At 42.3% G+C, this 65,000-nt stretch overlaps 3 protein-coding genes across 4 annotated transcripts in view; 2 read left to right on the top strand and 1 right to left on the bottom strand.

Annotated features, from left to right (window-relative positions):
* bnip3la (BCL2 interacting protein 3 like a) overlaps positions 1-8,605 on the top strand; it is a 10,121-nt gene extending 1,516 nt beyond the window's left edge. The window contains exons 2-7 of one of the 2 annotated variants that reach the window (XM_035521905.1): positions 1,214-1,236; positions 4,314-4,566; positions 6,196-6,277; positions 6,456-6,562; positions 6,721-6,876; positions 7,099-8,605. In XM_035521905.1, the coding sequence (XP_035377798.1) occupies positions 4,427-4,566; positions 6,196-6,277; positions 6,456-6,562; positions 6,721-6,876; positions 7,099-7,147 (534 nt within the window). In that variant the 5' untranslated portion in view covers positions 1,214-1,236; positions 4,314-4,426 and the 3' untranslated portion in view covers positions 7,148-8,605. The remainder of the gene's footprint in view (positions 1-1,213; positions 1,237-4,313; positions 4,567-6,195; positions 6,278-6,455; positions 6,563-6,720; positions 6,877-7,098) is intronic. The other variant, XM_026999736.2, reaches the window with a different exon arrangement.
* Positions 8,606-14,658: 6,053 nt separating this feature from the next.
* dpysl2a (dihydropyrimidinase like 2a) lies at positions 14,659-33,604 on the top strand. The gene is made up of 14 exons (XM_026999760.2): positions 14,659-15,022; positions 25,998-26,086; positions 26,515-26,699; positions 27,315-27,479; positions 28,253-28,314; positions 29,181-29,261; positions 29,361-29,429; positions 29,968-30,088; positions 30,248-30,404; positions 30,793-30,934; positions 31,216-31,386; positions 31,721-31,900; positions 32,705-32,870; positions 33,021-33,604. Exons 1-14 carry the CDS (start codon positions 14,981-14,983, stop codon positions 33,110-33,112), a joined length of 1,722 nt encoding a protein of 573 aa, XP_026855561.2. The 5' UTR covers positions 14,659-14,980; the 3' UTR covers positions 33,113-33,604.
* A 4,725-nt stretch (positions 33,605-38,329) lies between these two features.
* adra1aa (adrenoceptor alpha 1Aa) lies at positions 38,330-51,377 on the bottom strand. Its single transcript, XM_026999703.2, has 3 exons — positions 51,062-51,377; positions 44,292-46,147; positions 38,330-39,959 (listed from the first exon to the last, which is right to left on the bottom strand). The coding sequence occupies exons 2-3, from the start codon at positions 45,211-45,213 to the stop codon at positions 39,418-39,420; spliced, it is 1,464 nt and encodes a 487-aa protein (XP_026855504.2). The 5' UTR covers positions 45,214-46,147; positions 51,062-51,377; the 3' UTR covers positions 38,330-39,417.
* Positions 51,378-65,000: the final 13,623 nt, after the last annotated feature.

Raw genomic sequence — 65,000 nt, 5'->3', positions numbered from 1 at the left:
ATGCACTACTTGAACACTTCTTAACCTAAAACACAAATGTAATTAAATCCAAGACACACACACACACACAATTCAACTATTAAATATTCATTCTTAAACTTAATAAGGTTGCAGAAAGGTGCACAGCATCCTGGGTGTCTTTTCCATGTGCCTCTCCATTCTTCCATTGATCCCACTCTCAAGGTCCAGTGGTCCAAAGGTCTATAGTCCCAGCGACCTAAACAGCCCAAATCAAATGCCTGAGCCAAGTCTCTGGTAATCTGGTAAATAAGTTTGGAGGAAGTGGCAGAGGTCCTTGATGTACCCCACTCTGGGCTCACTGTCCTCCTCAGTCCCTGGCGGACAACATACATGAGTTACATGGGCGTTCTGAGTGGCATGCCAGCAGGACCAGGGATAAGTGGCGTTCCCACTCATGCAGCTGCTGAGCGGTGATGATAGCTAGCTGAGTGGTGAGTGGCATAGTCTGTCTTCCATACACCCAGCCAGTTACAGACCACAAACCTTGTTCATTCAGTGTCTTACATACACCAAAGTGCCACACGTCAGCTGGCCCATGTGGAGTCCTTGCTTCGCCAACTACTCAAACGTGGCTGGTGCCACGTTTCAGTGCCTAGCTTGAACAGTGTCTTCCCTTTGCTGACTGGAGTGAGTGCCACCTGCCAGTATCCGCTGTGCAGACACAACGAGCTGAACCGTGCAAAACTTGGTGTTGAGCCACTAATAGTCCACACAGAAGCACCAGCTCTTATCCTTTTTCTTCGCTAAGACCCCTGGCATTGCACAGGGGCTGGACGATCATAACTTCCCAACCATCCAGTGTGCAATTCATGGTGTGAGGGTGTGTGCCTGGTTGACAGTGACACAGATGAACCAGCATCAATGCAGCAATGAGCTGTTTACATTAGCAGCAACCGGTCTTCCTAGCTGTGATGTTGTCACTGAGGGTTGTTCTCTTTAGCACAGGATCTCAACACTGCCTGGCTTAGTGTCCCCTCTGCCTACACTGCCAGCTGTTTCATCACCACTTGCTCACTTAACAGTCAGCACTGTCTCCCTGTTGAGCCCCTCTGTCACATAGCACTGTGTTTCACTGTGACAATGCAGATGCTAGAAATGCAAGAAACTTTGGTGTAATAATGAATGATCAGATGTTGTTTATAGATCATGTCATAAATTTAACTCATGCAGGTTTCTCCTCTTTAACTTTCAGAGAATTTGGTCTTTTCTCTCCTGGTAGGCCACCCAGATGTTGGTGTCTTTTCATCTCCAGGCTTGAGTAAAGCAACTCACTGTTGGCAGATTTTCCTATGCGTGACATCAGACTCCTGCAACTGATCCAGAACCCTGCCATATGGCTGGTCTTCATTGCTCCTAAATTTTCCCATGCCACTCTACTACATTTACTTCACTGACTTCCTGTAGCTGTTCGTATCAAGTTTAAATCTCTGATGCTTGCCTACAAGGCCAAAAATAGACCTGCTGCCTCCTACTTGGTAGAAATGATCAAAACTATCTGGCAGCAGTAATTTTCAGTGTTGCAGCACCAACTCTTTCCCTGAAGCATCCTTGAACTCTGGATGTGGCTGCTGTACCATTGTGCTCAGATAGCACTAACACTAACTGTTGAGGTAACAGTTGTAATTTTCTAGAAAGATAAAATTAACACTATTAACTTGTTAGTTGAATGGAAGATGAAGATGATGATGTTAAGAGTTACAATGTTACTGTTGTGGTCCAATCAGGTAATCAAGGGTTTGTGCAGCTAGCAGGTTGTGCTAGGGGAAAATGTGCTTTCGTTACTATATAATAGTTTTGCTAGATGAGAGAAATTGTGAACTTATGTGTTTATTTCGCTGTTTAGCACCAGCAAATGCTGACATCTGTGGTAATGTATTAGATTTAGCTAATTCCTAGAAAGCTCTTGCTGTTACTTGCTGCAGAATCTACAATAATGTTAACGCTATTAGATTGTTAGTTGCATGTCTGTAGCTAAGATAAAATTCACCTTATCATGTGAGTAAAAGTTACAAAGTTAAGGGTGAGTTCCACTCAGGTAGCTAGCTAACTAGTTATTCAGGGTTTAGGAATGTTAGCATGTTGTGCTAGGGGTAAATAGGATTTCCGTCCATATATAATTTGGCACGGTTTATAGTGCGTAGGTATGTATGTCAGGGTGTCTGTAGCTGCTGGAATGGGCAGATAGCTGACCTCAGAGCAAACCCAGGGTCTGACTCTGGCTCAAAAATGCATGGTTGCATGTTTCTCCCTGGGTTCCCGCGGAACAGTTCCGATGGTAACACAAAGCTGAACTCACAATAGCATACCATGTGAGAGGGCAGTAGGAGAGCAATGGCATCATCATTTAAAGACGCAGGCGATCAAACCGGCCTATGAGTAGGCCTGCATTGACAGGGTGAAAAGGGTGCTGTAATACTTGATCCTTGTAGTGTTTTGACCAAAGCCTGTCATAGACATTTCATTAAGAGAACATGTGTAAGGGGGCATAACAAGTCCCCTTTGAATTAAAGTGAAGTAGGCCTGGTATCACCAAAGCTGTATATGTCGGTGCCCTATGCCCATCTAATGAAACATATTGACACGTGGTTCTGGCTCACTTACATACCCTGCATATGCTCTGCACACTAATATTTTGCCTTATATTTTACCCTTCTGTCACATTCCAGAGAGCATTCTGCAATGGACAAATGATCAAAATGACATTGTCACCATGTTTCCCTGCCCAAAGTACGTGACAAGACTTGGAAGATTTTGCAGCCTTTATAGCACACAGACAGAAAGAACTAGGTTAAAGAGATTTGGGGGGGATAAAGGAGACAGCAGAAGGGGGTTAAGCAGGGCGAGGATGGGGGTAGTTTGATTTACCTCAGCACAGCATGCCATGGATTATGTAATCCTCTTCCCTTCCCATATCTGGACATTTGGTGGGTTCCATTGGTGCTAGTTTGAAGTAGCAGCTTAATTATTAGCATCGAGAGAGAAGGTAGAATACAGACTGTTGTGTAATTTGATCCGCATGGCTCGAATTGTGTCAGTGTGACGTATGCAATGATCTGCATTTGCCTGCAGGAGTTAATATCTTTGAAGTCATATTGTTCATATTTTTAAGAGTCATTCTCAGAATATTTAAATGTAATACACTGACTCTTTTTAATTCATAAATTAGTAGAAGAAAAGTTTGGATAACTTGGAATGTACTATGATGCATGCTGTCACAATATACTACTTGTGACAAGATAGTCATGATTTCATCTATGCTTTGCACATAATGCACATGTAAAGTTAAAATCAAGAGGACTCTTGGGTCAATGAAGGAGACAGATAGCACAGTGGGGCTCGGTAGTTCTCGGTAGGCAACTGGGTGGAGTGTGTCCCTGAGGTTTTTATACTTTTAAGGCAGGGTGACAACTGATGCCTCTCTGATGAAAAACCAGTGGAATGCTAGACTCGTGCACTGCCATGACAACTGGTCTGTGGCGCAGGGCAAATACAAAAAGGCCCTACAGTGGTGTTGTTTGTGAGAAAATGAAAAAACATGAACGTGAAATGATAGACACTGCCTTTTCTACAGGATCGGATTTGCATGACGTAGTGGGGATATCGAGCCATGCTTAATCAGTGGAAGCCTGCCAGCTTTTCATTACTGCTGTTTTATGTGTTCCTTAATGGAAATGAGGAAATGGCAAAGCCCGTCTTGTTTTCCACTTTGGACTTTCATGCAAATGATAGTCCTGCTAATTCCTAGTCCAGGCTAATTTGTGTTTGAAACATAATTGTGCTTCCATAACGTTGAACTTTGAATATACAGTGACATTACATTTGCCCATAGTTGAATGTCACTGTGTTTTGTTTTAACTGTGCTATAAATGTTTGGCTTATGAGGTCTTTTGACTGGTTAGAACATGGCAGTCCTAACCTTTTGTGTACAAATGGCATATGTAGAATATCTCTTGTAAGCATGTCTTTGTATATGATTCAATGTATGATAACTAAGGTGCTTCTGCCCAAAGTCAGTGTTGCCTAGCAACAGTGTGGGTCAGACAGTGCCCAGACATGTCTCATGTATACGCTAAAGCCAAAAACAGAATCTTATATCTAATCTGTTTTGATTTCAACTCACATCTGCGAATGCTTCATGCATACCAGTGTCCTTGTTTGCTTTGCTAGTCCTCTGGAACTACTTTCTGAGGCAGCCTTGAAGGCGACTATATATAACGTCCCCCATGCACTTGCATGTGAAAATTCACCCTTGGATTTTCACACCACTAAAAACACCCTGGTCGGTTTCTCAGGGTCCTGGGTGGAGCTGGAGTTGAATGGGAACACGGGGCCTGCTTCCCAACAGCTGAACCCCAGCCTGACCTCTGCCTCCGTTGGCAACGGCAACGAGGGTGAGCCCCAGGCCATGCAGGAAGTGGTGGAGGGCAGTCTGGCGGGAGGACTTGAGCACGTGCCCTCGTCATCATCCATCCACAACGGAGACATGGAGAAGATCCTTCTGGATGCCCAGCATGAGTCCAGCCCCAGCAGCTCCTCCTGTAACAGGTCAGAGAAAATAAAAGAACAACCAAAAGGAACTATTTTAGCCCGTGTTTGTCAGTGTTTGAGAGCAGGACAAAGATGGGGGTGAAGCGTAGGCTTGGTTGTCAACAGCCCGAGTTTACAGCGGAAGCCTAATGTGTCGACTACTCTGAAAATCTTGGGTGACTTTTATAGCTGAGAGTGGTGGTAAAAGGGATCCATGTCTAAAGCGCCATCACAGTCTCTACTACCCCTTTATGAATAATTTTGAACAGAGAGCTGGTCAGAAGCCACAGATCTCATAACGTGGTCAATTTGAGGGGAAAGGAGAAGATTGAGGGAAGTCAGACAGATTGCACACGGTGCTGCAAGGACAATCTTGCTTTCCCAGGGAAGCTGCTGCTCGGCCAAAAAATGGAATTTATTCATTCAGAGTCTGAGATTAAACCAGGCTAGTGAATGCATTGAAGTCTGTCTGCCTCGTCCCTGCTTCTAAGGACGGGGGAGTGCTAAGTGCATAATAATGATTAGATTAGTCAAAATTTGTCTTTGTAGCTTGTTATTTTTAAACACGCTTGACCAACTTGTGTTACAGATGTTTTTATGAAATTTTATGGAAGCTATGTGTGAAATGACCAGAGGGGGGTTTGTAGAAAGGTTTTAGCTATGTTGGTGGCGTCACCATTTGCTCCATCTGACAAGAATGGACCAAAAGAGGACTCGGTTCAGTTTTGTTGTCTTTATAAGTATTCAGTGTACTGTATATAGACTGTGATGAAATACAGTTCCCGTTGTCTCAGCCCTATAAGAAACTGAATTGTGGTGACAATAAATGTTTGCACATGGCTGTGTGATCTCTGCGATTCTACATGTTCGGGATGTGCAGGCAGCCCAGCGTTGGTATTTGTATTCAATTAAAAGGTTATCTATTGGAAAATGGGGTAGGGGTTGGAGGACAGCAAATGAGTGGTCAAAATACAGTGCTAACTATGGAGCTAACTCAGCTAGCTAGACTAGTAGGACTAGCTGTAGTCCTTAAGGTCGTCAAAAAGGAGAGTAGCCTATCTGATTGTTTAAATATCTCAGTCCTCATCAAGTGTAAATGCAATCTGAAGCAGTCACACAAATGGTAGACCTATAATTTTAAGATTGCAGGCTAAGTTACAGGGCTATCAGTCAGTGGCTTGTCTAATCCTCACCAGGTCAATCCTGTCGTGTCCAAGTTGAAATAGTGTCGCAGCAACTTTGCTGGAAAAGCTATAAGTAGCACGGTGTTTCTCCAGTGTGACATCTGCAGCCGTGCGGAACACAGGCCGGCCGAGCAGCGAGCACAGGCTCTAAGTGAACTGGCAAACTAGCTAGTTAGTATCTACACGGTCAGAGTATTCTCCTCCCAGTAAAACAATCGATGCTTCACATATAGCAGCTCGAACAGGAAAGCAAAAAAGTAGTAACGTTATAATAAAACTACCTCACAGTTATGGGGAACGGCAGCCATTTGGTATGTTTTGGGGTATTTTTTATTCCAGAAAACAAACAATTAAAAATGTATTTACAAATAAATATTTGTAAAATGTCACTTCAGAATACTGTATTCAGATTCGGCCCCGCCCTTACTACATATAATACATTTGCTCTTTATTTGCTTTTCAGTCCCCCGAGACCTCACAGTCCCGAGCATGAAGAAGGTCTCATCACTTTTGATGTGGAGATGCCCAGTGAGAGAGACGGTCAGGTAAGAGTACCGTATATTCACACCCTCAACTCTGCATACTGAACAACTTCTGGAGGATCAAGCATTCACCCTGTATGATTAAATGGTGTGCAGAAAGCATGGCGTTACTGTGTGTTGTATCTCATCACTGTCAGGAGCCCTGTTGGACTGATTCTTCTTTTTAATCATCCTTGTGTAGTCAGAGGATGACGGTCTGGAGAAGGACAGAGAGGATGACATCCTCTTGAATAACGGGGAAGGCTGGGTGGCGGATTGGTCTAGTCGGCCCGAAAACATTCCTCCAAAGTGGGTGACTTTTTCCCTCAACGAGAGGCATATGCTGTGTGTGCATGATAAAAATTAAAAAAAAGGACCATTGTAAAATCAGGTTTTTGTGTTTGTTGCTAGTCCATGGAGATGGATCGCACACAAAGCGAACAAGCTGTTTGAAATGCTTTTCTCAGGGAGTTCCAGTTCCGGCACCCTAAACGTTCGGGTTCGGTCTCACTGAGCATGAGAAAGACTGGTGCCATGAAGAAAGGAGGGGTCTTCTCGGCTGAGTTCCTCAAAGTGTTTATCCCCTCTCTGCTGCTCTCCCACATCCTCGCCGTGGGACTGGGGTGGGTCTTTCCACAAGCCAGAAATCTGTCAATTTTATCTGCCATCAGACAAGTGTGAAATCAGTTTAAGCAAATTAGTGTCATAGACACTAATATGGTATTACTGGGATAGTCAGAATCTTAACTTTGGAAACCTTGGAATTAAGGTTTGGTGATAGTTTAGAAGCTTTACAATGGAATGATCTGGGATATTCATAAGTTAATATACGCCGCTCTTTCTAGTGTCTACATCGGGAAGAGGCTGACCACACCTTCCACCAGCTCCTTTTAAGCCTAAACCCATACCAGTGCCTGGAAGGTCCATCAGATGCAGCGGTGGCAAAGTTGTGTCCGAACATCTCTAACTAATCTGTTAGATACATTCTCCTCTCCACCCATTCTCTCGCTATTCCTCCTGCTTGTATATCCCCATGTTCTCAGCTCACATGTTCATCTCCCTCATGGCCAGAAAAAGCTGGGAGAAGATTTGTGCGTTGCTCTTGTCTTGTGTTGATGTTTTACTTTGCCTATAACACTGTGGCTAACTGGCCTGTTTTAGGTGTTTCCTCTTCCTCCCCTGTTTGAAGATGTAATTACTGATTAGTAACTGAGAATTCTTCCTTTCATTTATTCTGGTATGCAAGGAAAGCAGAAGTAATCCTAACTTCCCAAATCCCACACAACTACCACAACCACCAGCACATTACCAAACTATCACTTTTTATCTTGTTGGTGTGCTTTGTATCTATGATACAGATGCAGCAGTGTTGTTAGGTTTAGTAGTGTGTAGGACTGTAAATGGCTAATGTGCAGTTATATTTGGATGTGGCCTATAATACTCATTATTCAGCTTCCCTTTGCTTTCCATAGAAGCGCCTTTAGACAAACAGATTGTGTTATGAGAACCCAACCAATGAAAGGGATTAATTGGTTAAAAATCAATTTTACTTTTTTTTTTAAACACAAACCTGATCTAGTCTGATTCTGTTTTGCATTTGGGCTGTGAGGCTTATGTAGCTAACAAGTAAGGAAAGCATATGCCCAACAACTGTATTTCAGTATGCAGTTGCAAGATTGTAACATGTGGTTATAAGTTTAGATTACTTGTAAGCTGTGCTAACTTTATAAGCTTTGGTGCAAAGCTAAGGATGCAAAATTTTGACACCAAACATGTCTTGACTAATCTACATTAAGGTAAGTAGAAAACTAAAACATGTAACCTTGATTTTGTACCAAACTATTCTTTTTAGATTGCTGTGCTGTCTTTAAAGTAAGTCCACTCCCAGCTTGTGTTTTATTTCTGGCTCCTACAAATCATTCTTAAATTGAATGTCCCCAACACAGTCCAGTGTTCATTGAAAGAAAGAGAAAAACACTTGAGGGTTTGTTTGGTTTTTTTGTGGCTAGTTTCTGTTACTATTTGAGTATATTTAATTACTTGGTTTCTGAATAATGGACTGTTAATAGAGCCCTTGTGTTCATTTATATCATAGTTGTGTTGAAAGACAGAGATGGTCTCTTAAGTGCATTTATGCCCCTCTCTAAAGAAATTTTGCAAGAATTTTTATTTTCTCTAAACAGTAGGAAGGAACTGTGAATCTGAGGACTCAGGAAGTGAAACTTATTTGACAGGAGCTGATGACTTTGATAGGATAAGAGCTGGAGTTCTGTTCTCTAAATTGCTAGGATGGACATTTACTGGTATGGGAGGTATGCTTTAGGTATAGCACCAAAAAAAAAAAAAAAAAAACCAGAAAAAAGTGTGTTCTGTTCACACTTTAATGGGAAAAATGTAATTTGCTTTTCCTTCCAAAATTTGATACAAATTTCAGTGATATTCCTTAATATTAAAGGAGCTGTGCTACTACGGACCACCCCCCGGAAAAATATTGTGCAAATACAGCAACCCTTCTGTTAGACTTGCAAATAGAGGACTCAGGTAAAGGTTTAATAGACAGATCATAGTAGCATTCAGTGGAGCACGTGCAAGCTCGTTCTAATTCTGAGGGATATGTCTGGCTAGACAACACTACAGTTGCTATGCTTGCCACGTACATAGTTGTTTCTTTTGGTGCATATCATGCTGTCCTGGAGCAGGCTCACAGAAACAACTTCCCATGCTTCTTAGTGCCAAAAGGGTCTTCACTGTGATGCTTACATCTGTAAAAATCCAACATCAACACCTTCCGTACACATTGCACATACAAGGACCAGTGTAGTACACTCGTATACCTTTTTACGTTTGAGTTGGTTTAAGTCTCCTGTCAACATGTTTCTCACTCCATTTTGACCTTGCAAAACACCATGCAAGACATTTTGTGTTTATTGTGATGGCCCAGTCATGTTATTTAGTGGTTTGGAGTATGAAGCATTTCTGTAATCATCTATGATTTTAACAGTGTAATTGAATTGTGGCTTTTTGTTTCTCAGTTTTCTCTCATGTTAATCTTCGAAGGTACAGTAAAAACTTTGTTAATGTCATTACATTTCAATACCCTGGTAAGACCTGCAATAAGAATCTTTTTTTTATGGTTGTTTAATGAAGCCAAGATATATTGGTAAGATGTGTAAGATCTTATTGACACTTGTTCCCTTGAATATCATATTACAGATTTTGCTTTATGCATATAAAAAACTTTGGTGTGACCATTTAAAGCTTGAACAGTAACTTGTCAAAAGATTCATGCATCCTGGCAACCCACATTTTGTAATCTCTGCTGCATGTTCCATGTAGGGGAGGTGGGTAGAGAATCCAAGAGGCACTTATGTTGTTTATAAAAAGAGCCTCAACTTTCTTTGCACCTCCTCTGTTACATGAATACATTGTTTGATGCTTCAGATTAGCATCTGGATTGGAAGGCAGATGTGATCCTTAAAGGGGGAAAATAACTGTGAATGACGACATCGTAGCTTGTCACAGCAAGATAAACTAGACCTGCCCTGACTTTAAAGGGTAGAATTACTATATTGTAAATGTTACACACATTTGTTTTTCCTCTTGCTATGATCATGAGCAGAGCAACTGGAATACGTTGTTATTGGAGGGCAGGGCCCTCATGGTTGGCATGCCCTGGCCACTTTGCATTCAAGTATGGTAGGTGTTCAAACAAAATAAATCAGTTTCTGTTATTTTTCATATATTGGGGGGGGGGGGGGGGGGGGGGGGGGGGGGAACAAAATTTACATTAAAATTCCGCATAAAACCCAACATTCTCAAAGATACATTTATTTATTGATTGATTTTATGTTTGGTCATGCTGTGCATGTGTGCGTTGTATTACTTTGCTTTTTTACTGAGTGAATTCAGTGAATGCATAGAAAATCTTTTTCAGACTGACTGAAGATGAAAATTCATACTTTGCTAAGCACCACTGATATTAATATGTCATGACATATTAATTTACTCATATATAATGTGCATTAGCATTCTAAACAATGCAGACTATTTGTTGACTACATGGCATCGATTTAAACCAATAATTAGCACAGGCAGTTTATATAGGCCTATATTGGTTATTTTGCTACAGTCTTGATCTACACTGTGATATGGTAACTTGTATCAAAATTCAATACCAGATTTTGTTCTGAGTAAGGTGTAACATTTCTAATCAATAATGCCAGCAAGTGTAACAATAGCAAAACTGGCACCCAATACTGGTCAGTACTGTCCTCAATCCTCTGTTAGACTCATCCATATCTCACCCCAATTGGTTAACGTTAAATAAAGCTAATGTTGAACGCTCTTGTTCTGAATAGTGAAAAGTCTGTTCAGCTACTGATGGAAATAGACCAATGTCTAAGTAATGCATGCATGAATGTGTGTGGAGTGTGTGAAAATTTTCCGTGAAGAGACGTGTTTTCCCTCGCTTGCTGAGTGTGATTGCATGGCTTTGTTGGTGGCCTGTGACATGAGAATGTGTACTATCAGTACTCTGTCCCCACAGACAGGCAAGCATGTGTCCTGAAGTCTGGTGGTTTCTCCTGTCCTCATGCATGGAAAAGGTACAGAAATCACGGTATGAGCATCCTTTTACATTCAAACCATTGAAATGGCAGTCCACCAGTTAATTAGTGGTAGTTATATAAGTGCTTTTGTAAAATTGGACATAGGCTGGCCTCATTGTGCTTCAGTGAATTTTTTGAGATCTCAAATGTAATCAGTGTTTTAAAAATAATTTATAATATTCTGAACTATTTAGTTTTGTAACAAAGTAGATAAAGGCACAAAGCAGGCTTCAGATGTTCCTTCCAGCTCTTTCTGTAACAGAAAGTGATTCCTCATCTCATTTGGTTGTGTTTCTGAGTGTATTTCTGTTTCTGTGTGGTCCTCTATCAAGTTCCAGATGAACTGTGTCCATTCTTAAGTTTATCTGAGTTGAGTAATATTTACTCTTCAAATCTCTTTTCTCTGCTGCTAGCACCTATCTTTCATGACCTTCTCTTAACTACTGCATGCTGGAACTGTGTTTCTTGAACTGAGCTCTTAATTACATTGCAAACATCCATCCTAATTTTTAAATTATTTTTTACACAATTGACCTGCTGGAAATGATCATTTGCACAAATGAATCTTATCGTCTCAAAAATCAGACTCCAGAAACCAGTTGGTAAGACACAAGAATAGTGATTGCTGAGTTAATCACTCTCATTATACTCACTGTTATGCTGAATTAAAATGCAAAGGCAATTTAAAATGTTTTTCTTTAAAACTTTATTCTTAGCTTTCTCTTTCCTGAAATCTTATTTAAAACACAAGTAGAGGTTTCTGAACTTTCCTTAGCCAAAGCATTTTTAAGGCTGCCATTTGTAAGATATATAATGAATGAGTCACTACATTTGTATGAATACTGTATTTATTCTTTTCTTTGCATTAAAAATAATATGATGATTTTCTGCTTCCCAGTATGTATTTGTTGAAGAAACCTAGAGGTCAATGTACAATGCAAGAATAATGATCACTAATGTAAAAGACAACCCAATCCAATAAAAAAATAGTTATGATGCTTCCTTCATTCAAAAAAGGAGCAAAGCATAAAGACAAGTTAGTTTGGTTTTCTTGGGGCAATCTACCATGTACTGGTAGAACGTGAGTTGTGTAGGAGGATCTCATACATGGCTGGGATGTTTTGGTTCAAGCTTAGCTTCTCAGAATTTTATAAAATACTTGTAAAGGCACAGAAGAGGCTAAATGAAAGTGTCTTCGAGCTGCAGACATGCACATCACTGCCTCCCCATGGGAAGCCAAAGAGACAGGCAGAAAATCTCCTTTGGGTCTAGTTGTATAAGGGCTGCACATTTTAAAGGTTACGTTCACCTTTTTTGATTTCTTGGCTCCTTAGACAGTTTTTACTTTTACATCAATTACTTAAATAATTTCATAAAGCAAAAAAGCCACACAGCATCCCCATTTAACTCCATTCAGTAGCAGAATACACTTCGCACACGTTACACATGCGCCTCAGATGAAACACTGAGAAATGCTCCTTATAATTACTTTATGGAGACATTTTAAGAAAAGGCATTCTATAATGACAATGTTTTTAGCAGATTTTTCTGCCATTGTGCTTCAGTGAATGACTGTATTCAGCTTCTTTGTCAGGACTTCTTCCTATTCTTGATTGCAGAATAAGTGCTGGCCTATTAGCTAAGTTGCTAAGTAACAACATTTATAGAAAGCTTGCTGAAGAATATGAATGTGAGGCAGGGTCGCACTGAATATCATATCATTGCGCCAAATCGGTTCGAGCCGCATTCAAGGTTTCGTGTTGCTTGCAGCCATAATTGGCTCAAAGTCCCCATTAACTTATGCTTTTGATGAACCCTTAAGCATTGCTGCTTATTTGTACTTATCACATGAGTTGTGCGTAATTCCAGGCTGCTCCCTATTGGTTGTTTTTAGAGCTAAACGTCTGACACTTCCAGATGATAACTGTATACTGTTTCTGGTGGAAGAATAAAAACCGAAGATGTTTGTGCCACCTCCAAGAAGACAGAACTATGAACCACGAAGAAGAGACAGGACCTAAGCACAGTGGGGATGTCTGGACCATGGCAACAAAAATAGGTCTGTGGTTTTTTCTGTTTTATTTGGTCGGTTTGTTCTTTTTGAGAAAATTAATATTGGTCACTTATCATGCACAGAGGAATAAATGTGTAGTTTAGATGGCCAAAAAGCAGGCGGTGAGAAAGAAATTCTTGAAACTGCATATATTGATACAAAAACTGTTTTGACATCTATAAAATGTTCAAGACACATCTACCTACTATCAGATGTGACTTTGCGTAAACTTCTCCTTTAAGGTAACAATGAGCAGTTCAGGGCAAGGAAGGAAGAAAATTAGCTAGGGAAAGTAGCACACTTTTGCTACTTTTCAATATTAACACTGGAATGCATAAAGCCCAATGCTATTGCTTAAATAGAAATCAAAACATAGTTTACCTCACTTTAAAATAAACTATATGAGAGACAGGAAATTTTAATTTGTTGCATGCTAGCTTTAGTTGTGTGATGACCCCAAAAGTAGTCTTAAGAACTCCTGAATCCTGAGTACCTCTGTGCACTGATTCTTTTATTTTAGCCTTTAAGAATGTTACAGTTCACTTTTCACCTGCTGCTCTGTTTGTTTGTTTGTTTTGAATCATCATAATTTACATATAGGCTATTACAGAATGGAACCCATTTTAAAATGTGGAGATTTGGCCCAGTTTTATATTTAAATTCTTGCCGTGAATAACGAAAGACTTGCATTTTGGAGTTACAGAAACCTATTAAATATAGTTTTGTGGGTCCTTTGTGTATACTGAAGTGAAATTGGGCTTATAGTACCATAGCAGCATGCCATGTGCCCATGGCAACCACGGAAGCACAGTGGGAGTAGCCTGTTGTGTCACTTCACCAGGATTGGCTGATCGCAGGTGTTCTGAGGTTGCCTGTGCAGGGCTGGTGGCAGTCCTACTGGTCCTAGTTTGTGTGTCTGTTCTGGGGGAAATCCTTGACAGTGATTTCAGCTTTATCTATCTCACATTTGTATGTGCAGATACTTCAAAAATAGTATTTTCCATAGATTTATTTGACTTCTGATTTTAATTGCGATTATATTTTTGTATATTGTTGTCTCATCTCAGCCCACGTTACATAAAGAATCATCTAAAGCAAGCAATAGACCTACATGAATAAATCCTGGCATGAAATGTAGAATGCAGATTTAAGCACCAGAATAATCAAAAATCCAAAGAAACACAACACAGATGTAGCTATGTATTTAACTTCTATCTCACATGTAACAGGTCACAATGGTATATTTTATTAAGTGTATTTATTTTTAAGACTAAACTAAAATAACTGCCATTCATGTCGGCTAAGGCCAGTTTTGATACAAGCCACACAGAAAGCTAGCATTTATCACTCCTGCCACAAAAGAAGAAAATGAAATTTTGACACCTGAGCTGAAACATATTTTCTGAGCAACCTATGGAAGAAATGCTCAACAAAGAATAAGCTTTGACCCACATTAGACTCCACCATTCACGTTTGACTATAGAGATGGGCGAATATGTTTGGCTCCAGCTAGATTGCTGTGTGAAGAATGCAACCACTTTTTTCATAGCCTAGTTTATCTCAACTCGAAAAGCAAAATAAGTGCAAATCGCTTTTGGTCAAAGACCTGTCTAGGCAACATCCCCGAGGCCGATTTGGGGTTGGGGATGTTCTGCGTACTCGCCGGTGTCTCATGAAATAAAATAACGCAACCGGGGTGTTCGTCTATGGAGGCAGGGCGGGGCATTGCGCATGCGCGGTGGCCTTCGCCGTGGAAACCTCTCCCTGTCGGCGAGCCGTCTGCATCGTTTTGGCGCAGCGCAGGAACGTGGGGTAAAGGCTGTCACTGTACCCGCAGGGATATCTCTCCATTCATCAATTCACGAAAGGCACATTTTTATTTATTTAATTTTTTGCGAGCTACTGGCTTTGGGGTTTTTTTTAGCGTGTGTTGCGAGCAAATACAAGGGCGTCAACTGTTAAAAAACCCCTGTAAAAACCTCATCAGCATCACTCCTTCAGTAGCTTTGCGGTTCGTCCCAAAGGCGAGGAAACAATACGCACGGAGGGTCCGCAATCGCCGTCGAGATGTCCGGATACCAGGGCAAGAAGAATATCCCTCGCATCACTGTGAGTATTTAAGGATGTGAACTGACGAACGACCGATTTAAATAAATAAATAAATCGAAGACCATGTCTATTGTGGAATCGCTGGTGCCGAAATGGTGGAGGAGAGGGTTGAAGCTTTAAGATGATTTGGGGACCCTGGTCGTTGCAGACACCCTGTTGAAATCACAGCGCGGTATTGAGCCTAGATTCAGGATTAACCCGCTCCGTTTTCGAGAAATGAAGGCGTGATTTGTGTCTTCGTGTCTGAAAGCAGTGACATGCCATCGCCTCCCATGGTTCGGATCAATTATGCCATTGAAATTGCTTCGATTCCTGAGCTATGTGGAATTATTTTTCTTCGAAATTCAACGCACCATGCATGGGTTTGGATCCTATAGGCCTGCTGGCAAATCCTTTTGAACGTCGTATGGGTGGTTCGGAGCCCAAACTGGCTACAATCTAGTATAGATTATAACCTATACTCAACATTGAAAATGAAAGCCATAGAAAAGCCCAACCTGGCTGCTACAAATGTTAATTTGATGCACTGGATAGTGGTATTTCCAAACCCCTTCTAGGTTAACTAATTTCGAAAAGAATCTCAGTATGTTCCGTGCTGTACTGCAGTGGAAAATCCTTGAAAACAGCGACCCTGCAGACGCTTAAAGCACACACCTTGAAACATCCGTTTTCTAATGTAAAAGCCATACTCACTTCAGCTGCCTCTCATATAATAGCCTTCCCTCCTACCGCCACTGAACGTCTAGCGAGCTGTTGTGATAATCGTATTAAATGGAGAAACTAGCTGAATAAAGGTCCTCTTTTGAAAAGTAGGTCAGTGGATGCAAACTGTATTTCACGGCTCAAGCTGTAGCATAAACTACATTTTCTGTGCTAGCACAGTGCCCAGAACACCACTGTGTGCATTAAAGCTTTTTTGAGTGTCTGGACTGGTTTTCCTAGTATCTTAGGCGAGGTGTTGATCAGATCTTGAGACAGAAATTAAGGGTGGCCAGATTGGTAAAGAAGAGAGGAGGTCTTCCAGGCCTGTGCTATTAGAGCTTGCCCACAGTCTCTGAGCACATATTCAGCCATCTTAAGGCCTGGGGTTCCAGCTGCCTAGCAGGTAGCTGCTGGTCATCCCATCTTTAGACGGTAGATCTTAACGATCCACTACTTGATGCATCAATGTGTAGTGGTAGGTCAAACGACCAAAGAATACTCAGAATATTTGTACCATACCTAATACGTTCATCAGTATTAAGGTTGGCTCACAAGTGAACAAGTACGGTCCAAACAGCAGCACATTGTTTTCAAAAAAGGTCATGTTTTAAAAAAAAAATAAAAGGCCGTTACCATGAAGTGGTAAAAATCGTACCACATAACAATGTGAATAATCTGCTTTTGGCCACTAGAGGTTGACAGTACAAGTGTGGCGGTGGAGAGGACTCAACTCCCTCCCCAGACCGTTAGACCATCCGCATGGCAGGCGGGCGATCCGACTTTCTTTCTGTCCATGTGTCAGCCTGACATTTTGTGGCATGGCACTGTCTCTCCCACTGTCTGTCTCTTCCTCCCCTGTGTCCCGCTCGTCTCCCTCATCCTCCTGGTCTCTCCGGGTCAGCCTCAGCTGCCTCAGCAGTGTGTGACATTGTCACCTTGTCGCATCTGTACAAATGCACCATGAGCCCCGCCCTTCACTTTCCAAACCGCACACAGGCACACATTCGTTCAGTTCTTTATTTATTCGCTGTTCATTTAAACCACTGTATCACAATTTAAACCACTCTTTCACAATTCCTATCTGCTCTGGCTGCATTGAAATAAATAATGAATAGCCGCCAGCCTTGTTTTATATGTTGTTGTTGTTTTTGCTTGTTTTCATTACTCACCCACAATTTGTCAGCCTACTAAATTAACAATATAAACCAAAATTGCAATATAACAATATCTAATGGCATGGTTTCCATTATCTGGTATTTAAAATATAGCGTAAAAGGGCCAATAAAGTAACCCCAGCTTACATTCAAAACAAGCCAGAAGTGCCATATAAATCTATTGAGAAGTTTAACCGCTGGATTGTTGTACCTCATTGAGTGCAAGCATACCATGGTAAATAGCGCAGAGTCTCATCGTAGCAGTGGTTAAAAGATCCCAATTAAGTTAATGAAAAAGCCAAAAATGACATTGCAGAGAAAAGTAATGATTTGAAAATAATGAACTTTGAAAGTAATGCAAAAAACTTTTTTTTAAAAAGACGTGTCACCACAGTGGCTGTGCTCCTGAAATCGACATCGCTGCTAGCTGGACGCACTTACTCTTACTTTTATGTTGCTTGTAGTTTTATGTTACAGCTGTTTTGGAATGCTGAAATTAAAAATATTTCCATATTCTTAAGATAATTTACCTCATTATCAGTATATTATATTATTATTGATAGAGTGTGTTGTAGCAGGGAGATTAATTTGACTTGGACCTCATCATTACAGGAAAGGCATGCAAGAAAATCTCCACAGTTAGGTGAGCAGACATCTGGTTTGTGAAAAAGTCTATAGAAATATTTTGCTTCTCAGTCAAGAAATGTTTTATTAATGGTGAAAATGAGCCCTATATGCTACCTCTGCAGTCAGCCAGAAATTATTTTGCAAATGCGTCTCTATCTAATCTATAGTATCATTGATGTTCACGGGGGTCCATGGGGGGGGGAAGCTTTTTTTGTGTGTGATGGGTGATATTGTAGACTTTTATGGAACGAATTTTGTTTTTTTTTTCTGTCGATACCCAAAACCTTTCAGAATTTATTAAGATCAGAAACATACCGTCTGAGAATGGACTAATATCCTCTGTGGGTCTACGAGTGACCCATGAGCTACAAGACACCACTTACATTTATGATGTGACAAAGATGTTTTCCATCTCGTAATGGTTCTACCAAAGAGGCAAACCCATAGTGATTAGTACCGGATGTCTTAATTATGACATGTGGTAATAAGTGCTTCATTAGAGCTTTTTCCACTGCATGAAATGTTATCATGGCTGATTTCCTCCATAGAGTTTTTCTACTTTGTAAGCTTTCAGAAGATGAATTTTAAATATCTGTCCACTTAAAGTGATGTCTTTTATGTTGCCAGTTTGCTTATTAATTAGGCATTTAGTTTTATATCTACTTTTGTAAACATGCAGATTACACAGAGTTCAAATGGCTGCCTCGTCTTGCTTATAGCACATTAAATGACAGTTAGATGGGAAATTGACCAAAACTTGCTTTGGAGTTCTTCCCAGAACTTCCCACTGCTTCCATGGACATGTTCACAGAGTCCCATAACTGTGACATACCTCAGCAGAGTTATTTCAGGACACCTGGCTTTAATTTTGCAATTTATGTCTTTTGGTTTTTTTTATATATATATATATATATATATATATATATATATATATATATATATATATATATATATATATATATATATATATATATAATATCTATCAGCTTAAAAAACTTTCCCTTTTAAGTCTGATCTGCTAAAGACATTAATTTGTTGGCAGACATGTGTGGCCAGAGGTTCTGTGCTGTGTCTTTGGACAGCTACAAGGCACAAATCCATGTGTAAAAGCAAAGCCAGGTGCACGGGTACACTGTAATGCACCACGAGGAGGGGCGAGCCCCAATCTGATCATGGTAACCCTACACCGTGGAAGATATCTGTGATCCAGAAGAACGCTTGGAAGTGAATATGAAACAAAGAGTCCATTAAAGCTGGCGTGAACGCTTAGGACAACGGCACGCCCAGGAATCCCGAGACCTTCGGCCTAGTTAATAGCCTGGCGTTCCCTTGCATCACGTCGAGTCTCGGCTGCTGCCACTTACTGCTGATAGCAATTTGTGTCCTTTATTTAGAGCAGAAGCCTACTTTTTCATGGCCAGCCGTAACCCAATGTGAGACACCAAATAGCGCACGTCCGCGTTTCCACCGAAATCCGTGTAGGGTTTCTGTTTCGTGGGAACCACAGGGGTTCATTTTGGCATGGGTGGACTCTTCGTAGGCCATTGTGAGCATCCTCCACTCTCCTTAGGGAGGTTTGGCAGAGAGAGGAAGACACATGGGCTAGGGTGGCTGTGGTTCAGCAGGCTACAGGAAGTTCAGCCGAGCACGGGCAGAGGGCGGTCCCTTAAGTGCATCCACGTACTCCACCTACCACCACTCCCACTGCTTCCAAGAGGACCCCTGGGCCTGTACCAGTTACACGGACGGAAGATATTGCAAGCATGTGTAGCCACTTGCGGGGCTGTTATACTGAATGATACCATGTTGGAATGATTTATAGTGGTCACATTACAAAAGATGTAATATCGCTTCTGTGCCAGATTAAACTGAGCAGACATAAACCGGTTTTATGCTTCGAAACAAGCACAACATACTGAATAATGGTGACCTGATGTCATCCAACCAGCACAAAGTCACATTTCATTGTCAAGTCAAATTTATTTATACAGCGCTTTTTACAACAGATGTTTTCACAAACCAACTTTACAGATGTCTGAGTCCAAGCCCCCAGTGAGCAATCCAAGGGCGACAATGGCAAGGAAAAACACACTAGAGTGTGAGGAAGAAACCTTGAGAGGAACCAAGACTCAAAGGGGAGCCCATCCTCCTCTGGTCAACAATGGACACCACAGTAGTAACAGTTGTGAGGTCTGTTGCTGACAACTTCAAAGAGAATCACCAGAAGGTGAACTTTGCTGCAGTACCCAAATAGCAATCCAGACCATCATGTCTAGTGTCTAGATTGTCAGATAGAAACATTGGGAAAATAAATCCAAAAGCTTATGTAGTCAAGGATAACACATATTGGAGTGTAAGGGCTTGTAGAAAATACAGATGCTGAAAGTGGAGTGGTAGCTCAGTGGCTAAAGTACTTGACTAGTTGTAGAAGGTTGCCAATTCAAGTCCCTCCATGGCCAAGTGGCCACTGTTGGGTCCCTGAGGAAGACCCTTAACACTCAGTTGCTTGAATTGTATTCAATCATAATTGTAAGTTGCTTTGGATAAACGTGTCAGCTAAATGCCGTAAAACTATCCATGTTTCTAAAGGTTGTGGTCATTACAAAGGGTTGTGTTTAATTGGTTCAAAATAGCTTTATGATTAAACCAACCAAAGAACATTTTTGAAATGCAAAAACTAATGCTTTTGGCAAAATTTTATGTCAAATCTAATCTCTATAGTCAGGCGTGGAATATGATGAGAGCTTTATCCAGAAACAGGAAGTCATTATGTTCACTCAGCAGTCACTTCCTGCCTGCATGTAATGAGCTCCCATCTTCATATTTTCCAAATGGTACAGTTTTTTATGGGTTTAGAAGCAACTTTAAAGTTAAGCCATAAGTAGTGTGATTACTTTTTCAGTAATGAGTAATCTAATTACAGTTTGATCATTAGTAATGCAAATAATTTCTAACGGATTATAGCAGTTATTTTGCCTGCTCCAACAATGTTCGTTTCTGTCTGGTGGCTCAAAAATAACTATAGAACCAGCCAGATTCATGCGAGCTTCCATTTAGCAGCATCAATAATACTCAACCGGTAAAAGCAATGGAGAGCAGATGCTGAAGAGCTCGGTGCCCTCTGTTTCAAACCCATGTTTGTATTTTGTAACTAGAGCAGCCAAATTTGTCAGCAGAGTGCGAGCGGACATTTTAGAAATGGAGCTCGACTGTGCAGTGTTGCTGTGTGCCACCAACGTCAGTGGGGGCGCTCTCACGGCTCAGGAGAGATGGGTAATAATAACGATGTGACACTCACTACAGCTTTGAACTGCAAAGAATCTTGTTTAGTGGGGGGGGGGGGGGGGTGGGCAAGATGTTTCTTAAAAGATGACACATTTCAGTGTTTTTCCTGTCACTGGGCAGTGTTCATGTAAATCACTTTGAGGTCCTTTTAATATAACTACAAAGCCATGTTTTTCTAAATGTGGCTTCCAGCCAGTGGATTCCAGTGATGTGATGTGATGTGCATTTGTGACCACGATGTTGCTTGTATGAATTTGGGATGAGATATTGGAAGGATGGTTTTGTTTTAACTTTGCTGTAATGGCGCAAGAAGGGGAATCCTTAAACATTCAGTCAGATTTAAATCTTTTTAAGACTGTCTTAGCACTCCATAATTAGCAGTGCTAAATAATGTATAATTACATTGAATAATTACAGTGCTTGGTTAGACTGTGAAGTACTATGTGTGACAGTTGTATTGTTACCTTGCATTCCCTACCCAATCTCATAACAGGGGTTCAGATATGTTACATAATCTTAGCCAAGTGTCAATCTGATTTATTCTCCAGTAGGTCACTGTGCGTAAAAACAATCCAATTAAAGAACCAGAGCTGCCACGTGTGTCAGCAGAACGATGACATTGTGGACGTGAAGCTCAACGAACACGGTACTGTCGTGGTTCATGATCTCCAGTGGTGGTCCTCTCTGTGCCCAGCAGATGCAATACCCATGGGATATCCAACCCAGTGTTGCGTTGAAGAACCACGGCTGCATTTTACATTAAAGTACTGGCAATGAGGCAATATAACCAGACGTGTTATTTTTTCCTTAAACTTGTCATGGTCTCAATTGTTCCGGCCAGAAGGCTGGGCTTGGAGGTGCAGAGGTGCTCGTCTGACAGAGGGAGATTAGTCTGTTTTTAAGCAGCACAAGTTACCAGATCTCCAGCACCATTCTGCAGCCCAGCTCAGAAACGAACCACAACATGAGATGGTGGTGTTCTGTGAACAGACCGGCCTCACCGGCCTCCTCATAAGTTTTTGAACAGTTCAGGATCAAAATGCTGAGGACTGATAGCGTGGCTTTGTTTCATTGTGTTTGAACTCATATGCTTGGGATGATTTACAGTTTAAGTGGTAGGGTTGGCGAAAAGGCAAGAAAAATAAACAGGAGATAGCATTGTGGTTTTTTTCTGTTTGAAAACTATCACTGAGTCTCAAAGGATTTTAACTGTGGGTGTGAAAAGGCAAAGAAACTTTGACATCGCAGGAGCCATTGTGCACATAGATGCAGAGGTGTAACTAACAAAATTAAGGGGCTTTGGATGTTCTCAGTGGTATGAGCGTGGGGCAGCCAAGGGGCTGTAAAGGCGAGATTTGGAGTCTGTGTGTGTGTGTGTGTGTGTGTGTGTGTGTGAGAGAGAGAGAGAGAGAGAGGGAGCAAGAGCAGTGAAGCAAACAGAAGAGCTTTGTCCTGTTGAAAACGAGGCCTCATGTCCTGTTTCCTTTCCTCTCCAGCTCACTCCCAGTCACTGGCAGATCACGACGACTCTCAGATCACTAAATATAAGCTCCATTGCTGCATTTTGTCATTTATATATAAGGACAAGGACATGGCATGTGTCTGACGTCTGATGTCACAGCTGGCACCAAGAAAGCTTCACACAGAACACAGAACAACAATCATAGCATGAAAAGTCTGTGAAAGATATTCAGGTGCACTGAACTTTTCTTAGGCTTTGGTAGAACTTCTAGTACATCCAGCAGATCAGATGGAGTCTTGCAAAGCTTTTAGGTGGAACCATCATTTTCAGACTTTTTTTCTGCGTAACCCTGCAATTCCCACATCCAGCAAGGAGATTAGGGTATTGAGTCTCTGTATTCTCAGTCGTGATGAAAGCAGGCTGACAGCACAAGACTTATTGTATGCAACTTCAGCTAGACGTAAATGATCAATGAGAGTGGTAATTCCATAATATTAATTCCATAGCATAATATTTTGAAAAAAAGGCAATAATTCTCTCTCATCTACAAACACAGAATTCCTTTGGAGTGAGCGCTTTCGTGCGGGTTTTCCGTCTCGTTCAGTACGGCTCTGAAGAGGAGCGCATGGTAGAGATATCTGCTTATTAGCAGCCGTCCAGCCGTAGATTAGCACTTATGCAGCAGTTATCGCACTGGCACCGGGGCTTAATTATGGACTGCGATGCAACCAAAAGCATACCCGCCTCTTAACCAGTCCCCTTAGACTCCAGCGGGTGAGCAGCTCTGCTGCTGGATGCAGGTTCACCAGGCTGGTGTGTTCTGGTGTTGATCTAGAAAGGATTGTATGCCCAATGCTGGTGAGGCTTCACCGACTTCACTCCTCCCTCCCAAGATTCCTTGCAGCATCCACACTTCAGGCACCGGGCACGGATCACAGGGTCTCCGGCAGTGATGGGGAGTGATGGGGGTTCACACTTATTTATTGCCCTTTGAACCGCTCGTGCGGACACAAGCAAAATGGCCTCAATTTACATTAATCTAATGCTTAAGATAACATTTGTGTTGGAGTTTGTTACATTAAGCTAATGCTTAAGCTAACGTTTGTGTTGGAGTTTGTTACATTAATGCTTAAGATAACGTTTGTGTTGGAATTTGTTACATTAAGATAATGCTTAAGCTAAGGTTTGTGTTGGAGTTTGTTACATTAAGCTAATGCTTAAGCTAAGATTTGTGTTGGAGTTTGTTACATTAAGCTAATGCTTAAGCTAACGTTTGTGTTGGAGTTTGTTACATTAAGCTAATGCTTAAGATAACGTTTGTGTTGGAGTTTGTTACATTAAGCTAATGCTTAAGATAACGTTTGTGTTGGAGTTTGTTACATTAAGCTAATGCTTAAGATAACGTTTGTGTTGGAGTTTGTTACATTAAGCTAATGCTTAAGATAAAGTTTGTGTTGGAGTTTGTTACATTAATGCTTAAGCTAACGTTTGTGTTGGAGTTTGTTACATTAATCTAATGCTTAAGATAACGCTTGTGTTGGAGTTTGTTACATTAATCTAATGCTTAAGATAACGCTTGTGTTGGAGTTTGTTACATTAAGCTAATGCTTAAGATAACGCTTGTGTTGGAGTTTGTTACATTAAGCTAATGCTTAAGATAACGCTTTTGTTGGAGTTTGTTACATTAAGCTAATGCTTAAGCTAACGTTTGTGTTGGAGTTTGTTACATTAAGCTAATGCTTAAGCTAACGTTTGTGTTGGAATTTGTTACATTAAGCTAATGCTTAAGATAACGTTTGTGTTGGAGTTTGTTACATTAAGCTAATGCTTAAGATAACGTTTGTGTTGGAGTTTGTTACATTAATGCTTAAGATAACGTTTGTGTTGGAGTTTGTTACATTAATCTAATGCTTAAGATAACGCTTGTGTTGGAGTTTGTTACATTAATCTAATGCTTAAGATAACGCTTGTGTTGGAGTTTGTTACATTAAGCTAATGCTTAAGATAACGCTTGTGTTGGAGTTTGTTACATTAAGCTAATGCTTAAGATAACGCTTGTGTTGGAGTTTGTTACATTAAGCTAATGCTTAAGCTAACGCTTGTGTTGGAGTTTGTTACATTAAGCTAATGCTTAAGATAACGCTTGTGTTGGAGTTTGTTACATTAAGCTAATGCTTAAGATAACGCTTGTGTTGGAGTTTGTTACATTAAGCTAATGCTTAAGCTAACGCTTGTGTTGGAGTTTGTTACATTAAGCTAATGCTTAAGCTAACGTTTGTGTTGGAGTTTGTTACATTAAGCTAATGCTTAAGCTAACGTTTGTGTTGGAGTTTGTTACATTAAGCTAATGCTTAAGATAACGTTTGTGTTGGAGTTTGTTACATTAAGCTAATGCTTAAGCTAACGTTTGTGTTGGAGTTTGTTACATTAAGCTAATGCTTAAGCTAACGTTTGTGTTGGAGTTTGTTACATTAATGCTTAAGCTAACGTTTGTGTTGGAGTTTGTTACATTAATCTAATGCTTAAGATAATGCTTGTGTTGGAGTTTGTTACATTAATCTAATGCTTAAGATAACGCTTGTGTTGGAGTTTGTTACATTAAGCTAATGCTTAAGCTAACGTTTGTGTTGGAGTTTGTTACATTAAGCTAATGCTTAAGCTAACGTTTGTGTTGGAATTTGTTACATTAAGCTAATGCTTAAGATAACGTTTGTGTTGGAGTTTGTTACATTAAGCTAATGCTTAAGATAACGTTTGTGTTGGAGTTTGTTACATTAAGCTAATGCTTAAGATAACGCTTGTGTTGGAGTTTGTTACATTAAGCTAATGCTTACGCTAACGCTTGTGTTGGAGTTTGTTACATTAAGCTAATGCTTACGCTAACGTTTGTGTTGGAGTTTGTTACATTAAGCTAGTGCTTAAGCTAACGTTTGTGTTGGAGTTTGTTACATTAAGTTAATGCTTAAGCTAACGTTTGTTTTGGAGTTTGTTACATTAAGCTAATGTTTTCATTGGCGTTTGCTGTAATAGTTGATAATACTCCATTAACACTGCATTCGTTTTACATTCATAGAGAGTCATGGCCAATTAATGAGGACAAAGAAAATGTCAAAGAATTCCATTTATTTATTTATTTAATATTTTAGCTTGGACTGTTTTGCATTCCATGGTACATGGCTTTCAGGATTGTAGATAGAGTGAGTGATATGGGTGATGTTACAGTATCGAGATGCTTAATTAATGTAATTTATACCGTTTTACAGGATAAAACTGACTTTGGGTTTAGAGGTTAACATTTTCATTTTCAAATCACAGCATTTTCATCAATAGACTAGACCGAGTAAAGTTATAACAATTGGTCCTCGAATCAAAGATATGATGTAATATGAGGCGTTCTGTCCTCAAACTGCTTTTTCCACAATGTTCATAACAGTGCTTCTCATCTACCAGCTCACTGCACAGTGAAGAACCTTACAGTAAAACACTCCTCTTAAAACCGCCTTGAAATGAATCCAATCTGACTGCAAATTCATGAAGCCTGAAGTTGTTTTGGGATTTTTTTGTAATTTGCTGGTGAGGCAGAAGTATTTCTCTGTTTAGTCTGGTACCCCAAGAGTCCAAATTAAGCTCGGTATGCGACGGATGACATCAGGGTCTTTGTCGTCGTGCTGAATTAACAGGTGTGCCCAGCTGTTGTGAGTGAGATCGGAGCTGTGTCATGACCCTCCCCCCCCCTCTCCCACAGAGCGACCGTCTCCTAATCAAAGGGGCGAAGATCGTGAACGATGATCAGTCCTTCCACGCCGACATCTATATGGAGGACGGGGTCATTAAGTAAGTCGAAATGCGTCCTTGGACTTCGCCAGTTGTCCTCATGGCTCATCTGCCTCTCTGTCACGCAAGGCCTGACAGTAAAAGCTTTTAGACAAAAACTCCAGTCTAACCAGATCTAACATCCAATCTAACATTTGGAGCACATTTATTTATAGTGCAGTCCTGCAGGGATGTGGAACAGGATTCAGACACTGGGTGAATACTTACAGCCTTTTTGGGACCAGCTGTATGTTCTCTCAGTATTAGCATGCCTCCACATAAGAATGCAAACAGGATAAGGAGGGGGGAGAAAATCCTTGGAAAGGTTTTACCCCATATCTTCCCTCATCAATTCTTTTTTTTTTTCTGTCTGTCCATTTATTTACCCCTGTTCCACCCTCTAATGCCTTGTTCTGCCCCGCTCCTGCATTCTTCCTCCCACGTTTCAGGCAGATCGGGGAGAACCTCATCGTTCCCGGAGGGGTGAAGACCATCGATGCCCACGGCGGGATGCTGATCCCGGGAGGCGTCGACGTGCACACCCGCTTCCAGATGCCCGACCGGGGCATGACGGCCGCGGACGACTTCTACCAGGGCACGCGCGCCGCTCTGGCCGGAGGCACCACCATGATCAGTACGTGAGACTCGGAGTAGGCGGTGGAGCAGACGACGCGCAGGGCAGCTACTTGTAGAGGAGAGAATCTCTCCACGCTGGGTTCCAGTGGGACTGCGTGGTATGCGCGAGGCCACAGCAGATGTCCAATCTGGGTGGATATGAGGAGCAGAAGTGCAGCAAGCCAGCTGACTCACACAGGCGGCTTCTGCAGTGTGCGCATGCTTGTGTGTGTGGGTGTGGGTGTGTGTGTGGGGGGGGGGGGGGGCGCGTGTGTGCGTACGAACGTGCATGTGTGAGTGGGGGGGGTCCGTTCCGTCAGGCATGTGCAAAACGTGACAGCAGTGTACCAGTCTGCACAGGCCAGCAGTGCCTGGAGAGCGCTTCCGGCCCGCGGTTCCCCCGGCCCCCTACTGCACTGTATGGCTATACCACCCCCTTCCCCCCAACATTCTCAGCTCATCTCTCTGACTTCCTTTCTTTGGCTGGTAGATGAAAGGCTGATTAGGCATGGGATGCAATGCCTAGTCCTGGCAGTACTTCAGTGACCTGAAATGCTGACAGATCGGTACCACATAGTAGCGAAGCTGACTGAATGTGTGTGTGTGTGGGTGGGTTTGTGTTTGTGTGTTGCAGTGGATCACGTGGTGCCAGAGCCTGGTGTTAGCCTCATGGCAGCCTTCAACCAGTGGAGGGAGTGGGCCGACAGCAAATCATGCTGTGACTATTCACTCCATGTGGATCTTACCGAGTGGCACAGTGGAATTCAGGAGGAGATGGAGGCCCTGGTGAAGGACCACGGTACCTCACACACACACACACACACACGCACACGCATACACACACACGCACACACACACATGTGCACACACACACACACACACACCCACACACACACGCATACACGCACACGCATACACACACACACGCGCGCACACACACACACACGCACACGCATACACACACACGTACACACACACACGCACACACACACATGTACACACACGCACACACACATGTACACACACACACACCCACACACACACACCCACACACGCACACACACGCATACACGCACACGCATACACACACACACGCGCACACACACACACACACACACACTCTCACTCACACACACACACACACACACACCCACACACACACGCGCACACGCACAGACAGACATACATTCCCACCTCTCCATAACCGCTTTTCACAGTTTCACACAGCATTCCAGGAAATATAATACATGGATGAGGGCTAAATCGGAATGCATGACACATTGTGATTGTAATGCAGTATGTTCTGTGAATGTTTTAAAGTTGATTTTGCAGTAAGCCTTCCTCTTCATCGGGAATTACGCAAGAATTAACAGATGCCACTAACTCTGAACCTAACCTTTTCCCTATTTTATCTCTACACAGTGTAATGGATGTATTCATACCATTATTTTCCCAGCAGAGATTGTTTGTATCTCTTGTACTTTGGTGTAAACGTATATTAGAAAGGTTAGTTTTTCCTATGTCGTCTTGCAAAATTCTGATATTCTGCATGTGTGCTCTGCATCTGTGTAGGTGTCAACTCCTTCCTGATCTATCTTGCATATAAGGATGTTTTCCAGCTTAATGATTCCCAGGTAGGATCATGAAGCATTTAAGCAAGGTGTCTGTAGTTGTTTTCACCACATAAGTAAGATACCCATTAAATACTGTTAAGAGGGCTTAGCCCGTTAGCGTGTGCAGAGGGCTTCTCCTGCGCTCTCCGTATGTCCCGTCGCTGGCCAGCTGAATCTAACTCGCCGAGAGCATTTTGACACACTCTTTATTTAGCAGGGAAGGGCCGAGCGTACTTAGCAGGTGGTCTCTGGGGATTTGCCCAGTGTGCAGCTGCAAACCTCCTCCAGATCCAGAACATGCGAGGCAGTGAGGATTAGTGTCAGCAGTAGGTTGGGGCTTGTCTACAGGTGTCTACTCGGGAGGGTCCTGCAGCGCCTGGTGTTAGCTGGTGTTGCCCGCTGTTGTTCTTTGTAGCACACTGTGTCAGACCACAGTCCTGGAGGGCTGTAGCCCTGTGGTGCTTCGCATTATGCCAAAACAGCTCATCGGCGTCTCACCAAGCTGTCCATGCGCTGAAACAGGGTGCTGCTGTTCTCTGGCAGTCCAGTACCATAAGCTAGTGATCAGTACAGTTTATTTATCACGTGTGAAAATATGATACGTTACTCGTTACAGACATGGTTTTATTTCTAGATCTGCCTTTACACATGGTATATATGTTTAATAGAAAGTAATGATTTCTGCTGATGGTAGAGAGATGATGACTCTGCTAATCGTGCTGGCCAGTCTGGCGAAACGAATCGTCTGCACAGTAAGGCCAAAGCCAGGCAGCCCGTTGCTTTGTTTGATCAATATTTCCCGTCATAGCTGTCCGTGTGCTTTGTTCTTCCCTCACCCCCTGCCGAAATCTCAGCATCTGGCCGTTGTGTGTGTGTTTCCCGTGCAGATGTACGAGGTGTTCAGCGTGATCCGAGACCTGGGAGCCATCGCCCAGGTGCACGCGGAGAACGGAGACATCATTGCCGAGGTACCGCACCTTCGTCCTCCGCCCGCGGCACGCGCGTGGGTCGCCCCGCGTTCTGCCCGCCGGCTTTCGCTCTAACGGCCTTGCTGCTGTTCATTTCAGGAGCAGAAGAGGATCCTGGAACTTGGCATCGCTGGGCCGGAGGGTCACGTCCTCAGTCGCCCAGAGGAGGTAGGACACCTGCACCTTGTCAGGACAATCGTGGTTATATGTGATGTAGTGGAACACCCAATGCCTCCTGCTTCTATGAACTTTAGAGAGACCTTTTTTTTGGGGGGGGGGGGTTGTTTGTTTTTTGCAGATTGTTTTTTTCAAGTGTTAAAATATAATAAGTACAAATTTATAATAGGAACAAGGAAAAAAGTAAATCATTGAATTATACACGTCTGAATGACCTACGTGCATTTCGAAACAAATTAGCATAACTGGGTTGTCTTTCTTGTTCCATTTTGAATCTCATGGATCAAAACATGACTACTTAAGTTCAAGGCCAGATAACGTGCCATTAAACTATCTTTGCCTCCCAGCTCTTTTCGTCTTTGGGGCCATTGGTCAGTAGTCGGAGACACTTTTGGGCCCCTTTAAATGGGGCCGTTGGCCTGCAGACGGCAGCGTCAGCATTCCTGAGCTGCGGCGCGCAGGATTACCCAGGAGCTCCTGTTGTAACTCAGCCTGAATGTCTGCTGCTCAGTGTGTGCCGCTTTTATAGGTGGAGGCCGAGGCGGTCAACCGTGCGGTAACTGTGGCCAATCAAACCAACTGCCCCCTCTACATCACCAAGGTGATGAGCAAGAGCGCTGCAGATGTGATCGCTCAGGCTAGGAAAAAAGGTGACGTCATCGCTGGGGGGGGGGGTTGAGTGGGTGATGATTGCCGTGCTACAAAATCCTGTAATTCAGTCATGAGTTGGTCTCCACGTATTGCGAGCGTTTGCTGGCGAGCGCGCTGCCGGGTCGCTGAAGCCTCGCTGTCGCCGCTCTGCCCTGCAGGCACCGTGGTGTACGGGGAGCCCATCACCGCCAGTCTCGGCACCGACGGCACCCACTACTGGAGCAAGAACTGGGCCAAGGCCGCCGCATACGTCACATCTCCACCCCTCAGCCCCGACCCCACCACGCCTGACTATCTTAACTCCCTGCTCTCCTGGTGCGTGCCGTACACACGGCCCAGTGGGAATGTAGGCAGCACAGTGTGGTTGATGGTGTAATGCAGGCTTTGAACACTAGAGGGCGGCCTTTTACCTCGATGCAACACGACCTGTGTCTTGAAAATTCTGCTAATTCCGCACCAGGTTATCAAATCTTGCTAAACGAATTCATTATTCAGTTGACATTTGACACAAATATATACACAAAATATACTGCCGTACTTGTTAGAGTGCCTGCATTTTTATACTTTTCATCAAATGAACAGAACACATTTTGATACCAGGAACAGCCGTTCAGCTGCCTTTTAGTGCTCTGCGTAGTCTGAGTGGTTCGTTTCCCTGCTTGGAGGATGTCTCTACTTATTGCTTGTGTCTGTGGCTGCACAGTGGTGATCTGCAGATGACTGGCAGCGCTCATTGTACCTTCAACACCTCCCAACGCGCAGTAGGCAAAGACAACTTCACCCTCATCCCAGAGGGCACCAACGGCGCTGAGGAGAGGATGTCAATCATCTGGGACAAGTGTGTGGTGAGTGCACGCCTACGGGTCACGCGGTGCATTTACGCTACTCAGATCGATAGACTCCTTGGACTTACCAGTGGGTGCTGTTTTCAGTTTACTCAATTATTCTCCACTAATATTTCCCTCATTAAATAGGATTTGTGAATCAGTTGTTTACTTTACATAAATTTGATTTGGGTCAAAACTTAATTAGGACCGCTTACGTTACACTTCCATTAAGAAATAATGAAATTTTCTCTTTTTAGTTAAGGCACTTTGTACTTAGAGTGGCTTTGTCTTTCTTCCAGGTGACAGGTAAGATGGACGAGAACCAGTTTGTGGCTGTGACCAGCACCAACGCAGCCAAGGTCTTCAACCTGTATCCCCGCAAGGGCCGTATCGCTGTGGGCTCGGACGCTGACCTGGTGCTGTGGGACCCCGATGTCACCAAGATTATCTCTGCTAAGAGCCACAACCTGGTTAGAGCGCGCCTGCACGCACATTTGCTTACAGCTGTTAAAAAACTTTGGTCCCAGTATCCACACTTAACCTTCAGTGTAAGACCATTTCTACATGCATGCTAACCTTCAGTACAGACCAGTTACTTCTACCTACAGTTCCCCTACCAACAGTGCATCAAAAAGCTTGGATTTGCTCAATTTGATTTGCACTCAGTTATTCAGTTTTTTTTAAATTTACGATTGTCTTTTCACTGCTGTTTTTTGTTCTCTCTCGCTCTCTCTCTCTCTCTCGCTCTCTCTCTCTCTCTCTCTCTCTCTCTCTCTCTCTCTCTCGCTCTCTCTCTCTCCGTAGGCCGTGGAGTATAATATCTTTGAGGGCTTAGAAGTGCGTGGGGCTCCCATGGTGGTCATCAGCCAAGGAAAGATTGTCCTGGAGGATGGAAACCTGCACACCACAGAGGGCTCAGGGCGCTTCATCACCCGTAAGCCCTTCCCTGACTTCGTCTACAAGAGGATAAAGGCTCGCAGTAGGGTAAGCGTCTGAGCCGCCTGCCCCAGGTACGCCGTGCTGCAAGACAGAGGTGTTTCTTGTGTGTTGGCAACATCATGCGCATTTCTGTCATCTGTGGTTGTTTTGATGAATCAAGTCTGCTAGGAAGCTCTGGTCTGAAGATAATCGGTTGTCAGGAAGTTCTGTTCTGAAGTTGGTCAGAAATATTTTGGTGATTTTTTTTTTTTTTTTTTTGGGTGTGTATTTTTCTTGATGTCCACTTGCAATGTTTGTGTGGTTTTATGTTCCAAAAAATGGGTCATAACTCATTTTTGCTCAACTGTTTGCCGACCTCCATTTATCCCTTAGAATGAAATAGGCTGTTACTGCGCCTTTAAGGTGGATGTAAGATAACCGAGCTCTGTTCTGATTGGCTGCCTGGTATGGCGCCTCATTCAAAAAGCACTCAGAGCTTAAACACACCTGAGAACTGCAAAGTAAGTGGGCAGAACTAAACTGCTACAGGCTGACTAGGTGGAGGTATGTAAATGAGTGTTTTTGTGACGTGAGAGTGACATTTCAAAACACGCTGCTTTTTCAGGTCAGATCCCATATTTGGACTGTGTCTTTTAAAACATTTACATATTACTTCAAAATTCTTTCTTTCAATAAAGCGAGGTAAATTCAGTTTTCCCTGATAGGATCATTTCATGTAATGAAATTGGAACTGTTGTAATACAAATGTGCCTGTGTTCACAAGAAGGTACCAACATGTCCACTGCCTCATACCCCTAGCTTTACTTCTCTCTCTCTAGCTGGTAACAGGATTGTCTTCTCTCTCCCCAGCTAGCAGAGCTGCGAGGGGTCCCTCGTGGTCTTTACGATGGTCCTGTGTGTGAGGTCACTGTCACACCGAAAATAATGACCCCTGTCACCTCCAACAAGACCTCTCCAGCCAAACCTACACCTCAACCTATTCGCAACCTGCACCAGTCTGGATTCAGCCTGTCTGGTCAGTGGTAGCCTCGTTATGCCTCAGGCATAAGGGCATTTCAGCCATGCGGTGATCCTGTCATAACTAGCCAATGGCCTCTTATTTTTTGGTACGTCGTTCTTGAGGTTTTCTGTCAGATCAACCTGTTTTACTCCCTTTTTTTTTCAGGAGCTCAGATCGATGACAACGTTCCTCGCCGCACCACCCAGCGCATCGTGGCGCCCCCTGGTGGCAGAGCTAACATCACCAGTCTGGGTTAGACTATCCCCTTGCCCAGCCCAGCAAGGAAGGGGTGGGGAGGGGGTGTCGAGAACCACAGGCCCTCGCTCTGCCAATGGGACCCCCCGCCAAGCCCCTGTGAGCACCCCCACCTCCCCATATTACAGCAACCGCCGATTTCCCCCCTCCTCAGCCTAATCGTTTTATAGTTGCCCTGCCATTTGCCTGAACACACACAAAAAAACACTTTATTTTCAGGATTTGAAAAGGAACACAAGACATTAACCTACCTTCCACAAAAGTCTTTGGATTGTTTTTGTTTTATATGAGTTGGGTTTTTTTTGTTTGTTTGTTTGTTTTTTAAGACAGAAAGTCAAGCGGATCAAAACTGAATTTGTTTTCTTATTTATTGTCACTGTATGGAACACAAAGCATGTGGGCAAAGGTCTTGTGTTCCTCATTATACTTCATTCATTCAACGCAATGCCATTGCTTCAGCAAAAGCCTTTGGGGCTTTTTTTGGGGGGGGGGGGGGGCGGGGCAGTTAAGGAACTCGGTTAGCTAGGTGTTATGTTGCACTTCCTTTCATTTCAGGTCAGTGTTTTTTATTGTGTCGCCAGCTCACTTGTGGATCGCTCACTTTGGTCTTCCTCCTGCCTCATTTTTGCCCTTCTGTACTTCTGCGTACCGTTGTTTTAAGTAGGCTATTCTGGTCTGAAAATTCTCGCGACTTTCTGCAGTTTTGGGGTTAAACTATTTACTGCCCCTTTCTCTATTCAAGGTTGGGAGATGAGAGTGGGGGTTATGACAGACATATAAAGCAGTAAGAACCAGTCCTGGCTGAATTAAAGAAAAAGAAAGACCAGAGTCCTTTTTACTCCTCTACACCTCCCCATTTGTGCCCCAGCCCTTCTATAGTCATCAAAGGGATAGAAGGTTACCATGGCAACTACCCCTCTACACTTGGCATGACCGTTTCTTGGTGATGACAGCCGTGCTGTGGGTGGGTTGTTGCCCCTAGTGACCTCTTTTCACCAGGTGCTATTCCCCCAGCGCTGTTCGTGTGGGAGCGGGCTAAGCGGCTCATCCCACCATTTCACAGCCTGAGGTGTTTTTTTGGGGGGGAGGGCTAATCATCAGCAAGCTTCCCCTCACCATGTCTGTCAGGATAAACCCTCTCTCCCTCCCCCGACCTTTACTGTATGGATGTTTCCATGGTGTTCCATCAGCCATAGTAATCTCGGAACAAGTTGGTCTGGCATGTGTAGAACTGATCCTGTGAAAAAGCTCATTTGATCCATCTTGTTAACTGGGAATGTTTTTACTTTCAAATCTGTTTTCTTTGATGTCACATTCACTTGCCTGCCTGTTCGCTATATGATACAGTTCTTGATGGCTGTCTGTGAGTATTGTTATTATGAACTAAGGATTTCTTATAGAAAAAACATGTACAGAATTCATCCCACTGCCTCATTCTGACAGTTATAATGAAACATTAGTGGTTGGAGACACTGACTTCCACCGCTGACTTAATCCCAAAAATGCAATATTTAGCGTATTCCTGGAGAGGTGCTAATCTAAAATAGCATTATGGGGTTATAGACTCAACATGCCCACAGCATTGTGTAGTATTACTCCTCACCTTTTTATACAAGCAGCCCTTTCATGCTCATGGGAAGCGCAGTCCTGAGCAGTAACTCCATCCCACCTCGGTTATCTGCTCATGGTATATGCTGATCCGTGACAGAAGCTGGTAGTTTGGTGCTGGTTCTTTAAACTCTGCAGTCCTCCAACTTCCATGCCTCGTCATGTAAAGATCTGAATTTCTGCTAGTCGTGATGTCCGTGGATTGCAGAGAGGAAGGTATATTTTAGTGTCTTTTTTTAGTTTTATTTTTATGAATTGTTGTTGCCCTTTGCCATCCATTGTTGAAGGTAAAAAAAAAATGTTGACAGTGTATGTTTTGTAGGCTACTGGGATCTTCAAAGGTTTTCTCTGTCTCTGCGAAAGCTTTGTATCCCATAGGTGTTTATTGAAATGATTTTAAGTATTAAAAAATGGAGCAAACTTTCAGGTCTTCTGTCTGATTCCTGTATAAACCTCATTATTCCTGCTTGGAAAAGAATATTGGAAATATCCATTGTGCTCTGTCGCTCACCTGGTGGTACATGCAGAGCAACACCAAGCTCATGGGGTTTTTTTCCCCCAGGGAGCACACATACCGTAATACTGATAAACATGAAAGTCACCCTGGATACAAACATCTGCCAAATCATGTAAAAGTAGCTTTATTTAGTGTTGACCGAGTTTGACCTTTCATATCCTTAATGTTTTAAAGGTAAAACGTTACAGTTTTGAAAAATGCAAATATTCCTATAAAAACTTTTTAGAAAATTTTGATGGGACAAACTTACTGAAACATTTACTCTTCACTTAGTATAATTCTTGCACTATAGTAATTTATATCTATGCTTAGAATGCACTCACGGGGGCGCCATAATTCGACAACGAGCGTGTCCTTGTACTCTATAAACGCTCGATTTGAGGTGGTTAGTTCATTTGTAACTGCAGGATAGTGCCTTATGGCAGTCAAGGGAATATCGGATTAAGACACCGGAGACTGGTTGAGGTGCTATGATTGCTAGGAGCTGAACCAAGACAAAGGTGCAGGGAGTGAACTACCCCCCCCCCACCCCCACCCCCACCCCCCCACTGTGGCAACCTTGACTTGTTACCCTCCTTCCTACCCTCGTCTTTCCCTGAGACTAGACCCCTATCTACACCCGTTTGGGGACTGGTTTTTGCCTGTGCATTGAGCACAATACACTCTGGAGGATGAACGTGGATATTTAACCGCTGGTGTGACATCTCATTAATTAAAGGCAACTGAACAGCTTTCAGAGATTCACAAGCAATATTAAGATGTGTTTTTTTTATAAATATGGGCTGCGTTCAGGCAGACGCTGCCATTTTTCTAATCTGCTGTGGTCTGTAGTTTTGTTCTCATGCTTCTTCTCTATGTCTGGAGCGAAGTGTGTGTTCCTCCCATGAGAAGACTACTTCGCCCAGACTGAAATCGCCTCCCACCTCATGGCATCTGACGCCTGTGCCGTGTGTCCTTCAAAAGCCGGCAGGCTTCCCGCGTCTGTGATAACGGTGCTGCTCTCAGGCAGCGTTGCTATTACATTACTGACCTGTTCATGGTGTCCATACCGAAACTCTAATCCAAATTCTAGTGAGATCCATTGCAGAAATGTGACTTATTTCACATAAAGTAACAAACCTCACTGACGGTACTGTACATTCCTGTCACTGTTGTGGTTTTCGGTACTTCACTGCTGCCCTGTTTTCACTATAATCCATAATGAGGGCAACATTTCATTCTTCGTACTCTGTCAGCTTTGAAACATAGGAAAGCATAGGGCTCCTACACATTTATCCCTTACTCTATTCATCTATAAACTGTTAAAGACTTTGGCTCAAGTTTCCATTTATCAGACGTTCAAGAGTGCCCAGATGTCAGACTGATTCTGTTTGGCTAATTATTCAGTTTCATTCTTTAAATTACTTACTTATATACTTACTTACATAACCTATATGCTAAAATGTATTTAGCCACACATTTTCATATGAAAACACCCACTGAAACCTATGCTTACAAACTATAGCTTTGTGGTGGTTTTATCTGTTATTTAGCATATCTCACTGAGTTTGTTTGACCCTGTTTCCCTGTGCATTTTATTAGAAAGTGGGTCCTTATTTTCTCTGCACATTTTTTTGGAAACCTGAGAATCAAACATTTTAAAACTGAAGGTGTTGCTTTTTCATTAATTTCATTATCAACACCTATGGATAGTGGTAGTTCAGTAGTTCAGGTTGCTGGTTCAAACCCACCACTGCCAAGTTGCCACTGTTGGGCCCCTGAGCCAGACCCTTAACCTTCAGTTGCTCAAGCTGTACTCAGCCCTAATTGTAAGTCACTTTGGATAAAAGTGTCAGCTAAATGCCTTAAATGTATATGTAACACCAGCTGTGCATTGTTGGTTTAGGGTTATTGACACTAGCTGATGTCTCCTTCAGTTCAGTGTATGACTTAATAAAACAGACTTTTGATGGGGAAATGTACACCAATGAGCTGGTTCTAGTTGAGCAGACAATTGTAACACCTTCATGACTATTGCCAGTTGCTCTGAGGTCAGTTAAGATCCAGTCGCTGCTGACTGAGCAGGCCTAGTCATTATTTTATGCAATGCATGCTACACCATAACATCGGAATGTCGCTGTTTCCCCATTCAGTCTCGTAATTAAAGATACTAGGGGAAAACCTCCCGAAAGGACGTCTGTCTCCTCACAGCTAGTTGCCACCGTGGTTGTGTTACACTCTGCACATAAAAAAATCTAAGAATATTTTAGATCCAACGCTAAAGAAAGAATGGAGAGCGAGGGAGATAGAGAGATAGACGGGGACGGCGTGTTCCGTAGATAGCTGTCAGAGGATGAACTGACGTCAGAACAGAGACTCCGAGAATATCACAGCAGAGCGCAGGTGGGTGTCACGCCATTCTGGTGGTCTGATCAGGACCGACTCGCCGTGAGTCAGACGCTGGCCGGGGGGGGGCTTGGAAAGGTCACAAGTAAGAGGAACACAGTGGTGGTTCTGTAAATCTAAATCATGAAATAAGCTGCCCCTAAAAGTTCGACTTTCTAAGTACTGCCATAAATTACAGCTGTCCAAGACAAGGTTAACTGGGGTTAATCGACAACGATGAGTTTTCAGAGAGCTGTTTTATTTTCGAGTGTGTGCGTGTGCCTCGGGGAAAGCGTGTGGATGTCCTCAACAAATGTGTACAGTGTGCGCTCACGTGGATGACCTCAACGACTGTGTACAATGTGTGATCATGTGTGAGCATAAGTCATGCTCTTAAGAAAACACTACACACTCATTAATAGTGTGTGAAAGCATATCTGTGTGAGCATGAATGTGTGTTAGTGAACCTATCTATGTATAATTCTCAATGTTATAATCTTATTTCAGATTGTGGTCAAAAGGTCAAAAGGGCTTTCATGAACCCTAAACTCTTTTGTGAACTCTTTCTATATCACTACATGGTCCTATAATTCCTTAAACAGGAAATACTGAAGCACCACAGAAAAGGAACAGCAGATATATTGTATGAACTTTTCAAAGGTCTCCTGTGAACTTACAGACATGGATTCAAGTTGCTTCTGGTCCATTAAAAAAAAAAAACTTTTAAAACTTTGGACAATTCGCATACTTTATTGGCATATTTAACATGGTGAGACAGAATTGTTTCCCCAATGTCAACCACATTGGATTTGGTTGGAGTAGTTCAACTCTGACCTCACTGTAACATCAGGGGACATTTGATAAACCAAGTAGTTCTCACAGCAGGACAATTCCGAGGTTTGCAGGCTGGGGGCGATGGAGTAATTTTGGGGACACTTTCCCAAAACTGCTCCCAAAGCACTTTTTAGGCTGCGCTGATATACTGCATGGCTTCCGTGACTGAACACAAAGTTGATTCATATACCATTTAACAAAACATTTAACATGAGTCTATATGATAGAAAAATACTTATACATAGTCCTTGATAAACCTGGGATTTACCATGCAAAGAATGTGAATGCTTGTGCATGTCCTAAGTTACTGGAATATTTGAACTGTAGAACAGAAAACAAGGTGCAGCGCATGTTATTGTATATAAGTTATAAAACCATTATGTCTGGCACATAAACCAGAGCTTGGATAAAGTGGTCACATTCAATTTCTTGTGCATCTGATGGTTCTGAGGTGAGGTATTAAAACAAATTTCTCTTTTATCAGTCTGAATACACGCAGGTTCGTGAGCATTCCTGCTGGTTAAACCACTTTTAGAAATGCAGACAATATAGATGTATAATTTCAGCCATAAATGTTTACATAAAATGTTTACATAAAACAAGATTCCATGATATTTTATTTTCTGTGCAAATGTGCAAAGACAATATTAAACTATAATCAATCAGACTGAGTGCTGATATCCTCCCTTTTGGTACACAATGTGGTCAAACTATTTATTGTCACCAGAACACTGCTGACGTGTTTCGCAGGCTTTCTTTTTCTCTGAAGCGCACCTCCTCGTCTCCTTTGAGCGGCTGCCCATCCGCCAGCCCTCTGTGTCCAGCTTGATAACAGGCTAGTCACACTGTGAAATGATATGGCATTTATCAGCTTCCACCTCGATTCAGTGTCTCCGTCATATTGTCCTGCAGACAGGCGGCGCATGCCTCGTGAGCTCCTGGGCGGAGGTGGGGGGGTGTTGCAGGCGTTCGTGTGCATGCGGCTCACACCGCGTCCCCGTTCTCGCGCAGGGACAGCCGATGGACCTTGATGACCGGAGGGGAGACGTGTACGGGGGGCCCTGCCCTCGCCGGACTCGCCCCCACGCAGCAACACGTCCTCAGCAGGTTCTTGCTGCACGCCCCGGCCACCTTGGCTCCGGCGCTCATGCCCACGCCGCCCCCCGCCGGTCCCACGGAAGAGGCCCGGGAAATGGCCTGCCACTCCCGGCCGTCCCTGGAGGAGGGAGTGCGGGACAGGACCACAGAGGAGGAGGGGCTAAGGCGTAAGGGGTCGGCACGGCTCTCCGAGCCTAGGGAGAGGTGGTGGGAGGGTGCACGGCTGGGGGTGTGGCCCTGGGGACAGGGCTGGGCGGGCCTGGTTTGCCGGTGCGGGCAGCATGCCCCCAGCACGCTCAGAAAGGCTTTCTTGAACTCCTGACTAGAGCACGGGTAGATGATAGGGTTAATGCAGCTGTTGAAGTAACCAAGCCAGAACGTGATCTTGAAGACAGTGTCTGAGGGTCTGTATGCTGGGAAGATGGAGCCTAGAGGAATGCACACATAATAAATCAAAAGACACATTAATAAAAGACACATTAATAGTTTGTCTATACAACAGTCTCTAGTTATTGCACTTTGTGGAACTGGATTATGAGAGCCCCCATAATACCTTTGATCAAAACTTCCAAGTGTATAGTAGAGAAGTTTTTTCAATGGAATTTAATCAAACTTTATAATTAATGGATTTTCTTTAGTAAATGGGAAATTATTTAAGAATTGTAGACAACATGTGAAGGCTTTTTGTTATAATACAAACAAAAAACCTCAAACTGTTCCACATTAATTAAAAGATGTCTGCAAAGTTCTAAAAAGATGAAAAGCTGTGTGATTGTCCAAGACAAATTGAATGTTCACAATGGCTGGAAGAGTCCGATTGAGAAAAATGAGAAAGCGGCGAGCGGAAAATAGCGAAGCGCTGATTGGAAGAAACACGAAGGACAGAAATATATTACAGAACCCACAAATCGCAGCACCTCCCCCCGGCTGTAATGTGAAAGCCTGAGACGTGGCACGTCAGTACTGGCAGTGAGTCTTTTTATAGCCTCATCTATGCTTCACAGCTCCTATCTTAATCAAGGTTAATAGCTTTTTGTTGAATTGCCCTCATAAATACAGACCACCAAGATGGAAGGTGGCTGTGCAGAAAAGGACCTCAGGCAGCCTGCTGGGAGTCTCTCTCTAACACAGGCGGCCTGCTGGGAGTCTCTCTCTAACACAGGCGGCCTGCTGGGAGTCTCTGTCTAACACAGGCGGCCTGCTGGGAGTCTCTCTGTAACACAGGCGGCCTGCTGGGAGTCTCGCGCTAACACAGGCGGTCTGCTGGGTGGAGCCTAGCTCTAGCACAGGCAGATTGCCAGCAACTGGCTCTAACACAGGCTTTATTGTCGCATCTGACTCTAACACAGGCTAAATTCTGGCTGCCTCACTCTAACCCAGGCTATATGTTTCTTTAAGCCTGACCCATTAGCAGAATTAAAGTGTCAAGCCTTGAAATGATGTTTCCTCCCACGGATCTACAGGCTGCGGGCATGTCTCACAGAACACTTTACAAGCGATTCCAGCCGCGGGAAGGGTGTGTGTGTGTGTGTGTGTGTGTGAGCTGGTTGAGAAATGGAGAGAGATGGGCAGAGAAAGTCTCTCTGTATATGGCCATACCGCAGCTATTTCATTGCCCCGGGGGGCAAAGAACTGGAGTTCTATTGTGCTGTTCACAAGTGATTGAATCTCATCCACTGGTCACAGCAGGTGATGTCACTGCTTCATTCACACGGATGCATTTTTACACATCGCCTTCATTTTCATGCTGTGCGTTTAGGTATTAAAAAAGGGAGAAAAAAAAGTATTACAGCCCTCCCCCCAAAAAGAATGAAATGATTTAGGGTTTGCAGTCTTTGACGTACTCTAAGAGATGATGGAGTGTAAAAGGCTGCAGGGCTGAAGAAACGACGCCTTAAACTGAAATGAACCAAATGAGAAAACAGTGTTCATGTCTGTAATGTAATGGATACAAAATGATGAATGGCAAAACGTTATACTCGGCAATCCCTAAGCGCAGAAATCGCCGGTTTGAGTCAAGTTAGAAAATCGAAAGGGATAAACCATGGGATGGAAAGGGATAAACCATTTTCATAAAAAGAAGTAACAAAAGTGAATCCGTCTTCATCCCTAGCAGGGCCAAACTCTATCAAGGCACGCGTCCCATTTGGGCCGAAGTGCAGAGACAGCTTGGACACTTACAGAGCAAAAATAAACCGCCGCTGCTCGTTGTGTATACTAAATCGAGAGAGAGAGATAGAGAGGAGGGAAAATGACAAAGAGAGACAGACAGAGGGTTAGAGGGGGCAGGGGAGTCGGAGGGTACACGGTAATCTAAAGAACAGACTGCAGAAACGGCCACTCCACGCATCAACAAGCGCAGAGGCTGCTCAAGTTTGAGACTGAAATATGAGTCACGGAGTAGTGAGCCAGTGTGTCCATCCAACACAGCTTTGATCTCTCAGAGAGTCAAAAGGGAACCCAGCTGAGATCGCGAGAGAGTGACAGAGATAGCCAGATAGATTGCGCGAGAGAGAGAGCGCGAGAGCGTGAGAGAGAGAGAAGATTCCCCACAGGCTCAGCTGCTTGTGAGACCGCGATACTGAATTTTCAGTGACCCTTCAAAGCCAAGTTTGAGAGGTTTGCCCAGAAACCCTTTAGTTGCCATCCCTCTGTCTACCATCCACTTAACCAGTAATACATGACTTGAGCCAACACAAACTCCATAACAAACTTCTGTTTCTCTGTGGGAACTGATATTTCTGAATTCTATAAAACACTCTCACAGCTACTTATCTTCAAGCATGGCTACATTGTTTTGGTATCACAAATCAACCAGGCAAAAAACGCACAAATTCCTCCTCTGGCCTTTTGTGAAACCAGAGTTATCAAAATATATACTTCTATGGTAAGATTAGAATGAAGGTGTGTTGAAAGGGAAAATATTGTTTATAACAAAGAAATAGATTCAGTGCTATATTGTAAGATTCCTCTATGCAATTTAAACTGTAGGTTTACAGTTTATAAACTGTAGGATTGTATATAAACCCTCTGGGTCTTATGTGTGTTGAACTGTGTAAAATGATGTAATCACATGCAATGGGAAGAAAACCATTTGATTTTACATAATTCTTTAACGGCTTTTTAAAAATCATATGCATATCACTAATTCAAACAGTAGGTTCCTTTTATTAGCAAGACCGTAAAGTTTGACCTGTAGTTTGCTGTTAACAGTCAAACTCTTAACAGATCGGGAGCATATAAATGTTTGTTTGCTGGCTCGTTTTATTTCTTGTATATTTTGTCCATGCTTTAGCTGAGCGGAGCCCCATGAGAGATGTGCGTGACAGATGCTCTCACGGGCTTTGTTAAAGTTGTTCTGTTGTGCTACCATTCATTTTTTCCTAATTGGCTAACACATTTATGTCATGACTGAGAAGGAAATGCTTTAGGAACTGTACTTTTTTTAAAAAAAAGCTGCTAGCAGAGAAATAAATAAGGAGACCTTAATATTTGTAGCTTCTTGAGAAAATGAGGAGCTACATTCACCGCAGATTTACTGCGTTTCCAGTAATACATTAATCCAATTTCCTGTATATGGTTTTTTTTTCATGGCAAGTTGGACTAATATATTGTGGTTCATCTGTGCCTATCCTTGAATAGAAAGGTCTTCTTAAGGAAAATTGCATAGCAATGAAAAATAACACAACTGCTACGTATGTAAAATGAAGATAAGGTCTAGCATGCATTACAGCCATTAAAGTCTTAATGAAACACACTGCAAAAATCATGTTGCATAAATAAACATGACTCTTTCATGCAAGAGAAATCAAGGAAAGTAAACAATGAAAATTGTGTGTGTGCGCGCGCATGTGTGTGTGTGTGTGTGTGTGTGTGTGAAGAGCCTCCCCTGATTCCACGCTGGAATGTCAGAGTAATAATACAATACTGAAAACCACATGGCAGAAGCCTGAGACAAAAATAATTTACCAGTCTTATGTCCGCAAGCCTGTCAACCCATCCCCCTTCACAGTAATTATTATCCCTACCTCCTGTGAGTCTTGGAAAATCAAATTCCCATCCAAAATTATTACGCCTCTGTATGCAAACTATGCGAAATTATGCCAAAAAAGACATAAAAGTAATGCACTGCATATTTTCTATTGCTTATAAAACATACACACATTATCACACCACAACTAAATGAAATTTTTAAATGTAGTACAAACCTCTGGAGGAATTAAAGTGATTATTGTATTTCACTCCTTTCACACTTGACAGACATGCAATGTAATGGTTTTCCCTCAATGTCTGAGACCACACATTGTTTTTCCTAAATATCCAACACATTAAGAGTGTCAGAATTAAATAAAATTAACCACTAAATGTTGTTATTGTGGAATTCATAGTGGTTACTTAATAATACAACTTAAGAAGATTAATAATCAAATAAATGATAATACAATGAATGCCTTGGAGTTTAGGAAGTTAAATGTATGCTTTGCATTTTCAAAGAATATCATAAGTGCATTATGTTTTATTGGAGTATAATTTATCAGTAGAAGCAACAGAAAGGTGCAATGCATGTTTTACATGTTGTTTTTTAAACAAATTATCCACCTCTGACACCAGAAAGGCTCGGTTAGACAACACAGACAGTTCTGAATGTTGAATGGGATGTCATCTATCAGAATGGAATGTCACTGCCATAGAATGAGATGTCATTTTCATCGAACAAGACCCACTGCCCAGTAAGGGGGCTTAAGCAAACTGGCACTCACCGATAGGCAGTACCAGGAAGAAGGGCAGCCAGCAGAGGATGAAGCATCCGACCACAATGCCCAGGGTCTTGGCTGCTCTCTTCTCCCGGGAGAACTTAAGCAGGCGGAGGGTGAAGTGCATGCGTCCGCGCATCGCCTCGTCCTCCGTTGCAGCTGCGTTGCCGCGGTGTATGCGCAGGGTCACGACCTCGGCATGGTCCGCCTTCTCCGTCTTGCGGCCCTCGCGGAGGCCGCGCGTCTCCCGCCGCGCTACCACGTACACCCGACAGTACATGGCCAGGATGACCGCCAGCGGCACGTAGAAGGAGCCCACGGCCGAGAAGATGGCGTAGCCGGGCTCTTCCGTGATCCGGCACACGGCCTCGTCCTCCGGAGCCGGCTCCTTCCAGCCAAAGAGCGGCCCCACCGAGATGGTGACGGCGAGCGCCCAAATGACCACGAGTGCCAGCAGGGCGCGCTGTTCCGTCACGATAGCCGGGTAGCGCAGCGGGTAGCTCACACCCACGTACCGGTCCACGGAGATCACGCACAGGCTCATGATGGAAGCCGTGCAGCATAGCACGTCCATGGCTGCCCACACGTCGCAGAAGGCCCGGCCGAACACCCATCGGCCAAGCATCTCGAAGATGGCAGAAAACGGTAGCACGGCAGAGCTGAGCAGGAGGTCGGCCACTGCCAGGTTGACGATGAAGTAGTGCGTGACCGTACGTAGGTGCCGGTGGCACACCACAGACAGGATGACCAGGACGTTGCCCAACACTCCAAACACGATGAAGACAGCTAGAACCAGGCCCAGGACGATGGCCTTGGGGACATTCACCTCCGGGAACTGGACTTGACTACAGTTGGTGCAGTTCTGGCCAGGAGACCCCAGTGTCATGCTGTCCCCAAGGAGAGCCATCTGTTCACCAGGGTCAGGCATTTAGTAACGGGCTGACACCGAGGAGCACGTCACTCGCTCACTTTCTCTCTTCATGCCTGACTCTTCCCAATGGTTTGCAAAAGAGATTTTATAGGTCCTTGGTGCTCTGCAAGTGCACTGGTGCATTTACATTTTTGGTCTCCATCTGACGGCTATTAGGAATGTAATGAAATTAAGCTTGTTGTGTGGCAAATGATGTCTCCAACTGATGGGCTTTTAACTGTCTGCACTCAGGAAAAGTAAATGTGCATGCAGAATTATACAAAGGAAATTAAACATCCTTCGCAATATGGGCACAGGTATTTATTTCTCATGCAGGACTACAGTGCCAGTTCACAAATTTATCTTGAGTGTTTTGACATTTTTCACAATCGTGCACAGCTGGTGATCATCATCCAATGGTGATATCTTACAAACGAAATTTTTGTGCATGCCTTTTCGTAACAGAAGAGACAATTCTAGTAATCCTATGGTCTTGAAGTGCCGCCCTTGCTCATAGTGTCATTCCGTCACAACGCAGAATCATTCTCGTCCACGGCCCGAAGTGAGGACGCTTAGACACTTCTTGCTTTGGTCCATGCTGCTGAGATACTTCACAAAGCTCCATTTTCTTTTTAAATACAGTGTTACTCACTTTCCTTTTACCCTCATATTGAACCTGCCCATATTTCCTGACGCAGAGCAATGCAGGATACCCAAGTCATAGTTCAACAGCTGTCGTCATTGTTTGACTTAATACCCAGTGTGCAGTCCTGGCACGCTATAAACCACGCAACGCTTGCTGAACAATAAAGCTCATTGGTGGAAAATAAAGCACATCAGCAGGAGAGAGGCAGACATTGATTTTTGGCCCAATGGCAGGACACTTTCGGTCCCCTGAGTTGGAGACAGTTCCCTGAAGAGGCACTTAAGGTGCTTGGTGATCGGGCTCCCCCTGAAACACACAGAAAGACAAAAGTCAGTGGGCGACTTTGATGAACCTGGCAACACTAGAAAGTTTTATCTGTTCGTTACCAATTCAGTCACTGGATTGGAAACTCGGACTGCTATGCCCATCTTTGGGAATCTTACATTGAAAACCTAAAAGATGTGTAAGTTTTAGTTTATTTTCTTTGGTCTGCTCTGTAATTTGACATCATCAGCAAAGCGCTTTTAAGCACCTCAGATCACGTTGTTACAGTTCCTGTATATCTAGTGTTTGTCCACCCCTTACAAATGATCGATCCATCCAGTCTAACACAAGACCAAAAAAAATGAAATAAAAAATCGCATATCCTCAACAGTAATGAAGCACTATCTTGGCTGTTTACACAAATCACATCACTGGTCAGGAACGATGCCCAAATTACAGCACTAAGTTTAGGCTTGCATGCAGAAAAAGAGGTTCCCCTAGACGGAGCAGGTCTGTTCACCCCCGCAGACCCGTGCTCGCCAGACCTCTCTGTCCAGACATCCCTGTCTCCTCTGACTGAGGCCCAGAGTCAGGCCTTCACCCCTCTTACATCCATGGCTGTTCATTCACCTCCCTCCCACTGATCTAGCTCTCAGCCCTTGGACATGCGGGCCAGACGAGGCTGGGAAAGCCAGAGCGCTCCGGACACAGGCACGTGCAGCCCCGGAAAAGCAAGGAAGAACGGAGATGTGTGGATTCAAATTCATTATCGGAAGTGAAGGGATTCCATCAGCATAAATTCAGACCCGGCTCTGCCCCACTTATCACCCGCATTTAGCCTTTAGTCGTTCGTTACTTTGTCCTCTGACACAAAGCAAATCCATTCGTGTATTAATTTTCACACACTTAAAAGAAATGTCCCTATGTGTTGTATTTTATTGTAATTCAAGTGGTGAGTACAAAAATAAATAAAGATCATATAAAAGCATTTTGAAACGTGAAACACCTTTAACTGCTTTATAGTTTGACTTTTTTTGTTAGTTTTAGCTTTTTTAGCTTTTTTTGTTAGTTTTTTTGTTAGTTTGTATCAGAGTGGCACTCTGGTGGCACTCTGATGGATGTCCTTCATACACAGACAGGAATGTTGGGGCGGGGGGTTGTCCTTCCAAAGAACACAAGGTTAGACAGCTCGGGAAATAAATGTCCATTGTTTTTGTGGATCTGCAAAAAAGCAACAACACTGCAATATGCAGACAGCCAAGGGAATCCTCTGGACTGCAGTACCAATGTGCATGCCTGATGACAGATTAGACGTGAAGGGTGTTATTTATAAGAATCCAATAACAGTTTCAGCACTGAATCATTTCTCTCTGCAGAGGATAGAAAGATATCGCTCTCATTAACATACCAGCGTTCTTCATGGATTAACGGCGATAACGACAAATGTGTATAATGACCATCAGATTATGTGTCTATTGATTAACACAGCCAAGGAAATCCATGGGAGCTATGGGCACCCCTGCCCAGGTCTGCCTGAGGTAATTTATCTCCAGCATTGATCATCATTGGTAAGCAATGAAAATTACCTTCAGGATCCCAGGCCTTATGGGAAGTTCTTGCAGACCTCGGCCAAGGTGTGAAAAAACTGCACGCTTGCCAGCTTGCCTGGTCAGAGGTTAGCATTTCATGTGTGAGGACCCTTGCTCTGCTTTGCCCTGAGTCGTACGCGCCAGGGCAGAAATGGAGTCTCTGCTTCGTGCAGTGCTGCTTATGTCAGGGAAAAGGTGAAAAACACGCCCAACCTGAACTTGCAGACAGACCAAATGCATTAAGAACATAGCCTAATGCATTAGGCAATGTACTACAGCCATCTATCATTTAGGCTTAAAGTGCGTCCACAGACAGCACAGTTTTGGGGTATACAGGCTAAGCAGCCTGCTGTTATGTTTCACAGGAAAAAAGGGAACTTCACTTTAACTGCCAATCAATAGCATTTTCTACAGAGCATGACTTGAAGCTAAATTCACATTAAATCAGATTAAGATCTGTTGGCCTTATACTGTTAAATGTGTGAACTCACTTTGCCACATATGAAGACTTCAAATGAGCTGAACAAAACTGAATAATTACACGTAAATGCGTCTCAGCTAACTGAGTTTAAAGGTTTAGATAAATAATTTTTCGCATTCTCCTTCTTTTTTCCTTTTTACGACTGTTAAGCTTACAAGAAGTTGGCCCGACATTCATGTTATTCGACTGTCACATTAAGTTGTACAGTAATTTTACGCAAAACATACCTGCTCAAAGCTGTTTTGGCTTCAACCAGCTTAATGTCTCAAAGCTCAAATCCTGCTTTTTTTCCCATTGTTTAAATGTATTCATACAGAATTCAAAGAGATAATCAGATACGTCCCCCTGACTGACATATACCTATTTATATCTATTTCCTGGAAACTTTCTTAAATAATTCTCTCACTCTTTCACCTCTATACACTGGAGAAATAAACAGAACGAGTGCCTGGTTCACCAGCCTTAGTGCCATCATACTGGTCCATGGACGGAGAGGTCGCAAACTGACAGCCTTCTATCTCTTCCCCTTGTCTACAACTGTCTCTCTCTGTCTGATCCTTTCATCACTGCACTACTCATCACCTGACCTTTAGCTTCCTCCGGAGAGCTGCGCGGGTTTCCGCGCCATGGCACCATCACGCCATTGCACCATCGCCTCCCGAGCTCAGCTGGCGGAGCCCGACTCTCCTCCAACTGTCACACCAGGCGGGCCGTCCCTGCGTGACAAACCCCGCCTCTTTTCTCCCGCTCCAACCCTCCCAGGCCGACCCCCACCCTGAACGCCGACACCATGCATGCTGCCAGGGATGGAAGATGAGCGTTTGGGAAGCTGCACGGAAAGGCATCCCATCCCACGCAGGAGACGGAGAGATGCGGCATCGGCGTAGGTTCCACGGCGTTTACCGCTCGGGTTACAAAACGCGGGTGACGGTGGCAGGAGCCGCGACGTCTTGGAGGCGGTTGCTACCCGATAGCGCCCGGGTTCGAAGGCTCGGGGTGCCCCAGTGCTATGTGCAAAATGAGCTTCTGCTCAAGGAAGGGGGGGGTGTCGCTCTCAGGAAACATCAAGACATCTCCAAGATTGGCTTCATGGGGAGGGCTGGAGAGTCTCCCAGTACAGAAGCGTGGAATTACGGACTTTGTAGGTGTAGGTATCATTCCAAAGACGGAGGGCCCGCTCGGGTGCAGGATGAAGTTGCAATTGGCTTCCTCTGCTGGGCGCTTATCACATTCCCTCAGTGCCACACAGTGATCGGCACTGCAGCCATCGCTTTCTGGCATAGTGTGAAATGGAATGCTACACAACATTCCGACATCGGTAGTAACTGAGGAAGGGATTTTACTGCTTTAATGAAAAGACAGGAATGTAATTCAGGTGACTCTTCCTTTCTAGTGGACAGCCAGAAGGCAGAGGGGCCTTTTCAGATTCAAAACTCTGGTCTGTGGCTATGCAGGTAATTCTCTCTGCAGGGCAGGCTGAAGAGGGATAAGCTGCTAACGATGCATTTATCCTTCTCTGCCAGGTGCTATGCAATGTGAGTGTGTGTGTGTGTGTGTGTGTGTGTGTATGTGTGTAATAGCGTGAGCATGAGAGAGTTCATAATCAGAACACCAAGGTTTAAACAATTTTTGCTAAATTGCACATGATATGTGCTGATCAAAGTCTATATGGGAAACACCTAGAGACTCTCATCTGCCTGTTGCCATGTGTTAGTCATCTTCTAGTCCATCAGTAGGTGCAGTGGAGAGTGGCTGACGAATTATGCATGCCAACAGATGTGTGTGTGTGTGTGTGTGTGTGTGTGTGTGTGTGTGTGTGTGTGTGTGTGTGTATATATATATATATATATAAAATTCAAAAAATTGTCCATGCATTACGTGTGGTCATTGTAGCCTAATCGAGTTCTTCTTACAGTCTATAATAACAACTGCAGCTTTCTCGAGGTTACACGCTTGTATAGCAGGTCGCTGTCCATTAAACAGCATTTCTGTGACATTTTTGGAAGCGGACAGCGCGCCTAAAATGCACCAAAAGTATAAATGCTTAAAGCGGGTTAGTTATAAGATGCAGTCTCAGATTCTGGGGATTTAGGCACATATCCTATTTAAGGGGTCAACAGCCGTATCCTGGGGTTATGCGCAAGTCCCGCTATGGAGGCACAGAATGTGTTAATATCTGTGAAAATGAAGCTGGAACTCCTGGACTCCACATAACCTTGTCTAAGCGAAGGCCTCATCTTTGAATCGATTCAGCCGAGGCAGAAAGTTGTCTGGTTGCAAGGACCTTGAGATAAGCAAATCAATTCAAATACAGATTTTGTACATAGATTTTTGCATGTGGTCTCGCTATGGCGAGCTGCCGGGTCCCCTGTGTTCATGGTGTGGACGTGTTCAGTCGAGATCCGAAATGTCAGATTTGAAGAATTAATCAAGAATTACAGCACTGAACTGATTCACTTATATTCATAGATTTTACTTAAGGTGTTTCCCAAGAACCCTCAAGTACGTAAAGAGCCCGCTGAATTTCTAAAGAAAACGTTGCATTTTTATCTGCAGTTGTCGATGAATACGAAAAGTAAAACCCGCCCGGCAAGGTTAAACGCTTAGCAGTCCATATAAAACACTGCTCTGCACGTAAGAGTGAATTACAGATCCAATGTCACATTAAGTACACATATTTCAAACTTAAAGCCACAGGTGAGTGCCTGTGTAGATGTATCCTTGTTCATCATTTTTCAGACGATGCTTTAAGATCGAATACTGAAAGATTCCTTGGCGCACAACGATCGAGTTCCTAACCTTTTGCGGTGGTGAGCTCTCTCTCTCTTTTTTTTGGCATAATAATATTAAAAGAAATATCTTGTCAAGCCGAATAGAATTACTTACCTTATGTGCGTGTCACCGAATCCTTGACAAGGCACTTTGCTGTGAATCCATCTTTGCTGTGGCCACCCAAAGGCGAACGGCTATGAGGAGGGACTCTACGGTTCACGGTGGAGAGACAGTGCAGCCGTGCTCCGTTACTGCGGTGCCATGGAGAAAATGCGCTGGCCAAGTTCGGACGCTCTTATCGGGACTATCTGGGACTCCGCGTATTATTCTCTGGGTGCTGGGTGCAAAAGCCAACTTCTGCTGGGCGAAGGCATCAGAATGAGTCAACGCTCGCCCCTCGTCCTCTTTACGCACGACCTCGGAGCTGCTCTGCTTTTACAACTTGGTACCTCGACGTGGCCATTGGCCAGCGATGCGCATACATCATCTATAAACATGCGGTGATTCAGCAGGTGACACGTCAGTTCTCCAAAATAGGTTCCAGCGTCTAGACCTCTTTTTAAATGAAATGTCTGTAATATCAAAATACGAGAAGAGAGAGCTGGATTAAGACAGCAGTTGGGGGAACTTTTCTCCACGGTTTGAAGAGCGACATAAAAAACTGCAGATAGTCTTCATAACAAGACAACACGGCAAGCCTGGCTTCACTGTACCGTTCACTGCACTTCATTTTTCACACAACTGTCAACAAGACGACATCAGAAACGTTTGGAAATCTCCAAAGGAATCTTAGAATTTGAGAGGTCTTCTGTGTCTTACTGCTAGAAAAATGCATTGGTTCTTAGAGGACTTCAATCGTGCATGCTAATCTAGAGAGACATAATATTAGTACACTAGAGACATAATCCAGAGAGACATAATATTAGTACACTAGAGACATAATATAGAGAGACATAATATTAGTACACTAGAGACATAATATAGAGAGACAAAAATTAGCACACTAGAGACATAACCTAGAGAGACATAATATTAGTACACTAGAGAAATAATATAGAGACATCATATTAGTATAATAGAGACATAATCTAGAGAGACACAATATGAGTACATTAGAGACGTAATCTAGAGAGACATAATATTAGTACACTAGAGACATAATCTAGAGAGACATAATATTAGTACACTAAAGACATAACCTAGAGAGACATAATATTAGTACACTAGAGACATAATATAGAGAGACATAATATTAGTACACTAGACATAATCTAGAGAGACATAATATTAGTACACTAGAGACATAAACATGAGACATAATATTAGTACACTAGAGACAATCTAGAGAGACATAATATTAGTACATTAGAGACATAATCTAGAGAGACATAATATTAGTACACTAGAGACATAATCTAGAGAGACATAATATTAGTACACTAAAGACATAACCTAGAGAGACATAATATTAGTACACTAGAGACATAATCTAGAGAGACATAATATTAGTACACTAGACATAATCTAGAGAGACATAATATTAGTACACTAGAGACATAAACATGAGACATAATATTAGTACACTAGAGACAATCTAGAGAGACATAATATTAGTACACTAGAGACATAATCTAGAGATACACAATATTAGCACACTAGAGACATAATCTAGAGAGACACAATATTAGTACACTAGAGACATAATATAGAGAGACATAATATTAGCACACTAGAGACATAAACATGAGACATAATATTAGTACACTAGAGACATAATCTAGAGAGACATAAAATTAGTACACTAGAGACATAATATAGAGAGACAAAATATTAGCACATTAGAGACATAATCTAGAGAGACAAAATATTAGCACACTAGAGACATAATCTAGAGAGACATAATATTAGTACACTAGAGACATAATCTAGAGAGACATAATATTAGTACACTAGAGACATAACCTAGAGAGGCATAATATTAGTACACTAGAGAAATAATATAGAGAGACATCATATTAGTATAATAGAGACATAATCTAGAGAGACATAAAATTAGTACACTAGAGAAATAATATAGAGAGACATAAAATTAGTACACTAGAGACATAAACATGAGACATAATATTAGTACACTAGAGACATAATCTAGAGAGACATAATATTAGTACACTAGAGACATAACCTAGAGAGGCATAATATTAGTACACTAGAGAAATAATATAGAGAGACATCATATTAGTATAATAGAGACATAATCTAGAGAGACATAATATTAGTACACTAGAGAAATAATCTAGAGAGACATAATATTAGTACACTAGAGACATAAACATGAGACATAATATTAGTACACTAGAGACATAATATAGAGAGACAAAATATTAGCACACTAGAGACATAATCTAGAGAGACATAATATTAGTATGATAGAGACATAATCTAGAGAGACATAATATTAGTACACTAGAGATATAATCTAGAGAGACATAATATTAGTACACTAGAGACATAATCTATAGAGACATAATATTAGTACACTAGAGACATAATCTAGAGAGACATAATATTAGTACACTAGAGACATAATCTAGAGAGACATAATATTAGTACACTAGACATAATCTAGAGAGACATAATATTAGTACACTAGAGACATAACCTAGAGAGGCATAATATTAGTACACTAGAGATATAACCTGGAAAGACATAATATTAGTACACTAGAGACATAACCTAGAGAGGCATAATATTAGTACACTAGAGACATAATCTAGAGAGACATAATATTAGTACACTAGAGACATAATCTATAGAGACATAATATTAGTACACTCGAGACATAATATATAGAGACATAATATTAGTACACTAGAGACATAATCTAGAGAGACATAATATTAGTACACTAGAGACATAATCTAGAGAGACATAATATTAGCACACTAGAGACATAAACATGAGACCTAATATTAGTACACTAGAGACATAATCTAGAGAGACATAATATTAGCACATTAGAGACATAATCTATAGAGACATAATATTAGTACACTCGAGACATAATCTATAGAGACATAATATTAGTACACTAGAGACAATCTAAAGAGACATAATATTAGTACACTAGAGACATAATATAGAGAGACAAAATATTAGCACACTAGAGACATAATCTAGAGAGACATAATATTAGTACACTAGAGACATAATCTAGAGAGACATAATATTAGTACACTAGAGACATAACCTAGAGAGGCATAATATTAGTACACTAGAGACATAATCTAGAGAGACATAATATTAGTACACTTTATACTTTGCAGTTATGTTCGGCCATAACTAACAATTTTAAACATGAAGTGCTTTGCATCTCTTGTGCACATTTCAGCAATGGGGAGGAAGTCACTCCAGACCCTAAAGTTACACATGAGAATTAAAATAAAGGTTTTCTCCCATGTGCTTTACTGCAGGGTCAAATAATTTAATGACAAATTAAATGCAGCTCATGTCTGCAAGTCCCAAGCAGCAAAAAGTCCTCTGTGTATATCAGAAAACAACAGATTATTATTAAGTACAGTAACAGGTAATCTTCATCACTATTAACCTCGTCATGAACATCCAGATTACAAAACAGCAAGTAAGTATCTAAATTATCCCAAACAAAGCCACTATCTACCATTAATGACATATAATGATTCTTGGATGTAATCCACCCATGTAATTACTTACCTAACTATGTGATTATTGGGAGGACAGTTAACAAGGAGTTTATTACTGTCTTCATTACTAAACAATTTGGATGTATAGCTAACTTAACTAGACACTTAGCTAACTACTGCACAAATGCACTGACACGCCTTACACAACACTGGGCATCAATCAGTCAGTCAGTGAGTGAAAATGTGTCTTCTAGGTAATCTCACAAAACTGTCCAGCCAAACCAAGGTAGAAGGTATCACAGTTGGTCTAAGTAAATAACAAACAAGGTCATAATAACATACATAATACAGAGGTACTGATTATGTGGTGGTAGTGATCAGGTTTATGTAGATAATACATTTTATTAATGGCTGGTCAGTTAGCTTCATATTTAGTCTGCTATAACATATATTTAAATATCTCTACAAATATCTGCCAGTGTCAGTTTGTTTCTTGATGATGTACGTTTACTGTTTCTTTGAAGTTAGAAGTAACATTTTCGACATGTCATTTTTGTGAGGTCAGCATTTCTTTATCTTTTAAATAATTTTTTATCTTTTAATAATAAGCGGGGCAGGAGACAATATTTAGTTTGGATCACAGAGGACTTACTCTTTGGACATTTAGCAGTTATAGTAAAATCATAAGCTGTCCCATGTGTTATGTAATATGCTGTACTGCAGTGTATATTACAGTAGCAAGTACATTTTTGACGACACTGCCTGGAAACAGATGCAAACAGTTACACTGACTCTCCGTAAAGGAATCTTGGACCACAGGCGGGATGGCCTCCGGAGACCCGCCGGAACTGGACAGCAAAGATCCTAAAGCATCGGCAGCATCTTGAGCCTGATGCCCACTCATTTCCCCCGAAATGTGCTGGGAATGTCTGTGAGACTGCAATGGTTCCGCCTTTGTGTGCATAGTTGTGCGTGCATCTTCCTCACCCAGCAGCGCTGATGCTTGTAGAGTCGACTTCTAGAGAGTGAATAAATATTTCTCCCCTCTCGCTCTTTCTTTTTATCTTCTCACTCATAACATTTCGTTTTGCTCTCGGACCTTCAGATCCTTTTATTGCTATTTCTTCCCTTTCCTGCTTTCCGACTTTCCTTAGTAGTGTCACAAACTCTCTCCGAGACATTAGCCAGGTTCAAAGCTGCAGCCTGAATGGCAGGCTACGTTTAGGAGCATACTGGCAAGGACCTTGCTCAAACAGCTTCTGGACGTCTGCTTGGCATTGATCAGCTGCCTTTGATAATGGTGAGTTTCGGAGCAGGCACCATGGGACAGGCTACCTTTCTTCTGCCATATAAGGTGTTCGTATATGTGCGAATCAAACAGGCAGCAGAACGCTCAAACACCACAATGCAGACATGCATACAAAGAGCAATTTTGGTCTTCAGTAAATGACAACTGGTCTCATTGTAAGTGATTTAAAATGGTGAGACTTCCCATATGTGTGAGTTTTGTGCTGTTGCTGGGTATTTGTGGGGTGTGGACAGATGTAAATATCCCTCTTGGAGAGACAAGCCACTTGAAGTGATTACTTATTCTACACTACTCAAATACTCCACTTATATTTCCAAAATAAAAGCTCTGACTCCCTCTTCAAATCTGCTCTCCTTTTCTTATACATGCACACACAACACACACAGGACAGAGAAATGCAAATACACACACACACACACACACAAATCCAATCTCTTTTCACAACTGTGTGAAGCATTAATATGGCAAAGTTATGGTTTAAGGGCAGAAATCATATTGAACTTCAATCGCTATAAATGCTACCATGACACTGTGAGAGTGATAACCGCCACCCCCGGCTGCTTTCAGCACCACAGGGAGGGCTGCCCTCCCTGAGTCTAAATCACCATGACAACTCTTAGACTGTTTTTATCTTTTAAATCGCTGTGCAAAAAATAACTTTGCGGATGAGTATAGAAGGTCATGCATCTTTGGGAAATGATTGCGTTTTGGCTCACTGTGTAATCAATGCTCTCTCACTCTCTATGCACACATTCATGTAAGGTAACATTTGATTCATGCAGCACAATTGTAATAGATCGCAGGACAGTGATGTATTTGTCCAATATGAGATGATTTGAATAAGCAAATGTCAGTGGTCTTAGCTAATCTTTCTCTCTCTCTCTCTCTCTCTCTCTCTCTCTCTCTCTCTCTCTCTCTCTCTCTCTCTCTCTCTCTCTCTCTCTCTGTATTTTATTGTGTTTGTATGTGTATCGCTTGTGTGTGAGGAAACAGAAAAAGAATGAGGGAGATTTGTTTCTAGCATCAAGTGACTATGCAAGAGAAATGCTCCCATGTTCTGACTGCACCCATCTATAGTGATATAAATCTTTGCAATGGTTCATAACAAGATATTCATTGTTAGAGTTGAAACACAGCTCCTTCAATGACTTATTAGATTTTATTTAAGACCCTGGTAGTCTAATGTTGTGCAGTTTACCTTGGCCTAAAGAATGTCATGCGCAGCAACATGTTGGATTTGTGTGTGTGTGTGTGTGTGTGTGTGTGTGTGTGTGTGTGTGTGTGTGTGTGTGTGTGTGTGCGCGTTCTTACCTCAGAGAACCCCTACTGTGAGACACATGTCCAATGAGTAATTATATGGGACCCAGATGTCTCTTCACCTCCATGACTTCGCTCTGGCAACTGCAAATACTATAATTAATTTCGAGAGACACTTCCTGGTCCAGGCATTATCTGAATGGCATTCCTATGCCTTCATGCAAATGTGGTGGAATGAAACCTGCTCTCCATGTTCTGACCCTTAATGTATCAAATTAGGATGGGAAATAAACCATGTAGAAGTAAAGTCCAACTCAGGAGTAAGGCTGGCTGCCACGGACCTAAAAAGCACTATTAATAATATTTTTTCATATACACACACATAATACTTAAATGTGAAAGGTGGCTGGATAATGACATTTTTAATGACAATCGCGAGGTAATGACATTTTTATTCAGATTTTTATACATCATGGTGAAATGTTGAAATATTGAATATATTTTTATCAGCAAATCATAAAAATCGGAACACCAAATATAAGCACCCTTTACATACTCGGGCGCTCCACATCAAGAGCATTTCGACTATCCTGAAACAGACGGGCCCAGTAAAGCTGGCATCAGTGCCGCAGGGGCGCCGGTCTAGAATAATTCCCTAGATGCTGAATAATTCCCTAGATGCTGAATAATTCCCTAGATGTTGAATAATTCCTTAGATACTGAATAATTCCCTAGATGTTGAATAATTCCCTAGATGCTGAATAATTCCCTAGATGCTGAATAATTCCCTAGATGTTGAATAATTCCCTATATGTTGAATAATTCCATAGATGTTGAATAATTCCCTAGATGCTGAATGTAGTAGCTGTAGTAGACAGTGGAGAGCGCGAACATTCTTTTATGGTTATTGTATTTAACAGAAAGAGCCCAGTCTCTCTGTTTAATATATTCCTGTCAAAAAAACAAAATAGCGATGATTGTACTTTAAAGAGAATGAAAAAATCTATAATAGTGCATTTTAATAAGAATGCATCAAGACAGCCAACTACGGTATACCATTCAAAGAGTCTACAGTTACACTGTTATAACTGAATTCTGTGACTTACAAGTAGTTTTGATTCAACTTTTTGCTTTGAAACAGAGGGCGCAACAGCAGTAGGTTACCCTAGTCCTACGTTATAGACGTCTACCTAACCAGAATTGTGCAACTGAATTCAGAATACAGATAGACAATATCTAACATGCTATATAAATGCAGCCTAAAACCTAGTCTACTTACCAACCTCCGAATCTCAGGAATGTCCCTGCCCCAGAAAAACAAAGCTTAATCATAACTTTAATTTTTGTATTCTGGTGCCACTGTATGTATAAACACAAAATTAGAGACAAACAGCAAATCAATTTTGTGATAAACACAAAACATAGGCCTACTTTGCTTTCACAAATGGTCTCCAGAACACATAAAGAGCTAATTTTGTGTAATCTGCTTCTAATTGCTGCAAATCCATAGGGTATTAGGTTTAACACTGAGTGTAAGATGTAAACCATTTTTAATCAGTTGCCTTTTGTAAAAAAGCAAAAAACTGGAGAAACGTGTACTGGTATAATTATCTAAAAGAAATGACTTTTTTCCTCCATGATAATGCATATATATCTGTCATTCCTCATACCACTCGTAGACCTAAGACTGATACAGCTATAGGCAGGTATCAATATAGCTCCATGCTGTACACTTTTGTTGCATTAAACATTTCTGTCAGTTATGATTTCTAAATATTTCATATTGCTTTAAGTTTGTACGAGTCGAATTGAAACTAGTCGAATTTCTCAGTTTGGACGCAACGCGATTAGTGAAGCACCTTCCATTGGTTACAAAATGTGCGTTTACCATCGGACCAACGCTACGTTCCTTCAACAAAGTGTAGCATGAGAGTAAACCAAATGAGGGTCAAAAGCCTAACCAGAACATGGTCAGCTGAAAACCTAGAAAGTTTCATTAGAACCTATAAATGAATAGCAGTGTCCACAGAAAAACAAACTGTAAGACTGAAAAACACTAAAATAAAAACATAAAGTTTGGATTTCTGGTCAATAGGTTAAAATGGTCTTTTGCAGTGCCGTAATCTATCTACTGTAAACCTAATATTTATCAAATGCTTAGACACCTGCCCTAAACTAATTTGTTAAACCAGTCTAGTGCATTAAATTCTGACATATTGTTCTTCTTCTTTTTTTTTAAATGCCATTAATGACTGCACATCTAGACTGGTGCAGTCACAGTAGGCTGGATTTGTGACCAGTGTCTATGCCAGGGGCTGTATATGATTGTCTGCAACTGGAATCCTTCGTCTGAAATGTAATCTTTTACACTAATTAATTGAATCTTGAGGAAGCCCTGTAGATTCCTCTCGGTACATCTGTCTGATCATTTTCATTTCTAATAATGGTAAAGTGTGAAATTTCCTACAGTAAACAACATCAGTTTCTGCCTCTTTTTCTATCACAGTGCATTTTTTATAAAGAAATAACACCCACGACGCTAAACAACAACACCCCCACCCCCCGCCCATGTCAAATGTGTTCAGCAGTGCTTATTGTCTTCTAATGGTACCACACATACACTCAGTGTGAAACCTGAGTTTGTTTAAGTGAACACACATTTGTTATCTTGATCAATGACGAGCAAACATGGAGCTCTTGATCAACAGTCTCCCCTTATTTATGTTTTGTTATCCAAGTCAGGCTTGAAAGACTATAAAGTAGCAATGAGACTGACACTGAGCAATGAGACTGACACTGAGCAATGAGATTGAGACTGAGCAATGAGACTGACACTGAGCAATGAGACTGACACTGAGCAATGAGATTGAGACTGAGCAATGAGACTGACAGTGAGCAATGAGATTGAGACTGAGCAATGAGACTGACACTGAGCAATGAGACTGACACTGAGCAATGAGATTGAGACTGAGCAATGAGACTGACACTGAGCAATGAGACTGACACTGAGCAATGAGATTGAGACTGAGCAATGAGACGGACACTGAGCAATGAGATTGAGACTGAGCAATAATACTGAGCGCTGTGTCAAATCTGACAGCGATCAACCCAAACTGTTTAAAGTGAAGTCACTGAATTTCACTTTCAAACCCTTGATCCTGGCTCATTTCAGTTCGTTCATATTGCCCCTGCAAAGCCTGGCTAACACAGATGAGCTAAATGTTCACAAACCCAGTCGCACTCTTTGGTAGAAGGTGGCAGAAAATAAAATAAAATGTCTCATCCAGAGCTTTGAAATACTGAGACATTATTCCACACAAAGCCAAAGAGTTGAATGAGTAGCCTGTAGGGACCAGTGTACCCATTTCCCTATGCTGATAAATGTCTCTTTTTATATTACTGCTTGCTATTACCCTGCTAGCTGTTGGTCAGTGTAGCTCTGTCTGCATCAGAGTCGGCTGCATGTCAGCGGATGTGTAACCCATTAAGGGGTAAATGTTAGTTTAGCATTTGTATAGGGTAATGATTGGTTCAGAGCATCATGGGACCATGCAAACAGGTCTGAGGTCATAGTCATGAAGCAGCATACCTATTATTAAGTTTACTGGTAAGATGTGTAACAATGCAAATCATCTCATAAGCTTGCAGACACAAGGTGGTGTCAATATCTTGCATAAGCCCTATGCATTAGTCCTTTGCATTAGTCCTTTTGACAAAAATAACAATTAATATCATGGAATTAGAGGGTGCCCATATCTTATTTAATAAAGCCAGTCCTGTTACATACAAAAGAACCTGACACAATGACAGTCCTCTGCTAAAAACAGTAGCGATCCAAATAAAAACAGGCAACAGGCAAAAGGGATCAGGTAAACAAGGAAAGCTGCTGTTGAGGGTAAGGTCGTGATAGAACTAACAGTCGCAGGTCACAACTGGGGACTACAATTCATCTGTATCATCCTATCGGTCCCGACAGATGCAGGCGAACGTGACGTCAGCTGCGACAAGATGTGGTGGCTTCTGAAGCAGAACACAAACATTCCTGATTATGTTTACAGGCGTGCTGCATGTGACTAGTTTAACCTTGGACTGACCTTCAGCATAAGAATGAGGCACAGCCTAGATACACACAACCACAGATCCATTACCAAACTGTAGATATATTCTATGAATTATGTGTCACTATGCAAAAGAGATGGAAGTGCCCCCACCTGCTTGTGACACAGCAGTGGTTGACATGGGTAGTGAAAAAGCTACTCCCAGGATGGGATTCTCTTCACTGCGCAAATCGACAGTAGTCAGGGCACACATTTTACAGAGAGTTCTCAAAAAAGACGCCAAGAGTCGAAATTAAAAAATGAAAAGTTCCACTGTTCTTTCTAGCTGCTGAGCTCAGGCCCAGATTTGGAGCCTGTACACAAGCTAACGGAACAACAGTTTAGTTAGGCACCAGGTCTGAATAATGCCAGCTGCACTTCTCTCAAGATCTGAGCAAATCACAAATCTGAGCAAAGGACAGAAACTCTCACACCATCTGAAAATGCGAGATGTCTAAGTGTAGTCCTGCACAACCAGCTATGGTTCTCTGCCCATGTTACCAGTATGACCCAGACCTGCAGGTTTCTCTTACAAAACATTAGGTGAATTCATTCATTTCTTTCCAGAGATTCCACTCAGCCGTTTGTCTGGTCAGTTGTCATCTCAAGACTGGATTACTGCAAGTCACCTTTGGGAAGTGCACCTGCACACACCATTGCACCCTTGCGGCGGATCTTCAGTTTACCCAAGTTCACACACACACACTGCTGTGTTCCCTCTGTTGGTTTTCTGCAGTTGCCAACATCAGATTTGAAACCCTGACATTTGCCTAAAAATCCCCAAAATGGTCCTCCTCCCTCCTAACTGCAAGCACTTGTATCCCCCGCAACATATCTCGCCTCGCACACTTCGTGCCTCTAGTAAACACCTACCCCATGCCAAGAGACAGAGAAGACATGCATCAAGACTGTTTTCTGTACTACCACCCAGATGGTGGAAGGAACTCTCAGTCTGGACATCAGAGTCTCTTGCTGTCTTCAAATTTAGACTAAAGACCCACCTTTTCAAACAGTACTTGAATGATGCACAAAAAATTCTTTTTTTGTGTGGTTTCCCACTGACAGGATTTTAACTTAATGGCATCCTTGGACTGAGGCCAAGCATGCTAACATCAAGATTTTTTTCATGGAGATAACTAAGTACTATTGTGAGTCACTCTGGACAAGAGCATCTACTAAATGCTGTAAATGTAAATATAACCCAGAACAGCCTTTGAAATGTTAATAGGCTGACCAATCACCAAGGTTCTTGGGGGGAGAGATGAGGGTGAGCTCTGATGACTAATGAGATGCTTAATTATTTTAAGAGTTTGTTTTGAGCGTGTCTTACAGGTACGAAGTGAGAGATGTGTACTGTGGAAGCTAGTGATGAAGGCCTGGTGAAGTCATTCTAGAAAAAGAGGTTAGCACTCTGTTGGACTCACCTACACATAATTCTTCTCACCACTGTGGAACTGGATCTTGCATTCATGTGACATGCCTGAATTTCGAGCTCAGCATGATCACAAGAATCCTCCCCCACTCCTCATACTCCAAGGAAGTTTGGTTCTCTGTGTGCTGGAAAAGTCACACACCCCTACAGCAACCCACAGACCAATAACTGTGCAATTTCAGACTCTTAGACTCTTTTAGACTCTTACGTTATCTTTCTTTATCTCTTAAATTATTTTCTTCTCCCAATTCAGTCGTTATGCCAATTCCCAGCCACTAGCTAGCTTCCGCCGTCATATAACTACCAGCTGTAGAGCGTGTGGCAAACATACGTTTTCTCCAAGACACGTGATGCCAAGCACCGCATCTTTTTGAATAGTGGTGCATGCTGCACAAAGACAGCCCAGCGCTGGACCACGCTAACCGCGCTAACTGCACAAACACACAGACGTCCCTGATTGAATAGCGCCACGTGGCTAGGAACTAGGCACAGGCCATTCTCAAGAATTAGCATTTATGAAAAAACATTGAGAATTTTTAAGGTGGCAAAAGATGATGTGGTACTACAGTAAATCTTTCACAAAGTGTGGAACACATAATATATGCAGAATAATACATTATTTACATTAGGACCTATAGGATTGCAATGTCCCTCCAGCACACAATGTGGGACAGTTAGGCTCAGACGTTTTCCTTATTTTCTATCTCATCATCAGCCAGCAGGGAACCGCTTCAGCATTACCTGACACATATTCTGCTTTCCATCAGCCAAACATCTCTGCAAATAAACTACATGTTCCATTAATCTATGTCTTGTCATTGTTTACTACAGAGATTCCCCAAGAATCTGCAATCTATCATTGTTAACTGTTGCTTCCAAAAAATTGTCTAGAGACAATTTTCCTTGTCTTTCCACATGCAATTAAATTCTAGCATTTCAATTCCTACAAATTATGTTGTAAGAATAAACCAGCAAAAATGCACAAGCCAAAATGGTTTGCTTGTTTGAGCTCATATGAGGAGATAATAATAATAATATTTAGTATTTATTTGTATAAAGATTTTAATTTTATATCCAAAATCTCTGCTTTGGGAATGAAAGATTAAACAAAGTTGATATGACTATAATAAATGAAATAAACTATAGATATATGTATCTTAAAGTACATTTTCAATATGCATTTTAATACTCACTGCTTGTATTTCTAATATTTTTGGATACAACCAAACACAGTGATTACTGGAGTACCACAACATTTGGCCAATCATTGGTGAGACGTCTTTGTTGTGTTTTATATAAGATTATTTCCTGTAACTGTAAATACACAAATAGATGCCTGCACATTAGCAGGCACTTTTCATTTGGTGGAAAATGTCCTCAAGAAACCTAATCTACCAATAATGAATCACTATTGCAGGTAAATACCATTTAAATTGCACACTTACTAATTAACAGAAACTCGCCTCCCTCCTCCAAGAGACATGACTTGCGGCACATTAAGTCCCTTAATAATTAGTTCCTTGAGCATCTGCCAGCATTTAATTGAGTGGTGCCTCACCAAATCAATTCCTCATCAAGTGGTATTTCACCTAGCCTGTAGTAACAGAACCAAATGACTACAGCAAAACAGGTTGTCTAACAGAGGCACAGGGTTCAGCTAATTATGCAGAGTGCACAACAGGTCAGCTTCATCATGAATCCTGCCCAACAACATTCTTGAGCTACCGGCAGCTGTGGTATGATTGGTTACGGCAGATGTAGCAAAATATTGCTCTCTCACACATCTTGGTAACATCGGTTCAAACTGCACTGCTGTTGGTTCCTTTGAGTTCAGTGAATGAAATAAGTTGCCCAGTCCTGCAGAACAGAGCACCAAAAAAGTGGTCACGTTCCGTAGCACTAAGCGCAGAAGAAGATAAAGGATTTCTCATAACAGTAATGATGTGAATTCACAGACGTATAATTGAAGCATCTCGGTAGTTGATGCTTGATATTGACAGGCTACGCTGATATTCTGCAGCAACAAAAGAGCTCAAGAGATGTGGTGCGTCAGCTGGATTCATGCCAACACTGTCTCGATTTTTTTAAACATATATTTTAGCGAGAGGTGCTTATGACTGGCTCTAACCTGTTCTGACAGGTGCACTAGATTGAGCGAGGCTACACAAGAGCACAGGGTCTCTTTCTCCACACCATTAGGCTCAGTAAATGAAAAGGGGAAATTGGGTTTCAAAGACATCACACCCATCCACACAGGACTACACACACACACACACTCTCGCTCTCTCTCTCAACTATG

The sequence above is a fragment of the Electrophorus electricus genome, chromosome 23, assembly GCF_013358815.1.
Source record: "Electrophorus electricus isolate fEleEle1 chromosome 23, fEleEle1.pri, whole genome shotgun sequence".
NCBI lineage: Eukaryota > Metazoa > Chordata > Actinopteri > Gymnotiformes > Gymnotidae > Electrophorus > Electrophorus electricus.
The sequence above is the reverse complement of the archived record's forward strand: the minus strand, read 5'-3'. Positions and strand labels throughout refer to the sequence as shown.

Excerpts from the sequence above, each read along its gene's own strand:
- dpysl2a (XM_026999760.2), top strand. The coding sequence starts at position 14,981 with ATGTCCGGATACCAGGGCAAGAAGAATATCCCTCGCATCACT. Across the intron at positions 15,023-25,997 it reads AGAATATCCCTCGCATCACT|AGCGACCGTCTCCTAATCAA; the intron begins GTGAGTATTTAA and ends CCTCTCCCACAG. Across the intron at positions 30,405-30,792 it reads CTTAACTCCCTGCTCTCCTG|TGGTGATCTGCAGATGACTG; the intron begins GTGCGTGCCGTA and ends GTGGCTGCACAG.
- adra1aa (XM_026999703.2), bottom strand. The coding sequence starts at position 45,213 with ATGCCTGACCCTGGTGAACAGATGGCTCTCCTTGGGGACAGCATGACA. Across the intron at positions 39,960-44,291 it reads CTTCCTGGTACTGCCTATCG|GCTCCATCTTCCCAGCATAC; the intron begins GTGAGTGCCAGT and ends GCATTCCTCTAG.